The 67,309-nt window shown below is 54.3% G+C and overlaps 1 protein-coding gene across 1 annotated transcript; it reads left to right on the forward strand.

Moving 5' to 3' along the window:
- Positions 1 to 798: 798 nt before the first annotated feature.
- On the forward strand, positions 799 to 49,667 carry LOC147080917 (voltage-dependent L-type calcium channel subunit alpha-1D-like). The gene is made up of 9 exons (XM_085981024.1): positions 799 to 973; positions 9,025 to 9,152; positions 13,573 to 13,686; positions 14,862 to 15,067; positions 15,357 to 15,512; positions 18,085 to 18,236; positions 23,606 to 23,721; positions 25,880 to 26,197; positions 48,354 to 49,667. The coding sequence occupies exons 1-9, from the start codon at positions 799 to 801 to the stop codon at positions 48,624 to 48,626; spliced, it is 1,638 nt and encodes a 545-aa protein (XP_085837150.1). The 3' UTR covers positions 48,627 to 49,667.
- Positions 49,668 to 67,309: the final 17,642 nt, after the last annotated feature.

Consider the following 67,309-nt stretch of genomic DNA (forward strand, 5'->3'; position numbering starts at 1 on the left):
CCTCAGTACCCGCCCCTCCGACAGTGCGGGGCTCCCTCAGTACCGCCCCTCCGACAGTGCGGCGCTCCCTCAGTACCGCCCCTCCGACAGTGCGGCGCTCCCTCAGTACCGCCCCTCCGACAGTGCGGCGCTCCCTCAGTACCGCCCCTCCGACAGTGCGGTGCTCCCTCAGTACTGCCCCTCCGACAGTGCGGGCTCCCTCAGTACCGCCCCTCCAACAGTGCAGCGCTCCCTCAGTACCGCCCCTCCGACAGTGCGGCGCTCCCTCAGTACCGCCCCTCCGACAGTGCGGCGCTCCCTCAGTACCGCCCCTCCGACAGTGCGGCGCTCCCTCAGTACCGCCCCTCCGACAGTGCGGGCTCCCTCAGTACCGCCCCTCCAACAGTGCGGCGCTCCCTCAGTACCGCCCCTCCGACAGTGCGGCGCTCCCTCAGTACCGCCCCTCCGACAGTGCGGCGCTCCCTCAGTACCGCCCCTCCGACAGTGCGGCGCTCCCTCAGCACTGGCACCGGGGGAGTGTCGGGCCTGGATTATGGTGCTCTAGTCTCTGGAGTGGGGGCTCGAACCCACGACCCTCTGACTGTCTAAGTGGACCGGAAGCCTGGCGGTGTACAGGGTCTGGTTTCCCACGTGGAGAGCGGGCGGGCAAGGATCCGGAGGGTGGGTGGGGCCTGGGTTGACCACTGGGTGGGTCAGCGATACCGAGGAGAGGATTGGGCGGGGGGAACAATTTTGAAACTGAAGACAGATTCCTCCGTTTAAGAAAAGGATGCAGCGATTGTCTTTGGAACAGGCAGAATGCGGAGAATTATCTATCTGTTATTGGCGTCCTTTACTGTGACCTCCAGTGATACTTCTGCGTGTGGTTTAGGTAATCTGGAGCAGGCGAATTTGGAGCTCAGGGCCGTGATCAAGAAGATCTGGAAACGGACCAAGCCCAAGATTCTGGATGAGGTTATTCCACCATGTGAAGGTCAGCAACGAAATCACTGCCGGAGAGAGACCATCGACATCAGGGACCCCTTTTATAGAGGGAGTCTCCCCATCAGGAACCCCTTTTATAGAGGGAGTCTCCCCATCAGAGACCCCTTTTATAGAGGGAGTCTCCCCATCAGGGACCCCTTTTATAGAGGGAGTCTCCCCATCAGGGACCCCTTTTATAGAGGGAGTCTCCCCATCAGGAACCCCTTTTATAGAGGGCGTCTCCCCATCAGAGACCCCTTTTATAGAGGGAGTCTCCCCATCAGGGACCCCTTTTAAAGAGGGAGTCTCCCCATCAGGGACCCCTTTTATAGAGGGAGTCTCCCCATCAGACCCCTTTTATAGAGGGAGTCTCCCCATCAGGGACCCCTTTTATAGAGGGAGTCTCCCCATCAGGGACCCCTTTTATAGAGGGAGTCTCCCCATCAGGAACCCCTTTTATAGAGGGAGTCTCCCCATCAGGAACCCCTTTTATAGAGGGAGTCTCCCCATCAGACCCCTTTTATAGAGGGAGTCTCCCCATCAGGAACCCCTTTTATAGAGGGAGTCTCCCCATCAGGGACCCCTTTTATAGAGGGAGTCTCCCCATCAGACCCCTTTTATAGAGGGTGTCTCCCCATCAGGGACCCCTTTTATAGAGGGAGTCTCCCCATCAGACCCCTTTTATAGAGGGAGTCTCCCCATCAGGAACCCCTTTTATAGAGGGAGTCTCCCCATCAGACCCCTTTTATAGAGGGAGTCTCCCCATCAGGGACCCCTTTTATAGAGGGAGTCTCCCCATCAGACCCCTTTTATAGAGGGAGTCTCTCCATCAGGGACCCCTTTTATAGAGGGAGTCTCCCCATCAGAGACCCCTTTTATAGAGGGAGTCTCCCCATCAGAGACCCCTTTTACAGAGGGAGTCTCCCCATCAGGGACCCCTTTTATAGAGGGAGTCTCTCCATCAGAGACCCCTTTTATAGAGGGAGTCTCCCCATCAGAGACCCCTTTTATAGAGGGAGTCTCCCCATCAGAGACCCCTTTTATAGAGGGAGTCTCCCCATCAGAGACCCCTTTTATAGAGGGAGTCTCCCCATCAGAGACCCCTTTTATAGAGGGAGTCTCCCCATCAGAGACCCCTTTTATAGAGGGAGTCTCCCCATCAGAGACCCCTTTTATAGAGGGAGTCTCCCCATCAGAGACCCCTTTTATAGAGGGAGTCTCCCCATCAGGAACCCCTTTTATAGAGGGAGTCTCTCCATCAGGGACCCCTTTTATAGAGGGAGTCTCCCCATCAGGGACCCCTTTTATAGAGGGAGTCTCCCCATCAGGAACCCCTTTTATAGAGGGAGTCTCCCCATCAGAGACCCCTTTTATAGAGGGAGTCTCCCCATCAGGGACCCCTTTTATAGAGGGAGTCTCCCCATCAGGGACCCCTTTTATAGAGGGAGTCTCCCCATCAGGGACCCCTTTTATAGAGGGAGTCTCCCCATCAGGAACCCCTTTTATAGAGGGAGTCTCCCCATCAGGGACCCCTTTTATAGAGGGAGTCTCCCCATCAGGAACCCCTTTTATAGAGGGAGTCTCCCCATCAGGGACCCCTTTTATAGAGGGAGTCTCCCCATCAGGAACCCCTTTTATAGAGGGAGTCTCCCCATCAGGGACCCCTTTTATAGAGGGAGTCTCCCCATCAGGGACCCCTTTTATAGAGGGAGTCTCCCCATCAGACCCCTTTTATAGAGGGAGTCTCCCCATCAGGAACCCCTTTTATAGAGGGAGCCTCCCCATCAGACCCCTTTTATAGAGGGAGTCTCCCCATCAGGGACCCCTTTTATAGAGGGAGTCTCCCCATCAGGAACCCCTTTTATAGAGGGAGTCTCCCCATCAGAGACCCCTTTTATAGAGGGAGTCTCCCCATCAGGGACCCCTTTTATAGAGGGAGTCTCCCCATCAGGGACCCCTTTTATAGAGAGAGTCTCCCCATCAGGGACCCCTTTTATAGAGGGAGTCTCCCCATCAGGGACCTCTTTTATAGAGGGAGTCTCCCCATCAGGGACCCCTTTTATAGAGGGAGTCTCCCCATCAGGAACCCCTTTTATAGAGGGAGTCTCCCCATCAGGGACCCCTTTTACAGAGGGAGTCTCCCCATCAGGGACCCCTTTTATAGAGGGAGTCTCCCCATCAGACCCCTTTTATAGAGAGAGTCTCCCCATCAGAGACCCCTTTTATAGAGGGAGTCTCCCCATCAGGAACCCCTTTTATAGAGGGAGTCTCCCCATCAGGGACCCCTTTTATAGAGGGAGTCTCCCCATCAGGGACCCCTTTTATCGAGGGAGTCTCCCCATCAGGAACCGCTTTTATAGAGGGAGTCTCCCCATCAGGGACCCCTTTGATAGAGGGAGTCTCCCCATCAGAGACCCCTTTTATAGAGGGAGTCTCCCCATCAGGGACCCCTTTTATAGAGGGAGTCTCCCCATCAGAGACCCCTTTTATAGAGGGAGTCTCCCCATCAGGGACCCCTTTTATAGAGGGAGTCTCCCCATCAGAGACCCCTTTTTTCGAGGGAGTCTCCCCATCAGACCCCTTTTATAGAGGGAGTCTCCCCATCAGAGACCCCTTTTATAGAGGGTGTCTCTCCATCAGGTACCCCTTTTATAGAGGGAGTCTCCCCATCAGACCCCTTTTATAGAGGGAGTCTCCCCATCAGGGACCCCTTTTATAGAGGGAGTCTCCCCATCAGGGACCCCTTTTATAGAGGGAGTCTCCCCATCAGGGACCCTTTTATAGAGGGAGCCTCCCCATCAGACCCCTTTTATAGAGGGAGTCTCCCCATCAGACCCCTTTTATAGAGGGAGTCTCCCCATCAGGGACCCCTTTTATAGAGGGAGTCTCTCCATCAGGGACCCCTTTTATAGAGGGAGCCTCCCCATCAGGGACCCCTTTTATAGAGGGAGTCTCCCCATCAGGGACCCCTTTTATAGAGGGAGTCTCCCCATCAGGGACCCCTTTTATAGAGGGAGTCTCCCCATCAGGGACCCCTTTTATAGAGGGAGTCTCCCCATCAGTGATCCCTTTTATAGAGGGAGTCTCTCCATCAGGGACCCCTTTTATAGAGGGAGTCTCTCCATCAGACCCCTTTTATAGAGGGAGTCTCCCCATCAGGGACCCCTTTTATAGAGGGAGTCTCCCCATCAGAGACCCCTTTTATAGAGGGAGTCTCCCCATCAGGGACCCCTTTTATAGAGGTAGTCTCCCCATCAGGAACCCCTTTTATAGAGGGAGTCTCCCCATCAGGGACCCCTTTTATAGAGGGAGTCTCTCCATCAGGACCCCTTTTATAGAGGGAGTCTCCCCATCAGGGACCCCTTTTATAGAGGGAGTCTCTCCATCAGGGACCCCTTTTATAGAGGGAGTCTCTCCATCAGGGACCCCTTTTATAGAGGGAGTCTCTCCATCAGACCCCTTTTATAGAGGGAGTCTCCCCATCAGCGACCCCTTTTATAGAGGGAGTCTCCCCATCAGAGACCCCTTTTATAGAGGGAGTCTCCCCATCAGGGACCCCTTTTATAGAGGTAGTCTCCCCATCAGGAACCCCTTTTATAGAGGGAGTCTCCCCATCAGGGACCCCTTTTATAGAGGGAGTCTCTCCATCAGGACCCCTTTTATAGAGGGAGTCTCCCCATCAGGGACCCCTTTTATAGAGGGAGTCTCCCCATCAGGGACCTCTTTTATAGAGGGAGTCTCCCCATCAGGAACCCCTTTTATAGAGGGAGTCTCCCCATCAGACCCCTTTTATAGAGGGGGTCTCCCCATCAGGGACCCCTTTTATAGAGGGAGTCTCCCCATCAGGGACCCCTTTTATAGAGGGAGTCTCCCCATCAGCGACCCCTTTTATAGAGGGAGTCTCCCCATCAGGGACCCCTTTTACAGAGGGAGTCTCCCCATCAGGGACCCCTTTTATAGAGGGAGTCTCCCCATCAGACCCCTTTTATAGAGAGAGTCTCCCCATCAGAGACCCCTTTTATAGAGGGAGTCTCCCCATCAGGGACCCCTTTTATAGAGGGAGTCTCCCCATCAGGGACCCCTTTTATCGAGGGAGTCTCCCCATCAGGAACCCCTTTTATAGAGGGGGTCTCCCCATCAGGAACCCCTTTTATAGAGGGAGTCTCCCCATCAGGGACCCCTTTTATAGAGGGAGTCTCCCCATCAGAGACCCCTTTTATAGAGGGAGTCTCCCCATCAGGGACCCCTTTTATAGAGGGAGTCTCCCCATCAGAGACCCCTTTTATAGAGGGAGTCTCCCCATCAGACCCCTTTTATAGAGGGAGTCTCCCCATCAGGTACCCCTTTTATAGAGGGTGTCTCTCCATCAGGGACCCCTTTTATAGAGGGTGTCTCTCCATCAGGTACCCCTTTTATAGAGGGTGTCTCTCCATCAGGGACTCCTTTTATAGAGGGAGTCTCTCCATCAGGGACCCCTTTTATAGAGGGAGTCTCCCCATCAGACCCCTTTTATAGAGGGAGTCTCCCCATCAGGGACCCCTTTTATAGAGGGAGTCTCCCCATCAGGGACCCCTTTTATAGAGGGAGTCTCCCCATCAGGGACCCTTTTATAGAGGGAGTCTCCCCATCAGACCCCTTTTATAGAGGGAGTCTCCCCATCAGGGACCCCTTTTATAGAGGGAGTCTCCCCATCAGGGACCCCTTTTATAGAGGGAGTCTCCCCATCAGGGACCCCTTTTATAGAGGGAGTCTCCCCATCAGGGACCCCTTTTATAGAGGGAGTCTCCCCATCAGGGACCCCTTTTATAGAGGGAGTCTCTCCATCAGACCCCTTTTATAGAGGGAGTCTCCCCATCAGGGACCCCTTTTATAGAGGGAGTCTCTCCATCAGGGACCCCTTTTATAGAGGGAGTCTCTCCATCAGACCCCTCTTATAGAGGGAGTCTCCCCATCAGGGACCCCTTTTATAGAGGGAGTCTCTCCATCAGGTACCCCTTTTATAGAGGGAGTCTCTCCATCAGGGACCCCTTTTATAGAGGGAGTCTCCCCATCAGACCCCTTTTATAGAGGGAGTCTCCCCATCAGGGACCCCTTTTATAGAGGGAGTCTCCCCATCAGGGACCCCTTTTATAGAGGGAGTCTCTCCATCAGGGACCCCTTTTATAGAGGGAGTCTCCCCATCAGGGACCCTTTTATAGAGGGAGTCTCCCCATCAGACCCCTTTTATAGAGGGAGTCTCCCCATCAGGGACCCCTTTTATAGAGGGAGTCTCTCCATCAGGGACCCCTTTTATAGAGGGAGCCTCCCCATCAGGCACCCCTTTTATAGAGGGAGTCTCCCCATCAGGGACCCCTTTTATAGAGGGAGTCTCTCCATCAGGGACCCCTTTTATAGAGGGAGTCTCCCCATCAGGGACCCCTTTTATAGAGGGAGTCTCCCCATCAGGGACCCCTTTTATAGAGGGAGTCTCCCCATCAGGGACCCCTTTTATAGAGGGAGTCTCCCCATCAGGGACCCCTTTTATAGAGGGAGTCTCTCCATCAGGGACCCCTTTTATAGAGGGAGTCTCCCCATCAGGGACCCCTTTTATAGAGGGAGTCTCTCCATCAGGGACCCCTTTTATAGAGGGAGTCTCCCCATCAGGGACCCTTTTTATAGAGGGAGTCTCCCCATCAGACCCCTTTTATAGAGGGAGTCTCCCCATCAGGGACCCCTTTTATAGAGGGAGTCTCCCCATCAGGGACCCCTTTTATAGAGGGAGTCTCCCCATCAGGGACCCCTTTTATAGAGGGAGTCTCCCCATCAGGGACCCCTTTTATAGAGGGAGTCTCCCCATCAGGGACCCCTTTTATAGAGGGAGTCTCTCCATCAGGGACCCCTTTTATAGAGGGAGTCTCCCCATCAGGGACCCCTTTTATAGAGGGAGTCTCTCCATCAGGGACCCCTTTTATAGAGGGAGTCTCCCCATCAGGGACCCCTTTTATAGAGGGAGTCTCCCCATCAGACCCCTTTTATAGAGGGAGTCTCCCCATCAAGGACCCCTTTTATAGAGGGAGTCTCCCCATCAGGGACCCCTTTTATAGAGGGAGTCTCCCCATCAGGGACCCCTTTTATAGAGGGAGTCTCCCCATCAGACCCCTTTTATAGAGGGAGTCTCCCCATCAGGGACCCCTTTTATAGAGGGAGTCTCCCCATCAGGGACCCCTTTTATAGAGAGAGTCTCCCCATCAGGGACCCCTTTTATAGAGGGAGTCTCCCCATCAGGGACCCCTTTTATAGAGGGAGTCTCTCCATCAGGGACCCCTTTTATAGAGGGAGTCTCCCCATCAGAGACCCCTTTTATAGAGAGAGTCTCCCCATCAGGGACCCCTTTTATAGAGGGAGTCTCCCCATCAGGGACCCCTTTTATAGAGGGAGTCTCCCCATCAGGGACCCCTTTTATCGAGGGAGTCTCTCCATCAGGGACCCCTTTTATAGAGGGAGTCTCCCCATCAGGGACCCCTTTTATAGAGGGAGTCTCCCCATCAGACCCCTTTTATAGAGGGAGTCTCCCCATCAGACCCCTTTTATAGAGGGAGTCTCCCCATCAGAGACCCCTTTTATAGAGGGAGTCTCCCCATCAGAGACCCCTTTTATAGAGGGAGTCTCCCCATCAGGCACCCCTTTTATAGAGGGAGTCTCACCATCAGGGACCCCTTTTATAGAGGGAGTCTCCCCATCAGACCCCTTTTATAGAGGGAGTCTCCCCATCAGGGACCCCTTTTATAGAGGGAGTCTCCCCATCAGAGACCCCTTTTATAGAGGGAGTCTCCCCATCAGGGACCCTTTTATAGAGGGAGTCTCCCCATCAGGGACCCCTTTTATAGAGGGAGTCTCTCCATCAGGGACCCCTTTTATAGAGGGAGTCTCCCCATCAGGGACCCTTTTATAGAGGGAGTCTCCCCCTCGGACACCTTTTATCGAGGGAGTCTCCCCATCAGGGACCCCTTTTATAGAGGGAGTCTCCCCATCAGGGACCCCTTTTATAGAGGGAGTCTCCCCATCAGGGACCCCTTTTATAGAGGGAGTCTCCCCATCAGGGACCCCTTTATAGAGGGAGTCTCCCCATCAGAGACCCCTTTTATAGAGGTAGTCTCCCCATCAGAGACCCCTTTTATAGAGGGAGTCTCCCCATCAGACCCCTTTTATAGAGGGAGTCTCCCCATCAGGGACCCCTTTTATAGAGGGAGTATATCTATCTGTCTGTCTCCCTCCCTCTGTCTCTCTCTCTCCCTCTCTCTTTCTGACTCTCTGTCTCTCAATTCAATTCAATTCAATTCAATTCAGATCGCTTTATTGGCATGATGACAAGTTACATCTTATGTTGCCAAAGCATCGAAAAACATTCATGGTTGTACACAAAAATACAGATCTATCCATACAGTGTATAAACAGATATATCCCTGAGTGTATAAATATACATTCATATAATTTATAGATACTCTTTTCTTATATTTAGTGGTTGTCCCTCTGTTTATGGCAAGCTGTAACATGGTGTGCCGCTAGTGTTACACAGTTTCTCTTCCCCTAGTAGGTATGGGAGTTTTTGGTCATCATTCAAATTTCTGAATTCCGGGCATATTTTTGTGAATTTTGGGTCGAAATTCTCCCTGATGCCCTGATATTTTCCACAAGCTGTGAGGAAGTGCATCTCTGTCTCCACCACTCCCTGACTGCAGTGAGAGCATATCCTGTCCTCTCTTGGTAGCCGGGTCTGCCTGTGTCTACCTTTTTCGATCGCCAGGCTATGTTCACTAAGTCTGTACATTGTCAAGGTTTTTCTCAGTTTGCTATCCTTTACCATGGTCAGGTAATCAGCCATGTTGTTCTGTCTGTCTCTCTGTCTCTCTCTCTCTCTGTCTCTCTCTCTCTCTCTCTCTCTGTCTCTGTCTCTCTCTGTCTCTCTCTGTCTCTCTCTCTCTCTCTCTGTCTCTGTCTCTCTCTGTCTCTCTCTCTCTCTCTCTCTCTCTCTCTCTGACTCTGTCTCCCACTGACTCGTCTCTCGCTCGCTCCGATCCACAGACGAGGAGGTGACGGTCGGCAAGTTTTACGCTACCTTCCTGATCCAGGACTACTTCAGGAAGTTCAGGAAGCGGAAGGAGAATGGCCTGTTTAGCCAACCCGAGATCTGCAACTCCACAACGTTACAGGTGAGCCTGGGGGCTGGGTCAGCGCGCCGCAAACTGCCCACAGTCCCAACACCCTGGGTGGAAGCTCTTCTTGAGTTCTGCCTCCCCTTTAAGAACGATAGCGGGTCGGGGGGAGCATTGGCCTGTTGGTCTGAGGGGGAACAGGGGGGATTGGACTATGACACCTTGGCTTGGGTGTCGGCCGTGGCTCAGTGGGTCTCCCTCTCTCCTCGGAGTCAGAAGGTCGTGGGTTCGAGCCCCCCACTCCAGAGACTCGAGCCCCGTAATCCAGGCCCGACACTCCCCCGGAGCCAGTACTGAGGGAGCGCCGCACTGTCGGAGGGGCGGTACTGAGGGAGCGCCGCACTGTCGGAGGGGCGGTACTGAGGGAGCGCCGCACTGTCGGAGGGGCGGTACTGAGGGAGCGCCGCACTGTCGGAGGGGCGGTACTGAGGGAGCGCCGCACTGTCGGAGGGGCGGTACTGAGGGAGCGCCGCACTGTCGGAGGGGCGGTACTGAGGGAGCGCCGCACTGTCGGAGGGGCGGTACTGAGGGAGCGCCGCACTGTCGGAGGGGCGGTACTGAGGGAGCGCAGCACTGTCGGAGGGGCGGTACTGAGGGAGCGCCGCACTGTCGGAGGGGCGGTACTGAGGGAGCGCCGCACTGTCGGAGGGGCGGTACTGAGGGAGCGCCGCACTGTCGGAGGGGCAGTACTGAGGGAGCGCCGCACTGTCGGAGGGGCGGTACTGAGGGAGCGCCGCACTGTCGGAGGGGCAGTACTGAGGGAGCGCCGCACTGTCGGAGGGGCAGTACTGAGGGAGCGCCGCACTGTCGGAGGGGCGGTACTGAGGGAGCGCCGCACTGTCAGAGGGGCAGTACTGAGGGAGCGCCGCACTGTCGGAGGGGCAGTACTGAGGGAGCGCCGCACTGTCGGAGGGGCGGTACTGAGGGAGCGCCGCACTGTCGGAGGGGCGGTACTGAGGGAGCGCCGCACTGTCGGAGGGGCGGTACTGAGGGAGTGTCGCAGGGGCGGTACTGAGGGAGCGCCGCACTGTCGGAGGGGCGGTACTGAGGGAGCGCCGCACTGTCGGAGGGGCGGTACTGAGGGAGCGCCGCACTGTCGGAGGGGCGGTACTGAGGGAGCGCCGCACTGTCGGAGGGGCGGTACTGAGGGAGCGCCGCACTGTCGGAGGGGCGGTACTGAGGGAGCGCCGCACTGTCGGAGGGGCGGTACTGAGGGAGTGTCGCAGGGGCGGTACTGAGGGAGCGCCGCACTGTCGGAGGGGCGGTACTGAGGGAGCGCCGCACTGTCGGAGGGGCGGTACTGAGGGAGCGCCGCACTGTCGGAGGGGCGGTACTGAGGGAGCGCCGCACTGTCGGAGGGGCGGTACTGAGGGAGCGCCGCACTGTCGGAGGGGCGGTACTGAGGGAGCGCCGCACTGTCGGAGGGGCGGTACTGAGGGAGCGCCGCACTGTCGGAGGGGCGGTACTGAGGGAGCGCCGCACTGTCGGAGGGGCGGTACTGAGGGAGCGCAGCACTGTCGGAGGGGCGGTACTGAGGGAGCGCCGCACTGTCGGAGGGGCGGTACTGAGGGAGCGCCGCACTGTCGGAGGGGCGGTACTGAGGGAGCGCCGCACTGTCGGAGGGGCAGTACTGAGGGAGCGCCGCACTGTCGGAGGGGCGGTACTGAGGGAGCGCCGCACTGTCGGAGGGGCAGTACTGAGGGAGCGCCGCACTGTCGGAGGGGCAGTACTGAGGGAGCGCCGCACTGTCGGAGGGGCGGTACTGAGGGAGCGCCGCACTGTCAGAGGGGCAGTACTGAGGGAGCGCCGCACTGTCGGAGGGGCAGTACTGAGGGAGCGCCGCACTGTCGGAGGGGCGGTACTGAGGGAGCGCCGCACTGTCGGAGGGGCGGTACTGAGGGAACGCCGCACTGTCGGAGGGGCGGTACTGAGGGAGCGCCGCACTGTCGGAGGGGCGGTACTGAGGGAGCGCCGCACTGTCGGAGGGGCAGTACTGAGGGAGCGCCGCACTGTCGGAGGGGCGGTACTGAGGGAGCACCGCACTGTCGGAGGGGCAGTACTGAGGGAGCGCCGCACTGTCGGAGGGGCGGTACTGAGGGAGCGCCGCACTGTCGGAGGGGCAGTACTGAGGGAGCGCCGCACTGTCGGAGGGGCGGTACTGAAGGAGCGCCGCACTGTCGGAGGGGGAGTACTGAGGGAGCGCCGCACTGTCGGAGGGGCGGTACTGAGGGAGCGCCGCACTGTCGGAGGGGCGGTACTGAGGGAAGGCCGCACTGTCAGAGGGGCAGTACTGAGGGAGCGCCGCACTGTCGGAGGGGCGGTACTGAGAGAGCGCCGCACTGTCGGAGGGGCGGTACTGAGGGAGCGCCGCACTGTCGGAGGGGCAGTACTGAGGGACGCCGCACTGTCGGACGGGCGGTACTGAGGGAGCGCCGCACTGTCGGAGGGGCGGTACTGAGGGAGCGCCGCACTGTCGGAGGGGCGGTGCTGAGGGAGCGCCGCACTGTCGGAGGGGCGGTGCTGAGGGAGCGCCGCACTGTCGGAGGGGCAGTACTGAGGGAGCGCCGCACTGTCGGAGGGACGGTACTGAGGGAGTGTCGGAGGGGCGGTGCTGAGGGAGCGCCGCACTGTCGGCGGGGCGGTACTGAGGGAGCGCCGCACTGTCGGAGGGGCGGTACTGAGGGAGCGCCGCACTGTCGGAGGGGCCGTCTTTCGGGATGAGACGTTAAACCCGAGGCCCCGTCTGCTCTCTCTGGTGGATGTAAAAGATCCCACGGCCACTATTGGAAGAAGAGCAGGGGGGAGTTCTCCCCGGTGTCCTGGGGCCAATATTTATCCCTCAACCAACATCACTAAAAACAGATGATCTGGTCATTTATCACATTGCTGTTTGTGGGAACCTGCACGCAGAGATATAGAAAGTTTCCTTCAGAATGATCTTAAACAGTTCAATTAATCTGCAAGACTTTCGGAGAACACAATCTTAGATAGAGTTTCCATTTGTACGTGATAACATTCCTAAGCAGTGCACAGAGCTTATTGTTCAAGTGCAGAGTTTAGCTTTATACCTCCATTAAATTAGCAGAGGGGAAGTTGAAACAAGAAGGTTAAACATATTTGTATAACAACCTCCACAGCAGCAGTTTCTAGCCTTTATTTTGTAAGTCAGTGCAACACGACTAAGGTTATTAAGGAAGTTATTGCTAAACCTTTATAAATCACTGGTTAGGCCCCAGCTAGAGTATTGTGTCCAATTCTGGGCACCGCACTTTAGGAAGGATGGACAGGGCCTTGGAGAGGGTGCAGAGGAGATTGACCAGAATGGTCCCAGAGATGAGGGACTTCAGTGATGTGGAGAGACTGGAGAAGCTGGGATTGTTCTCCTTAGAGCAGAGAAGGTTAAGGGGAGATTGACCAGAATGGTCCCAGGGATGAGGGACTTCAGTGATGTGGAGAGACTGGAGAAGCTGGGGTTGTTCTCCTTAGAGCAGAGAAGGTTAAGGGGAGATTGACCAGAATGGTACCAGGGATGAGGGACTTCAGTGATGTGGAGAGACTGGAGAAGCTGGGGTTGTTCTCCTTAGAGCAGTGAAGGTTAAGGGGAGATTGACCAGAATGGTACCAGGGATGAGGGACTTCAGTGATGCGGAGAGACTGGAGAAGCTGGGGTTGTTCTCCTTAGAGCAGAGAAGGTTAAGGGGAGATTGACCAGAATGGTACCAGGGATGAGAGACTTCAGTGATGTGGAGAGACTGGAGAAGCTGGGGTTGTTCTCCTTAGAGCAGAGAAGGTTAAGGGGAGATTGACCAGAATGGTACCAGGGATGAGGGACTTCAGTGATGCGGAGAGACTGGAGAAGCTGGGGTTGTTCTCCTTAGAGCAGAGAAGGTTAAGGGGAGATTGACCAGAATGGTACCAGGGATGAGGGACTTCAGTGATGTGGAGAGACTGGAGAAGCTGGGGTTGTTCTCCTTAGAGCAGAGAAGGTTAAGGGGAGATTTAATAGAGGTGTTCAAAATCATGAGGGGTTTTGATAGAGTAAATAAGGAGAAACTGTTTCCAGTGACAGGAGGGTCGGTAACCAGAGGACACAGATTGAAGATAATCGGTAAAAGAACCAGAGGGGAGATGAGGAGAATGTTTTTTACGCTGCGAGTTGTTGTGATCTGGAACGCGCTGCCTGAAAGGGCGGTGGGAGCAGATTCAATAGTAACTTTCAAAAGGGGGAATTGGAGAAATACTTGAAGGGGGAAAATGTGCCGGGCTGTGGGGAAAGAGCAGGGGGAGTGGGACTAATTGGAGAGCTCGTTCAAAGAGCCGGCACAGGCACGATGGGCCGAATGGCCTCCTCCTGTGCGGTAAGATTCTACCAATCTACAGTTTATCGTTCAGGTGAGTTTTTTTTCTGTCACAACAGGCGGGACTGCGGACTCTGCAGGACATCGGCCCGGTGATACGTCGGGCAATCTCGTGCGACCTTCAGGAAGAGCTGGAAGATGAGGGAGGGCGTGAGGAGGATGTCCCTTACCAGGTCAGTTGAGCCAGCAGCAGATTTGGCGCAACAACAGCAGCCTTGCCTTTATCCAGCGCCTCTGACGTACCAAAACGACCCAAGGCGCTTGACGGGAAACGTGAGCAGTCAAAATTTGAGCCACATAGAGAGAGATATCGGGGACAGGCGACCAAAAGCTGGGTCAAAGAAGCAGGTTTTAAGGAGCGTCTTAAAAGGAAGAGAGGCACAGAGAGGTTTAGGGAGGGAATTCCAAAGCTCGGGGGCCCTGGCGCGGTCGCCAATCGTTGAGCGATGGAATTCGGGGGGATGCGCGAGAGGCCAGAATTGGAGGAGCGCAGAGATCTCGGAGGGTTGTAGGGGCTGGAGGAGGTTACAGAGATAGGGAGGAGGGGGGAGAGGAGGCCGCGGACGGATTTATAGAGAAGGATGAGGATTTTAAAATGCATTGGGCCCCAATAAAAAGAAAGAGCTCGCATTTCTCCAGCGCCTATCACCACCTCAGGATGTACCAAAGCGCTTCACAGCCAATGACGTACTTGTTTTGAAGTGTGGTCACTGTTGTAATGTAACGCCCTCGGCCTTCAGTAACTTCTTTCCCCAGAGAGTGGTGAGAATGTGGAACTCCCTACCACAGGGAGTGGTCGAGGTGAATAGCGTGGATGCGTTTAAGGGGGAAGCTGGATAAACACATGAGGGAGAAAGGAATAGAAGGATATGGTGATGGGGTGAGATGAAGAGGGGGCGGGAGGAGGCTGGTGTGGAACAGGAACACCGGCACGGAGCAGAGGGGCCGAATGGCCTGTTTCTGGGTGTACAGACGATTTAATTCAAGCACAGCTGATCTGTACCTCAACCATATTTCTGCATTTTTTTTACTAATGTAGATGGTCGTCTGAGCTTGGGGCTGAGGGACAGTGTCGAGGGAGCTTTACTCTGTATCTAACCCCGTGCTGTACCTGCCCTGGGAGTGTTTGATGGGACAGTGTAGAGGGAGCTTTACTCTGTATCTAACCCGTGCTGTACCTGCCCTGGGAGTGTTTGATGGGGACAGTGTAGAGGGAGCTTTACTCTGCATCTAACCCGTGCTGTACCTGCCCTGGGAGTGTTTGATGGGACAGGGTAGAGGGAGCTTTACTCTGTATCTAACCCCGTGCTGTACCTGCCCTTTGATGAATCTGTGTTGACCTCCCCAGAATTCGGAGAGACGAGGCTCGAAGACCTCCGTTGGTTCTGTCCACTCTGTCATCAGCGTGACCGGCAGTGACTCCGCCCAGGACCCCAGCGCCAGGAGGGTGGCCAATGGGTCGGTGCACCGCGGCCAGAGCGTGCGAGCGAGCAGCCAGGAAGATCCTGGCGATACCCGCCCACCGAGCCCAGAGAGGAAGTCCAGTAACGCCAGGTAACGGCCTCGGCTCACAGAGCGTCCCGCGTCCCCACCCCTTCCCTGGCTCCGACACCCCGTTGCCACCAATACCACATCCAAGTGCCCAGTTCTTCATCTGTGGGGCTGGACCCTGGGGCAGTTCGATCATGGGAGGCGTCACAACCTCCCGACAGTCCTACCCTCGTGGGGAGAAGGTGGGTGGGTGGGGTTGAGGGATATGGGGAGAAGGTGGGTGGGTGGGGTTGAGGGATATGGAGCGTAGGTGGGGCTGAGGGTTGCTGTTTTAAAGATTCTTCTCTTCCAGTGTGGCTAGGAGAGATTCCAAGGGCGAAGTCTACTCACCAGCTGTTCGGAAAGAGGAGCCGGTGTCGGCGGAGGAATACATTGAGGACTATTTATCTGGCGAGCAAGGATACTACAGCAAGGATGAGGACAACGAAAGTGAGACCTCGAGAGACAGGTAGGAGCGGCTCTGACACCGAACACTTCACCTGAGAGGACAGACCCCCCCGTTTAACCTCGGGTTTCACGTCTCATCCGAAAGATGGCACCTCCGACAGTGCGGCGTTCCCTCAGTACCGCCCCTCCGACAGTGCGGCACTCCCTCAGTACTGCCCCTTCGACATTGCGGCGCTCCCTCAGTAACACCCCTACGACAGTGCGGCGCTCCCTCAGTACCGCCCCTCCGCACCGCCCCTCCGACAGTGCGGCGCTCCCTCAGTACCGCCCCTCCGACAGTGCGGTGCTCCCTCAGTACAGCCCCTCCGACAGTGCGGCGCTCCCTCAGTACCACCCCTCCGACAGTGCGGCGCTCCCTCAGTACCGCCCCTCCGACGGTGCGGCCCTCCCTCAGTACCGCCCCTCCGACGGTGCGGCCCTCCCTCAGTACCGCCCCTCCGACGGTGCGGCGCTCCCTCAGTACTGCCCCTCCGACAGTGAGGCGCTCCCTCAGTACTGCCCCTCCGACAGTGCGGCGCTCCCTCAGTACTGCCCCTCCCACAGTGCGGCGCTCCCTCAGTACCGCCCCCCCGACAGTGCGGCGCTCCCTCAGTACCGCCCCTCCGACAGTGCGACGCTCCCTCAGTACTGCCCCTCCGACAGTGAGGCGCTCCCTCAGTACTGCCCCTCCGACAGTGCGGCGCTCCCTCAGTATTGGTGCTGGTGTGTCCAGTGACGCTCCACCCCCCTCCTTGCTGGAACGTGTGGGTGCCGAGATGTTGTGCTGCCCCGGCCCCCATGGCTAAATAGCCCCCGAGAAGGCCTCACAAACCCCATACATCCACACCTGGGAAATGGCCTGTGGGGGCAGAGGAGAGAGGGGAGGGAGTTCTCCGGTGAGCTACAGGTGCACCCCTCATTCCCCGCAGGGTTATATTATGGCCCCAATCTATGTTGCGACTTAGCCTGCACGTGGTCGGGGGCGCGGTGGTGGGACGGAGACGGGGAGAAGCTCTCCGATTAGGGCGCACGACGGCTGGTTGCCAAGCTGGTTATTCTCCGCCAGGAGGCCGGCACTGGAGCATAGGAACAGGAGGAGGCCATTCAGCCCCTCGAGCCTGTTACATTAGGAACAGGAGGAGGCCATTCAGCCCCCTTCGAGCCTGTTACATTAGGAACAGGAAGAGGCCATTCAGCCCCTCGAGCCTGTTACATTAGGAACAGGAGGAGGCCGTTCAGCCCCCTCGAGCCTGTTACATTAGGAACAGGAGGATGTAGTTCAGCCCCCTCGAGCCTGTTACATTAGGAACAGGAGGAGACCATTCAGCTCCTCGAGCCTGTTACATTAGGAACAGGAGGAGGCCATTCAGCCCCCTCGAGCCTGTTACATTAGGAACAGGAGGAGGCCATTCAGCCCCCTTCGAGCCTGTTACATTAGGAACAGGAGGAGGCCATTCAGCCCCCTCGAGCCTGTTACATTAGGAACAGGAGGAGGCCATTCAGCCCCCTTCGAGCCTGTTACATTAGGAACAGGAGGAGGCCATTCAGCCCCCTTCGAGCCTGTTACATTAGGAACAGGAGGAGGCCATTCAGCCCCCTCGAGCCTGTTACATTAGGAACAGGAGGAGGCCATTCAGCCCCCTTCGAGCCTGTTACATTAGGAACAGGAGGAGGCCATTCAGCCCCCTCGAGCCTGTTACATTAGGAACAGGAGGAGGCCATTCAGCCCCCTTCGAGCCTGTTACATTAGGAACAGGAGGAGGCCATTCAGCCCCCTTCGAGCCTGTTACATTAGGAACAGGAAGAGGCCATTCAGCCCCCTCGAGCCTGTTACATTAGGAACAGGAGGAGGCCATTCAGCCCCCTTCGAGCCTGTTACATTAGGAACAGGAGGAGGCCATTCAGCCCCCTTCGAGCCTGTTACATTAGGAACAGGAGGAGGCCATTCAGCCCCCTTCGAGCCTGTTACATTAGGAACAGGAGGAGGCCATTCAGCCCCCTCGAGCCTGTTACATTAGGAACAGGAAGAGGCCATTCAGCCCCTCGAGCCTGTTACATTAGGAACAGGAGGAGGCCATTCAGCCCTCCCGAGCCTGTTACATTAGGAACAGGAAGAGGCTATTCAGCCCCTCGAGCCTGTTACATTAGGAACAGGAGGGAGGCCATTCAGCCCCTCGGGTTGTTGGGGCTGGAGGAGCTTATAGAGATAGGGAGAGGGACGAGGAGGCCGTGGAGGGATTTGAACAGGAGGATGAGAATTTTTAAATCAAGGCGTTGCTGGACCGGGAGCCAGTGTAGGTCAGTGAGCACAGGGGATGGGGGTGGGGGCGAGTTAGGATACGGGGAAGTGGCGTTTTAGATGAGCTGATGGTTACGGAGGGTGGAAGGTTGGATGCCAGGGCCACGAGAGCGCCGGAACAGTCGCGTCTGGAGGGGACAAAAAAGGGTGAGGGTTTCAGCATCAGATGGGCTGAGGCAGGGGTGGAGATTGACGTGGTGGGGCCGTCTTCCCGTTAGAGGTGGGCGTCAGGGTGGGTATTGTTGCTTCGGCGAGCTGCTCCGATAACACCCCGTGCCCTGTCCCCTCGCTGCAGGCCAGTGGACGCAGGGGAGATCGATGCGTATCGCGGTGTGCGCGACACCCTGCCCGCCGCCAGACGTTACGGCCTTCACGACGGCGAGCCTCCGGTCCAGCCTGAGGCCAGACGGTCACCACGGAGACGGCTGCTCCCTCCCACGCCAGCAGGTAGGCAGGATTACCAGCAGACATCGGGTTCGGGCTCTGCTGGGACTAGGAGATTACAGAGGCCATTCAGCCCTTCGTGCCTTTGCTTGAGCAATCCCAGAAGTAATCCCACTGCCCCGCACTCCCCCCATAGCCCTGTATCAATCCCAAACTAATCCCACTGCCCCGCTCTCTCCCCATAACCCTGTATCAATCCCCAAACTAATCCCACTGCCCCGCTCTCCCCATAGCCCTGTATCAATCCCAAACTAATCCAACTGCCCCGCTCTCTCCGCATAGCCCTGCATCAATCCCCAAACTAATCCCACTGCCTCGCTCTCTCCCCATAGCCCTGTATCAATCCCCAAACTAATCCCGCTGCCCCGCTCTCTCCCTATAGCCCTGTATCAATCCCAAACTAATCCCACTGCCCCGCTCTCTCCCCATAGCCCTGTATCAATCCCAAACTAATCCCATTGCCCCGCTCTCTCCCATAGCCCTGTATCAATCCCAAACTAATCCCACTGCCCCGCTCTCTCCACATAGCCCTGTATCAATCCCAAACTAATCCCATTGCCCCGCTCTCTCCCCATAGCCCTGTATCAATCCCCAAACTAATCCCACTGCCCTGCTCTCTCCCCATAGCCCTGTATCAATCCCAAACTAATCCCACTGCCCCACTCTCTCCCCATAGCCCTGTATCATCCCCCAAACTAATCCCACTGCCCCGCTCTCTCCACATAGCCCTGTATCAATCCCAAACTAATCCCACTGCCCCGCTCTCTCCCCATAGCCCTGTATCACAAACTAATCCCACTGCCCCGCTCTCTCCCCATAACCCTGTATCAATCCCCAAACTAATCCCACTGCCCCGCTCTCCCCATAGCCCTGTATCAATCCCAAACTAATCCAACTGCCCCGCTCTCTCCGCATAGCCCTGCATCAATCCCCAAACTAACCCCACTGCCTCGCTCTCTCCCCATAGCCCTGTATCAATCCCCAAACTAATCCCATTGCCCCGCTCTCTCCCATAGCCCTGTATCAATCCCAAACTAATCCCACTGCCCCGCTCTCTCCACATAGCCCTGTATCAATCCCAAACTAATCCCATTGCCCCGCTCTCTCCCATAGCCCTGTATCAATCCCAAACTAATCCCACTGCCCCGCTCTCTCCCCATAGCCCTGTATCAATCCCAAACTAATCCCATTGCCCCGCTCTCTCCCATAGCCCTGTATCAATCCCAAACTAATCCCACTGCCCCGCTCTCTCCCCATAGCCCTGTATCACAAACTAATCCCACTGCCCCGCTCTCTCCCATAGCCCTGTATCAATCCCAAACTAATCCCACTGCCCCGCTCTCTCCCCATAGCCCTGTATCAATCCCAAACTAATCCCATTGCCCCGCTCTCTCCCATAGCCCTGTATCAATCCCAAACTAATCCCACTGCCCCGCTCTCTCCCCATAGCCCTGTATCACAAACTAATCCCACTGCCCCGCTCTCTCCCATAGCCCTGTATCAATCCCAAACTAATCCCACTGCCCCGCTCTCTCCCCATAGCCCTGTATCACAAACTAATCCCACTGCCCCGCTCTCTCCCATAGCCCTGTATCAATCCCAAACTAATCCCACTGCCCCGCTCTCTCCCCATAGCCCTGTATCACAAACTAATCCCACTGCCCCGCTCTCTCCACATAGCCCTGTATCAATCCCAAACTAATCCCACTGCCCCGCTCTCTCCCCATAGCCCTGTATCACAAACTAATCCCACTGCCCCGCTCTCTCCCCATAACCCTGTATCAATCCCAAAACTAATCCCACTGCCCCGCTCTCCCCATAGCCCTGTATCAATCCCAAACTAATCCAACTGCCCCGCTCTCTCCGCATAGCCCTGCATCAATCCCCAAACTAACCCCACTGCCCCGCTCTCTCCCCATAGCCCTGTATCAATCCCAAACTAATCCCACTGCCCTGCTCTCTCCCCATAGCCCTGTATCAATCCCAAACTAATCCCACTGCCCCGCTCTCTCCACATAGCCCTGTATCAATCCCAAACTAATCCCATTGCCCCGCTCTCTCCCCATAGCCCTGTATCAATCCACAAACTAATCCCACTGCCCTGCTCTCTCCCCATAGCCCTGTATCAATCCCCAAACTAATCCCACTGCCCCACTCTCTCCCCATAGCCCTGTATCAATCCACAAACTAATCCCACTGCCCCGCTCTCTCCCCATAGCCCTGTATCAATCCACAAACTAATCCCACTGCCCCACTCTCTCCCCATAGCCCTGTATCATCCCCCAAACTAATCCCACTGCCCCGCTCTCTCCACATAGCCCTGTATCAATCCCCAAACTAATCCCACTGCCCCGCTCTCTCCCCATAGCCCTGTATCAATCCCAAACTAATCCCACTGCCCAGCTCTCTCCCCATAGCCCTGTATCACAAACTAATCCCACTGCCCCGCTCTCTCCCCATAGCCCTGTATCAATCCCCAAACTAATCCCCCTGCCCCGCTCTCTCCCCATAGCCCTGTATCAATCCCCAAACTAATCCCACTGCCCCGCTCTCTCCCCATAGCCCTGTATCAATCCCAAACCAGTCCCACTGCCCCGCTCTCTCCCCATAGCCCTGTATCAATCCCCAAACTAATCCCCCTGCCCCGCTCTCTCCCCATAGCCCTGTATCAATCCCCAAACTAATCCCACTGCCCCGCTCTCTCCCCATAGCCCTGTATCAATCCCAAACTAATCCCACTGCCCCGCTCTCTCCCCATAGCCCTGTATCAATCCCCAAACTAATCCCACTGCCCCGCTCTCTCCCCATAGCCCTGTATCATCCCCCAAACTAATCCCACTGCCCCGCTCTCTCCACATAGCCCTGTATCAATCCCAAACTAATCCCACTGCCCCGCTCTCTCCCCATAGCCCTGTATCACAAACTAATCCCACTGCCCCGCTCTCTCCCCATAGCCCTGTATCAATCCCCAAACTAATCCCACTGCCCCGCTCTCTCCCCATAGCCCTGTATCAATCCCCAAACTAATCCCACTGCCCCGCTCTCTCCCCATAGCCCTGTATCAATCCCCAAACTAATCCCACTGCCCCGCTCTCTCCCCATAGCCCTGTATCAATACCCAAACCAGTCCCACTGCCCCGCTCTCTCCCCATAGCCCTGTATCAATCCCCAAACTAATCCCGCTGCCCCGCTCTCTCCCCATAGCCCTGTATCAATCCCCAAACTAATCCCGCTGCCCCGCTCTCTCCCCATAGCCCTGTATCAATCCCCAAACTAATCCCACTGCCCCACTCTCTCCCCATAGCCCTGTATCAATCCCCAAACTAATCCCACTGCCCCGCTCTCTCCCCATAGCCCTGTATCAATCCCAAACCAGTCCCACTGCCCCGCTCTCTCCCCATAGCCCTGTATCAATCCCCAAACTAATCCCACTGCCCCGCTCTCTCCCCATAGCCCTGTATCAATCCCAAACTAATCCCACTGCCCAGCTCTCTCCCCATAGCCCTGTATCAATCCCCAAACTAATCCCACTGCCCCACTCTCCCCCCATAGCCCTGTATCAATCCCAAACTAATCCCACTGCCCCGCTCTCTCCCCATAGCCCTGTATCAATCCCAAACTAATCCCACTGCCCAGCTCTCTCCCCATAGCCCTGTATCAATCCCCAAACTAATCCCGCTGCCCCACTCTCCCCCCATAGCCCTGTATCAATCCCCAAACTAATCCCACTGCCTCCATATAATTGCAAAAAGACTATGAAATCTTTTCTTCGCGTTCTTTGCTCCGGGTTCTGTTGGTATACTGCACGGATGAGATCTAATGGGCTGAAAGTTATAGATCATGGAAATTTACGGCACAGAAGGAGTCCATTCGGCCCATCGTGTCCGTGCTGGCCGACAAAGAGCTATCCCAGCCTAGTCCCACTTTCCAGCTCTCGGTCCGTAGCCCTGTAGGTTACGGCGCTTCGAGTGCACATCCAAGTACTTTCTAAATGTGATGAGGGTCTCTGCCTCGACCACCCTTTCAGGCAGTGAGTTCCAGACCCCCACCACCCTCTGGGTGAAAAAAGTTCTCCTCAACTCCCCTCTAATCCTCCTTTTTTTTTTTTAATTATTCGTTCACGGAACGTGGGCGTCGCTGGCAAGGCCAGCATTTATTGCCCATCCCTAATTGCCTTGCTAGGCCAATCACAGGGCTGTTAAGAGTCAACCACATTGCTGTGGGTCTGGAGTCACATATCGGCCAGACCAGGTAAGGGCGGTAGATTTCCTTCCATAAAAGACATTAGTGAACCGAATGGGTTTCTACGACAATCCAATAGTTTTATGGCCACCATTACTGATGCTAGCTTTTAGTTCCCGATTTATTTAATTAATAACTGAGTTTAAATTCCCCAGCTGCCGTGGTTGGGATTTGAACTTGCGTCTCTGGTTCATTAGGTCCAGGCCTAATGAATTACTAGCCCAGTGATATGACCACTATGCTACCGTTCCCAGTGACTTAAAATCTCTGCCTTATTTCTGCATTGGGCAGATGCAGTATAATGTGGATAAATGCGAGGTTATCCACTTTAGTGGCAAAAACAGCAAGGCAGATTATTATCTGAACGGCAATAGATTGGGAGAAGGGGAAGTGCAACGAGACCTGGGTGTCCTTGTGCACCAGTCACTGACGGTAAGCATGCAGGTGCAGCAGGCGGTTAAGAAGGCAAATGGTATGCTGGCCTTCGTAGCGAGAGGATTCGAGTACAGGAACAAGGATGTCTTGCTGCAGTTGTACAGGGCCTTGGTGAAACCACACCTTGAGTATTGTGCGCAGTTTTGGTCGCCTTATCTGAGGAAGGATGTTCTTGCCATGGAGGGAGTGCAGCGAAGATTCACCAGACTGATACCTGGGATGACAGGAATGACATACGAGGAGAGATTGGGTCGATTAGGCTTATACTCGCTGGAGTTTAGAAGAATGAGAGGGGATCTCATTGAAACTTATAAAATTCTAACAGGACTAGACAGACTAGATGCAGGAAGGATGTTCCCGATGGCGGGGGGAGTCCAGAACCAGGGGTCACAGTCTAAGGATAAGGGGTAGGCCATTTAGGACTGAGATGAGGAGGAATTTCTTCACCCAGAGAGCGGTGAACCTGTGGAATTCTCTACCACAGAAGGCAGTGGAGGCCAATTCATTAAATATATTCAAGAAGGAGTTAGATATATTTCTTAAGGCTAGAGGGATCAAGGGATATGGGGAGAAGGCAGGGACAGGGTACTGAATTTGGATGATCAGCCATAATCTCATTGAATGGCGGAGCAGGCTCGAGGGGCCGAATGGCCGACTCCTGCTCCTATCTTCTATGTTTCTGTGTTATCTTTCAGGCCGCATGCCTAACTTCAGCATTCAGTGCCTGGGCCGTCAGGAGAGCAAGGAGGACATCCCCATCCCCGGGACCTACCAGCAGCACACTCATCCCTGCCGATCCTCGCACCACCAGGTACGGCCGCAGCCTTTAAAGGATCGCTGAGTTTGCAAAGGGAGTGGCGTAAGAAAACTACTAGGCACTCGGTCTAAGCGTTAAACAAAGCTTTAATCAACTGTTTTACAACATGGAGGTCTAGTTATGTCCTTCACTAGTTGCTGTTAAGAATGTCCTGCGCAAGCTGGGCCCGTGCCCGAGTATTTATACTCTCCCTGGACAGCGCCGCCCGCAGGCTGCTCAGTATTATTTCATAATTCTTTCATGAATGACTGATTCGTGTCAGGGAGAGTTCACACACACACACACACACACACACACACACACACACACACAGACACACACACACACACACACCTCGTTGTGGGGATTGTGTATAAAAGCTGGTCGTTGTTCGATAACCAGCGGCCTAACTGCTCTGCTGTGCAATTATTTTCATGGTATTTTTTTGACTATAGGAACAGGAGGAGGCCGTTTAGCCCCCTCGAGCCTGTTACATTAGGAACAGGAGGAGGCCGTTCAGCCCCTCGGGCCTGTTACATTAGGAACAAGAGGAGGCCGTTCAGCCCCCTCGAGCCTGTTACATTAGGAACAGGAGGAGGCCCGTTCAGCCCCTCGAGCCTGTTACATTAGGAACAGGAGGAGGCCCGTTCAGCCCCTCGAGCCTGTTACATTAGGAACAGGAGGAGGCCGTTCAGCCCCTCGAGCCTGTTACATTAGGAACAGGAGGAGGCCGTTCAGCCCCTCGAGCCTGTTACACTAGGAACAGGAGGAGGCCGTTCGGCCCCTCGAGCCTGTTACATTAGGAACAGGAGGAGGCCGTTCAGCCCCTCGAGCCTGTTACATTAGGAACAGGAAGAGGACATTCAGCCCCCTTGAGCCTGTTACATTAGGAACAGGAGGAGGCCATTCAGCCCCTCGAGCCTGTTACATTAGGAACAGGAGGAGGCCATTCAGCCCCTCGAGCCTGTTACATTAGGAACAGGAGGAGGCCATTCAGCCCGTCAAGGCTGCTCCACCATTCAATCAGATCACAGCTGATCTGTATCTTAACTCCATCTACCCGCCTTGGTTCCTTATCCCTTAATCCCATTACCCAACAAAAATCTATCAATTTCAGTTTTGAAATTTCCAATTGACCCCCAGCGTCACAGCTTTTTTTGGGGGAGAGAGTTCCAGATTTCCACCAGCCTTTGTGTGACGAAGTGCTTCCTGACATCACCCCTGAACGGCCTGGCTCTAATTTGAAGGTTCTGCCCCCTTGTTCTGGACTCCCCCCACCAGAGGAAATAGTTTCTCTCTCGATCGACCCGATCGATCCTTTAATCATCTCAAACACCTTGATCAGATCACCCCCTTAATCTTCTACACTCGAGGGAACACAAGCCCAGTCTGTGCAACCTGTCCTCGGGATTTAACCCTTTTAGCCCCGGTATCTGTCTGCTGAATCTGCACTGCCCCCCCTCCAAGGCTGAGATATCCTTCCTGAGGAGCGGGGCCCAGAACTGAATATCGGAGAATGTGTTGCCAAAGTAGTAGACTTATTAAAATAAGATCTTAAAGATAAAACTTACCGCGGTATAGTTCCATGGGCCCTACGATAACTCCACCACACTTCTTTGCATGCCAGCTGAGGCAATGAATGTCAGCGGAGTATTCGACCTTGTGGGGCATCACACCCGTTCTCGATCCCTGTCCTCTTTCCAGCAAAGCAGGGACGGTGGGTGGGGAGGAGTCACTGAATAACGATCGGGAGCAGGAACTCTGCCCGCTTTGCTTTCGACACCCTCCCTCCCACCCAGTGTCCCCGCTCGATAAATGCCAAGCGACCCGGGTTCGATTTCCCCACCTGATTTCAGCCTGGGAGAGGCGAGGGGAAGTTGGGAAATGACGAGCGAGCCCCTTCGCCGAACGGAAAATGCGTCCGCAGCCAGTGAGCTACGGGATTTGGGGCTGGGCTGCGATGCTCCCCTTGGTCGAATTGCCCGGTGGCGCACAATATCTGGGGCTTGCACGAGACGGGCGGGGGGTGCGGTGGGAGGGGGGGGGGTTCGGGTGGCAACTTGGAGCCGAGGAAACGCCAGAATGGCGGGCCAGTGCCTTTTTGGGGTGGGAGGGAGGAGGGCATAGTTTGTCTGTATTGAGAGTTTGACGCGCGTCTTGCCCTTTGCGTTAGGCCTACGGCGCTGGTAGCTACGACCCTCGCCGGAACAGCGGCCACTCGTCGGCCGGCTCCACCCAGTCCTGGGCCACCCCGCCGCCATCCCGGGCCAAGAGGAGCCGCCTGTTCTACGCCCCGCTGATCCTGGTGGAGCCCGAGGAGCCGTGGGAGAAGAAGAACCACAGCCTGCCCTCGCTGCCCCGGAGCACCTGGTACACCGAGGAGCCGGAGCCGCCCTACCGCACCTACGCCGCGGCCACCCTCAGGGTGCCCGGCCAGCTCGACCACCGCTACAACGACAAGCGAGGCAGCGCCGACAGCCTGGTGGAAGCCGTGAGTCACGCTCCTTCGCGCCGCGCATTATCGGTTACGCAGGTCAAAGGGCAAGGCAACGTCCCAACGCAGGGAGGGGATCGGGGGGCTCGGTCTTTACCGCTACGTGACCAAAAATCCCACTCGCCTCACTCCCCGCACCCTTTAATATCCCACCCAGTCTAATCCCACTCTCTCCTCACTCCCCGCAACCTTTAATATCCCACCCAGTCTAATCCCACTCTCCCCCTCACTCCCCGTACCCTTTAATATCCCACCCAGTCTAATCCCACTCTCCCCCTCACTCCCCGCACCCTTTAATATCCCACCCAGTCTAATCCCACTCTCTCCTCACTCCCCGTACCCTTTGATATCCCACCCAGTCTAATCCCACTCTCCCCCTCACTCCCCACACCCTTTAATATCCCACCCAGTCTAATCCCACTCTCCCCCTCACTCCCCACACCCTTTAATATCCCACCCAGTCTAATCCCACTCTCCCCCTCACTCCCCGCACCCTTTAATATCCCACCCAGTCTAATCCCACTCTCCCCCTCACTCCCCGCACCCTTTAATATCCCACCCAGTCTAATCCCACTCTCCCCCTCACTCCCCACACCCTTTAATATCCCACCCAGTCTAATCCCACTCTCCCCCTCACTCCCCACACCCTTTAATATCCCACCCAGTCTAATCCCACTCTCCCCCTCACTCCCCACACCCTTTAATATCCCACCCAGTCTAATCCCACTCTCCCCCTCACTCCCCGCACCCTTTAATATCCCACCCAGTCTAATCCCACTCTCCCCCTCACTCCCCGCACCCTTTAATATCCCACCCAGTCTAATCCCACTCTCCCCCTCACTCCCCGCACCCTTTAATATCCCACCCAGTCTAATCCCACTCTCCCCCTCACTCCCCCACACCCTTTAATATCCCACCCAGTCTAATCCCACTCTCCCCCTCACTCCCCGCACCCTTTAATATCCCACCCAGTCTAATCCCACTCTCCCCCTCACTCCCCATACCCTTTAATATCCCACCCAGTCTAATCCCACTCTCCCGCTCACTCCCCCCACCCTTTAATATCCCACCCAGTCTAATCCCACTCTCCCCCTCACTCCCCCCACCCTTTAATATCCCACACAGTCTAATCCCACTCTCCCCCTCACTCCCCCCACCCTTTAATATCCCACCCAGTCTAATCCCACTCTCCCGCTCACTCCCCCCACCCTTTAATATCCCACCCAGTCTAATCCCACTCTCCCCCTCACTCCCCGCACCCTTTAATATCCCACCCAGTCTAATCCCACTCTCCCCCTCACTCCCCACACCCTTTAATATCCCACCCAGTCTAATCCCACTCTCCCCCTCACTCCCCGCACCCTTTAATATCCCACCCAGTCTAATCCCACTCTCCCCCTCACTCCCCGCACCCTTTAATATCCCACCCAGTCTAATCCCACTCTCCCCCTCACTCCCCGCACCCTTTAATATCCCACCCAGTCTAATCCCACTCTCCCCCTCACTCCCCGCACCCTTTAATATCCCACACAGTCTAATCCCACTCTCCCCTCACTCCCCGCACCCTTTAATATCCCACCCAGTCTAATCCCACTCTCCCCTCACTCCCCGCACCCTTTAATATCCCACCCAGTCTAATCCCACTCTCCCCCTCACTCCCCGCACCCTTTAATATCCCACCCAGTCTAATCCCACTCTCCCCCTCACTCCCCGCACCCTTTAATATCCCACCCAGTCTAATCCCACTCTCCCCCTCACTCCCCGCACCCTTTAATATCCCACCCAGTCTAATCCCACTCTCCCCTCACTCCCCGCACCCTTTAATATCCCACCCAGTCTAATCCCACTCTCCCCTCACTCCCCACACCCTTTAATATCCCACCCAGTCTAATCCCACTCTCCCCCTCACTCCCCATACCCTTGAATATCCCACCCAGTCTAATCCCACTCTCCCCCTCACTCCCCGCACCCTTTAATATCCCACCCAGTCTAATCCCACTCTCCCCCTCACTCCCCGCACCCTTTAATATCCCACCCAGTCTAATCCCACTCTCCCCCTCACTCCCCGTACCCTTTAATATCCCAAACAGTCTAATCCCACTCTCCCCCTCACTCCCCGCACCCTTTAATATCCCACCCAGTCTAATCCCCCTCTCCCCCTCACTCCCCGCACCCTTTAATATCCCACCCAGTCTAATCCCACTCTCCCCCTCACTCCCCGCACCCTTTAATATCCCACCCAGTCTAATCCCCCTCTCCCCCTCACTCCCCGCACCCTTTAATATCCCACCCAGTCTAATCCCACTCTCCCCCTCACTCCCCGCACCCTTTAATATCCCACCCAGTCTAATCCCACTCTCCCCTCACTCCCCGCACCCTTGAATATCCCAACCAGTCTAATCCCCCTCTCCCCCTCACTCCCCGCACCCTTTAATATCCCACCCAGTCTAATCCCCCTCACTCCCCGCACCCTTTAATATCCCACCCAGTCTAATCCCCCTCTCCCCCTCACTCCCCGCACCCTTTAATACCCAGCCAGTCTAATCCCCCTCTCCCCCTCACTCCCCGTACCCTTTAATATCCCACCCAGTCTAATCCCACTCTCCCCCTCACTCCCCGCACCCTTTAATATCCCACCCAGTCTAATCCCACTCTCCCCCTCACTCCCCGCACCCTTTAATATCCCACCCAGTCCAATCCCATTCTCCCCCTCACTCCCCGCACCCTTTAATATCCCACCCAGTCTAATCCCACTCTCCCCCTCACTCCCCGCACCCTTTAATATCCCACCCAGTCTAATCCCACTCTCCCCCTCACTCCCCGCACCCTTTAGTATCCCACACACTCTAATCCCACTCTCCCCCTCACTCCCTGTACCCTTTAATATTCCACCCAGTCTAATCCCACTCTCCCCCTCACTCCCCGCACCCTTTAATATCCCACCCAGTCTAATCCCACTCTCCCACTCACTCCCCACACCCTTTAATATCCCACCCAGTCTAATCCCACTCTCCCCTCACTCCCCGCACCCTTTAATATCCCACCCAGTCTAATCCACTCTCCCCCTCACTCCCCACACCCTTTAATATCCCACCCAGTCTAATCCCACTCTCCCACTCACTCCCCACACCCTTTAATATCCCACCCAGTCTAATCCCACTCTCCCCTCACTCCCCGCACCCTTTAATATCCCACCCAGTCTAATCCCACTCTCCCCCTCACTCCCCGCACCCTTTAATATCCCACACAGTCTAATCCCACTCTCCCTCCCCGCACCCTTTAATATCCCACCCAGTCTAATCCCACTCTCCCCTCACTCCCCGTACCCTTTAATATCCCACCCAGTCTAATCCCACTCTCCCCCTCACTCCCCGTACCCTTTAATATCCCACCCAGTCTAATCCCACTCTCCTCCTCACTCCCCGTACCCTTTAATATCCCACCCAGTCTAATCCCACTCTCCCCTCACTCCCCGCACCCTTTAATATCCCACCCAGTCTAATCCCACTATCCCCCTCACTCCCCGTACTCTTCAATATCCCACCCAGTCTAATCCCACTCTCTCCCTCACTCCCCGCACCCTTTAATATCCCACCCAGCCTAATCCCACTCTCCCCCTCACTCCCCGCACCCTTTAATATCCCACCCAGTCTAATCCCACTCTCCCGCTCACTCCCCGCACCCTTTAATATCCCACCCAGTCTAATCCCACTCTCCCCCTCACTCCCCGCACCCTTTAATATCCCACCCAGCCTAATCCCACTCTCCCCCTCACTCCCCGCACCCTTTAATATCCCACCCAGTCTAATCCCACTCTCCCCCTCACTCCCCGCACCCTTTAATATCCCACCCAGTCTAATCCCACTCTCCCGCTCACTCCCCGCACCCTTTAATATCCCACCCAGTCTAATCCCACTCTCCCGCTCACTCCCCGCACCCTTTAATATCCCACCCAGTCTAATCCCACTCTCCCCTCACTCCCCGCACCCTTTAATATCCCACCCAGTCTAATCCCACTCTCCCCCTCACTCCCCGCACCCTTTAATATCCCACCCAGTCTAATCCCACTCTCCCGCTCACTCCCCGCACCCTTTAATATCCCACCCAGACTCCCCGCACCCTTTAATATCCCACCCAGTCTAATCCCACTCTCCCCCTCACTCCCCGCACCCTTTAATATCCCACCCAGTCTAATCCCACTCTCCCCCTCACTCCCCGCACCCTTTAATATCCCACCCAGTCTAATCCCACTCTCCCTCTCACTCCCCCCACCCTTTAATATCCCACCCAGTCTAATCCCACTCTTCCCTCACTCCCCGCACCCTTTAATATCCCACCCAGTCTAATCCCACTCTCTCCCTCACTCCCCGCACCCTTTAATATCCCACCCAGTCTAATCCCACTCTCCCCCTCACTCCCCACACCCTTTAATATCCCACCCAGTCTAATCCCACTCTCCCCCTCACTCCCCACACCCTTTCATATCCCACCCAGTCTAATCCCACTCTCCCCCTCACTCCCCCCACCCTTTAATATCCCACCCAGTCTAATCCCACTCTCCCCCTCACTCCCCGCACCCTTTAATATCCCACCCAGTCTAATCCCACTCTCCCCCTCACTCCCCCCACCCTTTAATATCCCACCCAGTCTAATCCCACTCTCCCCCTCACTCCCCGCACCCTTTAATATCCCACCCAGTCTAATCCCACTCTCCCCCTCACTCCCCGCACCCTTTAATATCCCACCCAGTCTAATCCCACTCTCCCCCTCACTCCCCGTACCCTTTAATATCCCACCCAGTCTAATCCCACTCTCCCCCTCACTCCCCGTACCCTTTAATATCCCACCCCGTCTAATCCCACTCTCCCCCTCACTCCCCGCACCCTTTAATATCCCACCCAGTCTAATCCCACTCTCCCCCTCACTCCCCGCACCCTTTAATATCCCACCCAGTCTAATCCCACTCTCCCCTCACTCCCCGCACCCTTTAATATCCCACCCAGTCTAATCCCACTCTCCCCCTCACTCCCCGCACCCTTTAATATCCCACCCAGTCTAATCCCACTCTTCCGCTCACTCCCCGCACCCTTTAATATCCCACCCAGTCTAATCCCACTCTCCCCCTCACTCCCCGCACCCTTTAATATCCCACCCAGCCTAATCCCACTCTCCCCCTCACTCCCCGCACCCTTTAATATCCCACCCAGTCTAATCCCACTCTCCCCCTCACTCCCCGCACCCTTTAATATCCCACCCAGTCTAATCCCACTCTCCCGCTCACTCCCCGCACCCTTTAATATCCCACCCAGTCTAATCCCACTCTCCCGCTCACTCCCCGCACCCTTTAATATCCCACCCAGTCTAATCCCACTCTCCCCTCACTCCCCGCACCCTTTAATATCCCACCCAGTCTAATCCCACTCTCCCCCTCACTCCCCGCACCCTTTAATATCCCACCCAGTCTAATCCCACTCTCCCGCTCACTCCCCGCACCCTTTAATATCCCACCAGACTCCCCGCACCCTTTAATATCCCACCCAGTCTAATCCCACTCTCCCCCTCACTCCCCGCACCCTTTAATATCCCACCCAGTCTAATCCCACTCTCCCCCTCACTCCCCGCACCCTTTAATATCCCACCCAGTCTAATCCACTCTCCCTCTCACTCCCCCCACCCTTTAATATCCCACCCAGTCTAATCCCACTCTTCCCCTCACTCCCCGCACCCTTTAATATCCCACCCAGTCTAATCCCACTCTCTCCCTCACTCCCCGCACCCTTTAATATCCCACCCAGTCTAATCCCACTCTCCCCCTCACTCCCCACACCCTTTAATATCCCACCCAGTCTAATCCCACTCTCCCCCTCACTCCCCACACCCTTTCATATCCCACCCAGTCTAATCCCACTCTCCCCCTCACTCCCCCCCACCTTTAATATCCCACCCAGTCTAATCCCACTCTCCCCCCTCACTCCCCGCACCCTTTAATATCCCACCCAGTCTAATCCCACTCTCCCCCTCACTCCCCCCACCCTTTAATATCCCACCCAGTCTAATCCCACTCTCCCCCTCACTCCCCGCACCCTTTAATATCCCACCCAGTCTAATCCCACTCTCCCCCTCACTCCCCGCACCCTTTAATATCCCACCCAGTCTAATCCCACTCTCCCCCTCACTCCCCGTACCCTTTAATATCCCACCCAGTCTAATCCCACTCTCCCCCTCACTCCCCGTACCCTTTAATATCCCACCCCGTCTAATCCCACTCTCCCCCTCACTCCCCGCACCCTTTAATATCCCACCCAGTCTAATCCACTCTCCCCCTCACTCCCCGCACCCTTTAATATCCCACCCAGTCTAATCCCACTCTCCCCTCACTCCCCGCACCCTTTAATATCCCACCCAGTCTAATCCCACTCTCCCCCTCACTCCCCGCACCCTTTAATATCCCACCCAGTCTAATCCCACTCTTCCGCTCACTCCCCGCACCCTTTAATATCCCACCCAGTCTAATCCCACTCTCCCCCTCACTCCCCGCACCCTTTAATATCCCACCCAGTCTAATCCCACTCTCCCCCTCACTCCCCCCACCCTTTAATATCCCACCCAGTCTAATCCCACTCTTCCCCTCACTTCCCCGCACCCTTTAATATCCCACCCAGTCTAATCCCACTCTCCCCCTCACTCCCCGTACCCTTTAATATCGCACCCAGTCTAATCCCACTCTCCCCTCGCTCCCCGCACCCTTTAATATCCCACCCAGTCTAATCCCACTCTCCCCCTCACTCCCCGCACCCTTTAATATCCCACCCAGTCGAATCCCACTCTCCCCCTCACTCCCCGCACCCTTTAATATCCCACCCAGTCTAATCCCACTCTCCCCCTCACTCCCCGCACCCTTTAATATCCCACCCAGTCTAATCCCACTCTCCCCTCACTCCCCGCACCCTTTAATATCCCACCCAGTCTAATCTCACTCTCCCCCCTCACTCCCCGCACCCTTTAATATCCCACCCAGTCTAATCCCACTCTCCCACTCACTCCCCACACCCTTTAATATCCCACCCAGTCTAATCCCACTCTCCCCCTCACTCCCCGCACCCTTTAATATCCCACCCAGTCTAATCCCACTCTCCCACTCACTCCCCACACCCTTTAATATCGCACCCAGTCTAATCCCACTCTCCCCTCGCTCCCCGCACCCTTTAATATCCCACCCAGTCTAATCGCACTCTCCCCCTCACTCCCCGCACCATTTAATATCCCACCCAGTCTAATCCCACTCTCCCACTCACTCCCCACACCCTTTAATATCCCACCCAGTCTAATCCCACTCTCCCTCTCACTCCCCACACCCTTTAATATCCCACCCAGTCTAATCCCACTCTCCCTCTCACTCCCCGCACCCTTTAATATCCCACCCAGTCTAATCCCACTCTCCCCCTCACTCCCCACACCCTTTAATATCCCACCCAGTCTAATCCCACTCTCCCCCTCACTCCCCGCACCCGTTAATATCCCACCCAGTCTAATCCCACTCTCCCCCTCACTCCCCGCACCCTTGAATATCCCACCCAGTCTAATCCCACTCTCCCCCTCACTCCCCGTACCCTTTAATATCCCACCCAGTCTAATCCCACTCTCCCCCTCACTCCCCGCACCCTTTAATATCCCACCCAGTCTAATCCCACTCTCCCCCTCACTCCCCGCACCCTTTAATATCCCACCCAGTCTAATCCCACTCTCCCCCTCACTGCCCGTACCCTTTAATATCCCACCCAGTCTAATCCACTCTCCCCCTCACTCCCCGCACCCTTTAATATCCCACCCAGTCTAATCCCACTCTCCCCCTCACTCCCCGCACCCTTTAATATCCCACCCAGTCTAATCCCACTCTCCCCCTCACTGCCCGTACCCTTTAATATCCCACCCAGTCTAATCCCACTCTCCCCCTCACTCCCCGCACCCTTTAATATCCCACCCAGTCTAATCCCACTCTCCCCCTCACTCCCCGCACCCTTTAATATCCCACCCAGTCTAATCCCACTCTCCCGCTCACTCCCCGCACCCTTTAATATCCCACCCAGTCTAATCCCACTCTCCCCCTCACTCCCCGCACCCTTTAATATCCCACCCAGTCTAATCCCACTCTCCCCCTCACTCCCCGCACCCTTTAATATCCCACCCAGTCTAATCCCACTCTCCCCCTCACTCCCCGCACCCTTTAATATCCCACCCAGTCTAATCCCACTCTCCCCCTCACTCCCCGCACCCTTGAATATCCCACCCAGTCTAACCCCACTCTCCCCCCTCACTCCCCGCACCCTTTAATATCACACCCAGCCTAATCCCACTCTCCCCCTCACTCCCCGCACCCTTTAATATCCCACCCAGTCTAATCCCACTCTCCCCCTCACCCCCCGCACCCTTTAATATCCCACCCAGTCTAATCCCACTCTCCCCCCTCACTCCCCGCACCCTTTAATATCCCACCCAGTCTAATCCCACTCTCCCCCTCACCCCCCCGCACCCTTTAATATCCCACCCAGTCGAATCCCACTCTCCCCCTCACTCCCCGCACCCTTTAATATCCCACCCAGCCTAATCCCACTCTCCCCCTCACTCCCCGCACCCTTTAATATCCCACCCAGTCTAATCCCACTCTCCCGCTCACTCCCCGCACCCTTTAATATCCCACCCAGTCTAATCCCACTCTCCCGCTCACTCCCCGCACCCTTTAATATCCCACCCAGTCTAATCCCACTCTCCCGCTCACTCCCCGCACCCTTTAATATCCCACCCAGTCTAATCCCACTCTCCCCCTCACTCCCCGCACCCTTTAATATCCCACCCAGCCTAATCCCACTCTCCCCCTCACTCCCCGCACCCTTTAATATCCCACCCAGTCTAATCCCACTCTCCCGCTCACTCCCCGTACCCTTTAATATCCCACCCAGACTCCCCGCACCCTTTGATATCCCACCCAGTCTAATCCCACTCTCCCCCTCACTCCCCGCACCCTTTAATATCCCACCCAGTCTAATCCCACTCTCCCCTCACTCCCCACACCCTTTAATATCACACCCAGTCTAATCCCACCCTCCCCCTCACTCCCCACACCCTTTAATATCCCACCCAGTCTAATCCCACTCTCCCCCTCACTGCCCGTACCCTTTAATATCCCACCCAGTCTAATCCCACTCTCCCCCTCACTCCCCGCACCCTTTAATATCCCACCCAGTCTAATCCCACTCTCCCCCTCACTCCCCGCACCCTTTAATATCCCACCCAGTCTAATCCCACTCTCCTCCTCACTCCCCCCAACCTTTAATATCCCACCCAGTCTAATCCCACTCTCCCCCTCACTCCCCGCACCCTTTAATATCCCACCCAGTCTAATCCCACTCTCCCCCTCACTCCCCCCACCCTTTAATATCCCACCCAGTCTAATCCCACTCTCCCCCTCACTCCCCGCACCCTTTAATATCCCACCCAGCCTAATCCCACTCTCCCCCTCACTCCCCGCACCCTTTAATATCCCACCCAGTCTAATCCCACTCTCCCGCCCACTCCCCGCACCCTTTAATATCCCACCCAGTCTAATCCCACTCTCCCGCTCACTCCCCGCACCCTTTAATATCCCACCCAGTCTAATCCCACTCTCCCCCTCACTCCCCGCACCCTTTAATATCCCACCCAGCCTAATCCCACTCTCCCCCTCACTCCCCGCACCCTTTAATATCCCACCCAGTCTAATCCCACTCTCCCCCTCACTCCCAGCACCCTTTAATATCCCACCCAGTCTAATCCCACTCTCCCCCTCACTCCCCACACCCTTTAATATCCCACCCAGTCTAATCCCACTCTCCCGCTCACTCCCCGTACCCTTTAATATCCCACCCAGACTCCCCGCACCCTTTAATATCCCACCCAGTCTAATCCCACTCTCCCCCTCACTCCCCCCACCCTTTAATATCCCACCCAGTCTAATCCCACTCTCCCCCTCACTCCCCGCACCCTTTAATATCCCACCCAGTCTAATCCCACTCTCCCCCTCACTCCCCGTACCCTTTAATATCCCACCCAGTCTAATCCCACTCTCCCCCTCACTCCCCGCACCCTTTAATATCCCACCCAGTCTAATCCCACTCTCCCGCTCACTCCCCGTACCCTTTAATATCCCACCCAGACTCCCCGCACCCTTTAATATCCCACCCAGTCTAATCCCACTCTCCCCCTCACTCCCCGCACCCTTTAATATCCCACCCAGTCTAATCCCACTCTCCCCCTCACTCCCCGCACCCTTTAATATCCCACCCAGTCTAATCCCACTCTCCCCCTCACTGCCCGCACCCTTTAATATCCCACCCAGTCTAATCCCACTCTCCCCCTCACTCCCCGCACCCTTTAATATCCCACCCAGTCTATTCCCACTCTCCCCCTCACTCCCCGCACCCTTTAATATCCCACCCAGTCTAATCCCACTCTCCCCCTCACTCCCCGCACCCTTTAATATCCCACCCAGTCTAATCCCACTCTCCCCCTCACTCCCCGCACCCTTTAATATCCCACCCAGTCTAATCCCACTCTCCCCCTCACTCCCCGCACCCTTTAATATCCCACCCAGTCTAATCCCACTCTCCCCCTCACTCCCCGCACCCTTTAATATCCCACCCAGTCTAATCCCACTCTCCCCCTCACTCCCCGCACCCTTTAATATCCCACCCAGTCTAATCCCACTCTCCCCCTCACTCCCCGCACCCTTTAATATCCCACCCAGTCTAATCCCACTCTCCCCCTCACTCCCCCCACCCTTTAATATCCCACCCAGTCTAATCCCACTCTCCCCCTCACTCCCCGCACCCTTTAATATCCCACCCAGTCTAATCCCACTCTCCCCCTCACTCCCCCCACCCTTTAATATCCCACCCAGTCTAATCCCACTCTCCCCCTCACTCCCCCCACCCTTTAATATCCCACCCAGTCTAATCCCACTCTCCCCCTCACTCCCCGCACCCTTTAATATCCCACCCAGTCTAATCCCACTCTCCCCCTCACTCCCCGTACCCTTTAATATCCCAGCCAGTCTAATCCCACTCTCCCCTCACTCCCCGTACCCTTTAATATCCCACCCAGTCTAATCCCACTCTCCCCCTCACTCCCTGCACCCGTTAATATCCCACCCAGTCTAATCCCACTCTCCCCCTCACTCCCCGCACCCTTTAATATCCCACCCCGTCTAATCCCACTCTCCCCCTCGCTCCCCGCACCCTTTAATATCCCACCCAGTCGAATCCCACTCTCCCCCTCACTCCCCGCACCCTTTAATATCCCACCCAGTCTAATCCACTCTCCCCTCACTCCCCGCACCCTTTAATATCCCACCCAGTCTAATCCCACTCTCCCCCTCACTCCCCGCACCCTTTAATATCCCACCCAGTCTAATCCCACTCTCCCCCTCACTCCCCGCACCCTTTAATATCCCACCCAGTCTAATCCCACTCTCCCCCTCACTCCCCGCACCCTTTAATATCCCACCCAGTCTTATCCCACTCTCCCCCTCACTCCCCGCACCCTTTAATATCCCACCCAGTCTAATCCCACTCTCCCCCTCACTCCCCGCACCCTTTAATATCCCACCCAGTCTAATCCCACTCTCCCCCTCACTCCCCGCACCCTTTAATATCCCACCCAGTCTAATCCCACTCTCCCCCTCACTCCCCGCACCCTTTAATATCCCACCCAGTCTAATCCCACTCTCCCCCTCACTCCCCGCACCCTTTAATATCCCACCCAGTCTAATCCCACTCTCCCCCTCACTCCCCGCACCCTTTAATATCCCACCCAGTCTAATCCCACTCTCCCCCTCACTCCCCGCACCCTTTAATATCCCATCCAGTCTAATCCCACTCTCCCCCTCACTCCCCGCACCCTTTAATATCCCACCCAGTCTAATCCCACTCTCCCACTCACTCCCCACACCCTTTAATATCCCAGCCAGTCTAATCCCACTCTCCCTCTCACTCCCCGCACCCTTTAATATCCCACCCAGTCTAATCCCACTCTCCCACTCACTCCCCCCACCCTTTAATATCGCACCCAGTCTAATCCCACTCTCCCCTCGCTCCCCGCACCCTTTAATATCCCACCCAGTCTAATCCCACTCTCCCCCTCGCTCCCCGCACCCTTTAATATCCCACCCAGTCTAATCCCACTCTCCCACTCACTCCCCACACCCTTTAATATCCCACCCAGTCTAATCCCACTCTCCCCTCGCTCCCCGCACCCTTTAATATCCCACCCAGTCTAATCCCACTCTCCCCCTCACTCCCCACACCCTTTAATATCCCACCCAGTCTAATCCCACTCTCCCCCTCACTCCCCGCACCATTTAATATCCCACCCAGTCTAATCCCACTCTCCCACTCACTCCCCACACCCTTTAATATCCCACCCAGTCTAATCCCACTCTCCCTCTCACTCCACGCACCCTTTAATATCCCACCCAGTCTAATCCCACTCTCCCTCTCACTCCCCGCACCCTTTAATATCCCACCCAGTCTAATCCCACTCTCCCCCTCACTCCCCGCACCCTTTAATATCCCACCCAGTCTAATCCCACTCTCCCCCCCACTCCCCGCACCCTTTAATATCCCACCCAGTCTAATCCCACTCTCCCACTCACTCCCCACACCCTTTAATATCCCACCCAGTCTAATCCCACTCTCCCCTCGCTCCCCGCACCCTTTAATATCCCACCCAGTCTAATCCCACTCTCCCCCCCACTCCCCGCACCCTTTAATATCCCACCCAGTCTAATCCCACTCTCCCCCTCACTCCCCGTACCCTTTAATATCCCACCCAGTCTAATCCCACTCTCCCCCTCACTCCCCGCACCCTTTAATATCCCACCCAGTCTTATCCCACTCTCCCCCTCACTCCCCGCACCCTTTAATATCCCACCCCGTCTAATCCCACTCTCCCCCTCACTCCCCGCACCCTTTAATATCCCACCCAGTCTAATCCCACTCTCCCCCTCACTCCCCGCACCCTTTAATATCCCACCCAGTCTAATCCCACTCTCCCCCTCACTCCCCGCACCCTTTAATATCCCACCCAGTCTAATCCCACTCTCCCCCTCACTCCCCGCACCCTTTAATATCCCAGCCAGTCTAATCCCACTCTCCCCCTCACTCCCCGCACCCTTTAATATCCCACCCAGTCTAATCCCACTCTCCCCCTCACTCCCCCCACCCTTTAATATCCCACCCAGTCTAATCCCACTCTCCCCCTCACTCCCCGTACCCTTTAATATCCCACCCAGTCTAATCCCACTCTCCCCTCACTCCCCGCACCCTTTAATATCCCACCCAGTCTAATCCCACTCTCCCCCTCACTCCCCGCACCCTTTAATATCCCACCCAGTCTAATCCCACTCTCCCCCTCACTCCCCGCACCCTTGAATATCCCACCCAGTCTAATCCCACTCTCCCCCTCACTCCCCCCACCCTTTAATATCCCACCCAGTCTAATCCCACTCTCCCCCTCACTCCCCGCACCCTTTAATATCCCACCCAGTCTAATCCCACTCTCCCCCTCACTCCCCCCACCCTTTAATATCCCACCCAGTCTAATCCCACTCTCCCCCTCACTCCCCCCACCCTTTAATATCCCACCCAGTCTAATCCCACTCTCCCCCTCACTCCCCGTACCCTTTAATATCCCACCCAGTCTAATCCCACTCTCCCCTCACTCCCCGTACCCTTTAATATCCCACCCAGTCTAATCCCACTCTCCCCCTCACTCCCCGCACCCGTTAATATCCCACCCAGTCTAATCCCACTCTCCCCCTCACTCCCCGCACCCTTTAATATCCCACCCAGTCTAATCCCACTCTCCCCCTCACTCCCCGCACCCTTTAATATCCCACCCAGTCTAATCCCACTCTCCCCCTCACTCCCCGCACCCTTTAATATCCCACCCAGTCTAATCCCACTCTCCCCCTCACTCCCCGCACCCTTTAATATCCCACCCAGTCTAATCCCACTCTCCCCCTCACTCCCCGCACCCTTTAATATCCCACCCAGTCTAATCCCACACTCCCCCTCACCCCCCGCACGCTTTAATATCCCACCCAGTCTAATCCCACTCTCCCCCGCACCCTTTAATATCCCACCCAGTCTAATCCCACCCTCCCCCTCACTCCCCGCACCCTTTAATATCCCACCCAGTCTAATCCCACTCTCCCCCTCACCCCCCGCACGCTTTAATATCCCACCCAGTCTAATCCCACTCTCCCCCTCACTCTCCGCACCCTTGAATATCCCACCCAGTCTAATCCCACTCTCCCCCTCACTCCCCGCACCCTTTAATATCCCACCCAGTCTAATCCCACTCTTCCTCTCACTCCCCGTACCCTTTAATATCCCACCCAGTCTAATCCCACTCTCCCCTCACTCCCCGCACCCTTTAATATCCCACCCAGTCTAATCCCACACTCCCCGCATCCTTTAATATCCCACCCAATCTAATCCCACTCTCCCCTCACTTCCCGTACCCTTTAATATCCCACCCAGTCTAATCCCACTCTCCCCCTCACTCCCCGCACCCTTTAATATCCCACCCAGTCTAATCCCACTCTCCCCCTCACTCCCCGCACCCTTTAATATCCCACCCAGTCTAATCCCACTCTCCCCCTCACTCCCCCCACCCTTTAATATCCCACCCAGTCTAATCCCACTCTCCCCCTCACTCCCCGCACCCTTTAATATCGCACCCAGTCTAATCCCACTCTCCCCCTCACTCCCCGCACCCTTTAATATCCCACCCAGTCTAATCCCACTCTCCCCCTCACTCCCCGTACCCTTTGATATCCCACCCAGTCTAATCCCACTCTCCCCCTCACTCCCCGCACCCTTTAATATCCCACCCCGTCTAATCCCACTCTCCCCCTCACTCCCCGCACCCTTTAATATCCCACCCAGTCGAATCCCACTCTCCCCCTCACTCCCCGCACCCTTTAATATCCCACCCAGTCTAATCCACTCTCCCGTCACTCCCCGCACCCTTTAATATCCCACCCAGTCTAATTCCACTCTCCCCTCACTCCCCGCACCCCTTAATATCCCACCCAGTCTAATCCCACTCTCCCCCTCACTCCCCGCACCCTTTAATATCCCACCCAGTCTAATCCAACTCTCCCGCTCACTCCCCGCACCCTTTAATATCCCACCCAGTCTAATCCACTCTTCCCCTCACTCCCCGCACCCTTTAATATCCCACCCAGTCTAATCCCACTCTCCCGCTCACTCCCGGCACCCTTTAATATCCCACCCAGTCGAATCCCACTCTCCCCCTCACTCCCCGCACCCTTTAATATCCCACCCAGTCTAATCCCACTCTCCCCTCACTCCCCGTACCCTTTAATATCCCACCCAGTCTCATCCCACTCTCCCCCTCACTCCCCGCACCCTTTATTTTCCCACCCAGTCTAATCCCACTCTCCCCCTCACTCCCCGCACCCTTTAATATCCCACCCAGTCTAATCCCACTCTCCCCCTCACTCCCCGTACCCTTTAATATCCCACCCAGTCTAATCCCACTCTCCCCCTCACTCCCCGTACCCTTTAATATCCCACCCAGTCTGATCCCACTCTCCCCCTCACTCCCCGTACCCTTTAATATCCCACCCAGTCTGATCCCACTCTCCCCCTCACTCCCCGCACCCTTGAATATCCCACCCAGTCTGATCCCACCCTCCCCCTCACTCCCCGCACCCTTTAATATCCCACCCAGTCTAATCCCACTCTCCCCCTCACTCCCCGCACCCTTTAATATCCCACCCAGTCTAATCGCACTCTCCCCCTCACTCCCCGCACCCTTTAATATCCCACCCAGTCTAATCCCACTCTCCCCCTCACCCCCCGCACCCTTTAATATCCCACCCAGTCTAATCCCACTCTCCCCCTCACTCCCCGCACCCATTAATATCCCACCCAGTCTAATCCCACTCTCCCCCTCACTCCCCGCACCCTTGAATATCCCACCCAGTCTAATCCCACTCTCCCCTCACTCCCCGCACCCTTTAATATCCCACCCAATCTAATCCCACTCTCCCCTCACTCCCCGTACCCTTTAATATCCCACCCAGTCTAATCCCACTCTCCCCCTCACTCCCCGCACCCTTTAATATCCCACCAGTCTAATCCCACTCTCCCCCTCACTCCCCGCACCCTTTAATATCCCACCCAGTCTAATCCCACTCTCCCCTCACTCCCCGCACCCTTTAATATCCCACCCAGTCTAATCCCACTCTCCCCTCACTCCCCGTACCCGTTAATATCCCACCCAGTCTAATCCCACTCTCCCCCTCACTCCCCGCACCCTTTAATATCCCACCCAGTCTAATCCCACCCTCCCCCTCACTCCCCGTACCCTTTAATATCCCACCCAGTCTAATCCCACTCTCCCCCTCACTCCCCGCACCCTTTAATATCCCACCCAGTCTAATCCCACTCTCCCCCTCACTCCCCGCACCCTTTAATATCCCACCCAGTCTAATCCCACTCTCCCCCTCACTCCCCGTACCCTTTAATATCCCACCCAGTCTAATCCCACTCTCCCCCTCACTCCCCGCACCCTTTAATATCCCACCCAGTCTAATCCCACTCTCCCCCTCACTCCCCGCATCCTTTAATATCCCACCCAGTCTAATCCCACTCTCCCCCTCACTCCCCGCACCCTTTAATATCCCACCCAGTCTAATCCACTCTCCCCCTCACTCCCCGTACCCTTTAATATCCCACCCAGTCTAATCCCACTCTCCCCCTCACTCCCCGCACCCTTTAATATCCCACCCAGTCTAATCCCACTCTCCCCCTCACTCCCCGCACCCTTTAATATCCCACCCAGTCTAATCCCACTCTCCCCCTCACTCCCCGCACCCTTTAATATCCCACCCAGTCTAATCCCACTCTCCCCCTCACTCCCCGCACCCTTTAATATCCCACCCAGTCTAATCCCACTCTCCCCCTCACTCCCCGCACCCTTTAATATCCCACCCAGTCTAATCCCACTCTCCCCCTCACTCCCCGCTCCCTTTAATATCCCACCCAGTCTAATCCCACTCTCCCCTCACTCCCCGCACCCTTTAATATCCCACCCAGTCTAATCCCACTCTCCCCCTCACTCCCCGCACCCTTTAATATCCCACCCAGTCTAATCTCACTCTCCCCCTCACTCCCCGCACCCTTTAATATCCCACCCAGTCTAATCCCACTCTCCCCCTCACTCCCCGCACCCGTTAATATCCCACCCAGTCTAATCCCACTCTCCCCCTCACTCCCCGCACCCTTTAATATCCCACCCAGTCTAATCCCACTCTCCCCTCACTCCCCGGACCCTTTAATATCCCACCCAGTCTAATCCCACTCTCCCCCTCACTCCCCGCACCCTTTAATATCCCACACAGTCTAATCCCACTCTCCCCCTCACTCCCCGCACCCTTTAATATCCCACCCAGTCTAATGCCACTCTCCCCTCACTCCCCGGACCCTTTAATATCCCACCCAGTCTAATCCCACTCTCCCCTCACTCCCTGGACCCTTTAATATCCCACCCAGTCTAATCCCACTCTCCCCTCACTCCCCGTACCCTTTAATATCCCACCCAGTCTAACCCCACTCTCCCCCTCACTCCCCGCACCCTTTAATATCCCACCCAGTCTAATCCCACTCTCCCCTCACTCCCCGGACCCTTTAATATCCCACCCAGTCTAATCCCACTCTCCCCCTCACTCCCCGTACCCTTTAATATCCCACCCAGTCTAATCCCACTCTCCCCCTCACTCCCCGCACCCTTTAATATCCCACCCAGTCTAATCCCACTCTCCCCCTCACTCCCCGCACCCTTTAATATCCCACCCAGACTAATCCCACTCTCCCCCTCACTCCCCGGACCCTTTAATATCCCACCCAGTCTAATCCCACTCTCCCCCCTCACTCCCCGGACCCTTTAATATCCCACCCAGTCTAATCCCACTCTCCCCCCTCACTCCCCGTACCCTTTAATATCCCACCCAGTCTAATCCCACTCTCCCCCTCACTCCCCGCACCCTTTAATATCCCACCCAGTCTAATCCCACTCTCCCCCTCACTCCCCGTACCCTTTAATATCCCACCCAGTCTAATCCCACTCTCCCCCCTCACTCCCCGTACCCTTTAATATCCCACCCAGTCTAATCTCACTCTCCCCCTCACTCCCCGCACCCTTTAATATCCCACCCAGTCTAATCCCACTCTCCCCCTCACTCCCTGCACCCTTTAATATCCCACCCAGTCTAATCCCACTCTCCCCTCACTCTTTAATATCCCACCCAGTCTAATCCCACTCTCCCTCTCACTCCCCGCACCCGTTAATATCCCACCCAGTCTAATCCAACTCTCCCCCTCACTCCCCGCACCCTTTAATATCCCACCCAGTCTAATCCCACTCTCCCCCTCACTCCCCGTACCCTTTAATATCCCACCCAGTCTAATCCCACTCTCCCCCTCAATCCCCGTACCCTTTAATATCCCACCCAGTCTAATCCCACTCTCCCCCTCACTCCCCGCACCCTTTAATATCCCACCCAGTCTAATCCCACTCTCCCCCTCCCTCCCTGCACCCTTTAATATCCCACCCAGTCTAATCCCACTCTCCCCTCACTCCCCGCACCCTTTAATATCCCACCCAGTCTAATCCCACTCTCCTCCTCACCCTTTAATATCCCACCCAGTCTAATCCCACTCTCCCCTCACTCCCCGCACCCTTTAATATCCCACCCAGTCTAATCCCACTCTCCTCCTCACCCTTTAATATCCCACCCAGTCTAATCCCACTCTCCCCCTCACTCCCCGTACCCTTTAATATCCCACCCAGTCTAATCCCACTCTCCCCCTCACTCCCCGCACCCTTTAATATCCCACCCAGTCTAATCCCACTCTCCCCCTCACTCCCCGCATCCTTTAATATCCCACCCAGTCTAATCCCACTCTCCCCCTCACTCCCCGCACCCTTTAATATCCCACCCAGTCTAATCCCACTCTCCCCCTCACTCCCCGTACCCTTTAATATCCCACCCAGTCTAATCCCACTCTCCCCCTCACTCCCCGCACCCTTTAATATCCCACCCAGTCTAATCCCACTCTCCCCCTCACTCCCCGCACCCTTTAATATCCCACCCAGTCTAATCCCACTCTCCCCCTCACTCCCCGCACCCTTTAATATCCCACCCAGTCTAATCCCACTCTCCCCCTCACTCCCCGCACCCTTTAATATCCCACCCAGTCTAATCCCACTCTCCCCCTCACTCCCCGCACCCTTTAATATCCCACCCAGTCTAATCCCACTCTCCCCCTCACTCCCCGCTCCCTTTAATATCCCACCCAGTCTAATCCCACTCTCCCCTCACTCCCCGCACCCTTTAATATCCCACCCAGTCTAATCCCACTCTCCCCCTCACTCCCCGCACCCTTTAATATCCCACCCAGTCTAATCTCACTCTCCCCCTCACTCCCCGCACCCTTTAATATCCCACCCAGTCTAATCCCACTCTCCCCTCACTCCCCGCACCCGTTAATATCCCACCCAGTCTAATCCCACTCTCCCCCTCACTCCCGCACCCTTTAATATCCCACCCAGTCTAATCCCACTCTCCCCTCACTCCCCGGACCCTTTAATATCCCACCCAGTCTAATCCCACTCTCCCCCTCACTCCCCGCACCCTTTAATATCCCACACAGTCTAATCCCACTCTCCCCCTCACTCCCCGCACCCTTTAATATCCCACCCAGTCTAATGCCACTCTCCCCTCACTCCCCGGACCCTTTAATATCCCACCCAGTCTAATCCCACTCTCCCCTCACTCCCTGGACCCTTTAATATCCCACCCAGTCTAATCCCACTCTCCCCTCACTCCCCGTACCCTTTAATATCCCACCCAGTCTAACCCCACTCTCCCCCTCACTCCCCGCACCCTTTAATATCCCACCCAGTCTAATCCCACTCTCCCCTCACTCCCCGGACCCTTTAATATCCCACCCAGTCTAATCCCACTCTCCCCCTCACTCCCCGTACCCTTTAATATCCCACCCAGTCTAATCCCACTCTCCCCCTCACTCCCCGCACCCTTTAATATCCCACCCAGTCTAATCCCACTCTCCCCCTCACTCCCCGCACCCTTTAATATCCCACCCAGACTAATCCCACTCTCCCCCTCACTCCCCGGACCCTTTAATATCCCACCCAGTCTAATCCCACTCTCCCCCCTCACTCCCCGGACCCTTTAATATCCCACCCAGTCTAATCCCACTCTCCCCCCTCACTCCCCGTACCCTTTAATATCCCACCCAGTCTAATCCCACTCTCCCCCTCACTCCCCGCACCCTTTAATATCCCACCCAGTCTAATCCCACTCTCCCCCTCACTCCCCGTACCCTTTAATATCCCACCCAGTCTAATCCCACTCTCCCCCTCACTCCCCGTACCCTTTAATATCCCACCCAGTCTAATCTCACTCTCCCCCTCACTCCCCGCACCCTTTAATATCCCACCCAGTCTAATCCCACTCTCCCCCTCACTCCCTGCACCCTTTAATATCCCACCCAGTCTAATCCCACTCTCCCCTCACTCTTTAATATCCCACCCAGTCTAATCCCACTCTCCCTCTCACTCCCCGCACCCGTTAATATCCCACCCAGTCTAATCCAACTCTCCCCCTCACTCCCCGCACCCTTTAATATCCCACCCAGTCTAATCCCACTCTCCCCCTCACTCCCCGTACCCTTTAATATCCCACCCAGTCTAATCCCACTCTCCCCCTCAATCCCCGTACCCTTTAATATCCCACCCAGTCTAATCCCACTCTCCCCCTCACTCCCCGCACCCTTTAATATCCCACCCAGTCTAATCCCACTCTCCCCCTCCCTCCCTGCACCCTTTAATATCCCACCCAGTCTAATCCCACTCTCCCCTCACTCCCCGCACCCTTTAATATCCCACCCAGTCTAATCCCACTCTCCTCCTCACCCTTTAATATCCCACCCAGTCTAATCCCACTCTCCCCTCACTCCCCGCACCCTTTAATATCCCACCCAGTCTAATCCCACTCTCCTCCTCACCCTTTAATATCCCACCCAGTCTAATCCCACTCTCCTCCTCACCCTTTAATATCCCACCCAGTCTAATCCCACTCTCCCCCTCAATCCCCGTACCCTTTAATATCCCACCCAATCTAATCTTTTTTTCATTCGTTCATGGGATGTCGGAGGGGCGGTACTGAGGGAGCGCCGCACTGTCGGAGGGGCGGTACTGAGGGAGCGCCGCACTGTCGGAGGGGCGGTACTGAGGGAGCGCCGCATTGTCGGAGGGGCGGTACTGAGGGAGCGCCGCATTGTCGGAGGGGCGGTACTGAGGGAGCGCCGCACTGTCGGAGGGGCGGTACTGAGGGAGTGTCGGAGGGGCAGTACTGAGGGAGCGCCGCACTGTCGGAGGGGTGGTACTGAGGGAGCGCCGCATTGTCGGAGGGGCGGTACTGAGGGAGCGCCGCACTGTCGGAGGGGCGGTACTGAGGGAGTGTCGGAGGGGCAGTACTGAGGGAGCGCCGCACTGTCGGAGGGGTGGTACTGAGGGAGCGCCGCACTGTCGGAGGGGCGGTACTGAGGGAGCGCCGCACTGTCCGAGATGCAGTCTTTATGATGAGACCTTAAACCCGAGGCCCCCGTCTGCCCTCTCAGGTGGACGTAAAAGATCCCACGGCCACTATTGGAAGAGCAGGTGGCAGGGGGAGGGGCGGGGGGGGTGGAGTTCTCCCTGGAGTCTGGTCATTGTCACATTGCTGTTTGTGGGAGCTTGCTGTGCACAAATTGGCTGCCGCGTTTCTCACATTACAACAGTGACCACACTTGAAAAAAAAAAGTACTTCATTGGCTGTGAAGCGCTTTGGGACGTCCTGAGGTGGGGAAAGACGCCGGAGAAATGGGAGTCTTTATTTTTCCCTTTTGTTTCTTTCTTCACCTCTCTTTTTCTTCCTTCCTTCCGCCCTCCATTCCTTCTCCCTTTCCCCTCCTGTGCGGGACGGACTCTCTCTCTCTCTCTCCTCCCCGCTCTCCCTCAGGTGCTGATCTCCGAGGGGCTGGAGCTCTACGCCCGGGACCCCAAGTTCGTGGCGTTCGCCAAGCGGGAGATCGCCGACGCCTGCCACATGACCGTGGACGAGATGGAGAGCGCCGCCAGCGACCTGCTGGGCCGGCGGGCCAGGGGGAACGGGGACTCCGGGAGGGCGCCCTGCCGCAGGGACTACGGGCCTGCCTACAGCGACGAGGAGCCCATCCAGGGGGCGGACGAGGAGGAGCTGCGCGACGAGATGGCCTGCGTGACCTCCTTCTAGTGCTTCCTCCTTCCGTGCCCCTCACCGAAAGAAACAAAATGGCAGCCTGCGGACAGGATTGGCGGGGGGGGGGGGCTGCGGGGAGGGGAATGGCGAGCATTTTACCGCTGCCCCCCCCCACCAATTCATAGAACGATACAGCACAGAAGGAGGCCACTCGGCCCATCGTGTCTGTGCCGGCTCTTTGAACAAGCTCTCCCATTAGTCCTACTTCTCCCCCCGCGCTCTCCACACAGCCGTGCAAATTGTTCTGTTTCGAGTATTAATCCGATTCATCAAGGCTGAGACAGGGCTTTTCGCTCAATATTCCTTGAATTTTGTCGAATGGTTATGTTTCTTGCCCATTTTATTCCCCCTCTCCGGACAGCGGGGACTGATCCGTTCTTGCCGCGCCCACCTCCCGGCAGTCCCGATGCGGTCGCCAACACCATCGGAGCCTGACTCTTGTCCTGCACCGGCGTGCGCGGTCCAGCGAGGGGCGCCTATCTCGCACAGAAATACAGCCGAGCCGGCCGTTGGCGCCGCGCTTAAAATGGCCGACGAGGGAGCCGCTGGGCTCCCAGCCGCCCGTTGAACATGAAGCCGATCGTGACACCTCAACCATAGTGCAGGGAGAGGTGGCCAGGTTTGGGTGGAGATTCGGGGGGGTTGGGGGCAGCCTTGGGAGCTAGTTTCACCCACCCCACCCCTCCCCTCCCCTCCCCGGTCACTTTGGAGTCGTGACCGAGTACACGCGGACGAGCGACGTCACACCCCCTCACCTTTTAATCGCACCCCCGAGACTCCACGGTGCTGAGTGATGTACAAGGCACTCGGTCTAAGCGTTAAAGCTTTAATCAACTGTTTTTCAACATGGAGAGCTAGTTGTGTCCTTCACTAGTTCCTGTTAAACAATGTCCTGCGCAAGCTGGGCCCGTGCCCGAGTATTTATACTCTCCCTGGACAGCGCCACCAGCAGGCCGCCCAGTATCATTTTATAAGTCATTTCCACGTGAATGGCAAGATTCATGTCAGTTAGTTGGTGGTGGGGGTTGGGGAGGGGGGGGGGGGGGGCGGGGGGAAAACAGAATCAAATCCCGCGTCCTCCCGCACTCCCGCCTGGTGGAGGCACGCCGGCGAGAAATGGGCATGGGGAGGGCAAGGTGTTGGCGCGCCCGCCATTTTGACGGTGGGAGAAACGGCGCACGTTCGACGTTGGTCGGGTGTTGTACGAGGCTCCTTTGTAACGGGTCAGTTCTTTATTTTGCACGGAGAAGCGATAACCTGATGAAATATATATTTTTAGATCCGTCGGTCGTCGGTGAAAAGCGTTTTAATGGGCCGCGAATCATTTCACTCGGCGATATTGCACGCAGTTAAGTGGAAATAAACGGCAGGTCCATCTTTTGCTGTCTCGTGTTTGACGTAATAAAACTACTAGGCACTTGGTCTAAGCGTTAAACAAAGCTTTAATCAACTGTTTTACAACATGGAGGTCTAGTTGTGTCCTTCACTAGTTCCTGTTAAAGAATGTCCTGAGCAAGCTGGGCCTGTGCCCGAGTATTTATACTCTCCCTGGACAGCGCCATCCGCAGGCCACTCAGTATTATTTCATAAGTCATTTCCACTTTGATGACATGGTTTATGTCAGTGTTAAAACCCACTGCGATCCTTGTGTTTGTTTCGTTCTTCTACATCGTACTTACAGCCCATTCGGCCCCTCTGCTCCGTGCCGGTGTTCCTGCTCCACACCAGCCTCCTCCCGCCCCCTCTTCATCTCATCCCATCACCATCTCCTTCTATTCCTTTCTCCCTCGTGTGTTTATCCAGCTTCCCCCTTAAATGCATCCACGCTATTCGCCTCGACCACTCCCTGTGGGAGCGAGTTCCACATTCTCACCACTCTCTGGGGAAAGAAGTTTCTCCTGAATTCCCGATTGGATTTATTAGTGACTCTCTTATATTGATGGCCCCTAGTTCTGGTCTCCCCCACAAGTGGAAACATCTTCTCTACGTCTACCCTATCGAAACCCCTTCATAATCTTAATGAACTCTACCAGTTCCATATTGTCACGGCTCTTCCCTCCTCCCTCCCTCCGAGCAAGGAATGATCAAATACTCGCGAATCGGACCTCCGACCATTACACGCCCCAGACCCCGCCATTACTGTGTATCCCAAAAGGAGTGAGACCCAGAAAAGGTGGGGTCATACACTGGCCACTCCCCCCATCATTTGCTGTTAGTTTGGCACAGTAGGTCTCACTCTCGCTCCCGAGTTAGGAGATCGAGGGTTCAAGCCCCCACTCCAGAGACTCGAGCCCTATAATCCAGGCCCGACACTCCCCCGGTGCCAGTACTGAGGCAGCGCTGCACTGTCGGAGGGGCGGTACTGAGGCAGCGCTGCACTGTCGGAGGGGCGGTACTGAGGCAGCGCTGCACTGTCGGAGGGGCGGTACTGAGGCAGCGCTGCACTGTCGGAGGGGCGGTACTGAGGCAGCGCTGCACTGTCGGAGGGGCGGTACGGAGGGAGCGCCGCACTGTCGGAGGGGCGGTACGGAGGGAGCGCCGCACTGTCGGAGGGGCGGTACTGAGGGAGCGCCGCACTGTCGGAGGGGCGGTACTGAGGGAGCTCCGCACTGTCGGAGGGGCGGTACTGAGGGAGCGCCGCACTGTCGGAGGGGCGGTACTGAGGGAGCGCCGCACTGTCGGAGGGGCGGTACCGAGGGAGCTCCGCACTGTCGGAGGGGGAGTACTGAGGGAGCGCCGCACTGTCGGAGGGGCGGTACTGAGTGAGCGCCGCACTGTCGGAGGGGCGGTACCGAGGGAGCGCCGCACTGTCGGAGGGGGCGCCGCACTGTCGGAGGGGCGGTACCGAGGGAGCGCCGCACTGTCGGAGGGGCGGTACCGAGGGAGCGCCGCACTGTCGGAGGGGGCGGTACCGAGGGAGCGCCGCACTGTCGGAGGGGGCGCTACCGAGGGAGCGCCGCACTGTCGGAGGGGCGGTACCGAGGCAGCGCTGCACTGTCGGAGGGGCGGTACTGAGGCAGCGCCGCACTGTCGGAGGGGCGGTACGGAGGGAGCGCCGCACTGTCGGAGGGGCGGTACGGAGGGAGCGCCGCACTGTCGGAGGGGCGGTACTGAGGGAGCGCCGCACTGTCGGAGGGGCGGTACTGAGGGAGCTCCGCACTGTCGGAGGGGCGGTACTGAGGGAGCGCCGCACTGTCGGAGGGGCGGTACTGAGGGAGCGCCGCACTGTCGGAGGGGCGGTACCGAGGGAGCTCCGCACTGTCGGAGGGGGAGTACTGAGGGAGCGCCGCACTGTTGGAGGGGCGGTACTGAGTGAGCGCCGCACTGTCGGAGGGGCGGTACCGAGTGAGCGCCGCACTGTCGGAGGGGCGGTACCGAGGGAGCGCCGCACTGTCGGAGGGGGCGCCGCACTGTCGGAGGGGCGGTACCGAGGGAGCGCCGCACTGTCGGAGGGGCCGTTTTTCGGGATGAGACGTTAAACCCGAGGGCCCGTCTACCCTCTCAGGTGGATGTAAAAGATCCCACGGCCACTATTGGAAGAAGAGCAGGGGGGAGATCTCCCCGGTGTCCTGGGGCCAATGTTTATCCCTCAACCAACATCACTAAAAACAGATGATCCGGTCATTTATCACATTGCTGTTTGTGGGAGCTTGCTGTGCGCAATTGGCTGCCACGTTTCCTACATTGCAACAGTGCCCACACTTCAAAAAAAGTCCTTCACTGGCTGTGAAGCGCTTTGGGACGTCCTGAGATGGGGAAAGGCGCTGGAGAAATGCGAATTGTATTTCTCTGAAAACTGACACTGCAGCAATCCTGTTCGTATAGCTGATTTACAATAATATCACAGGGTCAGGCAGGCTGCAGTCTACTCTCCGGATCCCAGGGGCTGCTATTCCCTATAATATAGACAGGAGCTGCTATTCCCTATAAAATATACACAGGGGCTGCTATTCTCTAATATACACAGGGGCTGCTATTCCCTATAATATACACAGGGGCTGCTATTCTCTAATATACACAGGGGCTGCTATTCTCTATAATATACACAGGGGCTGCTATTCTCCATAATATACACAGGGGCTGCTATTCTCTAATATACACAGGGGCTGCTATTCTCTATAATATACACAGGGGCTGCTATTCTCTAATATACACAGGGGCTGCTATTCTCTAATATACACAGGGGCTGCTATTCTCTATAATATGCACAGGGGCTGCTATTCTCTATAATATACACAGGGGCTGCTATTCTCTATGATATACAGAGGAGCTGCTATTCTCTATAATATACACAGGGGCTGCTATTCTCTACAATATACACAGGAGCTGCTATTCCCTATAATATACACAGGGGCTGCTATTCCCTATAATATACACGGGCTGCTATTCCCTATAATATACACAGGGGCTGCTATTCTCTATAATATACACAGGGGCTGCTATTCCCTATAATATACACAGGGGCTGCTATTCCCTATAATATACACAGGGGCTGCTATTCTCTATAATATACACAGGGGCTGCTATTCTCTATAATATACACAGGAGCTGCTATTCTCCATAATATACACAGGGGCTGCTATTCCTTATAATATACACAGGGGCTGCTATTCTCTAATATACACAGGGGCTGCTATTCCCTATAATATACACAGGGGCTGCTATTCTCTATAATATACACGGGCTGCTATTCTCTATAATATACACAGGGGCTGCTATTCTCTATAATATACACAGGGGCTGCTATTCCCTATAATATACACAGGGGCTGCTATTCTCTAATATACACAGGGGCTGCTATTCCCTATAATATACACAGGGGCTGCTATTCCCTATAATACACAGGGGCTGCTATTGTCTATAATATACACAGGGGCTGCTGTTCTCCATAATATACACAGGGGCTGCTATTCCTTATAATATACACAGGGGCTGCTATTGTCTATAATATACACAGGGGCTGCTATTCCCTATAATATACACAGGGGCTGCTGTTCTCCATAATATACACAGGGGCTGCTATTCCTTATAATATACACAGGGGCTGCTATTGTCTATAATATACACAGGGGCTGCTATTCCCTATAATATACACAGGGGCTGCTATTCTCTATAATATACACAGGGGCTGCTATTCCCTATAATATACACAGGGGCTGCTATTCTCTATAATATACACAGGGGCTGCTATTCTCTATAATATACACAGGGGCTGCTATTCTCTATAATATACACAGGGGCTGCTATTCCCTATAATATACACAGGGGCTGCTATTCTCTAATATACACAGGGGCTGCTATTCCCTATAATATACACAGGGGCTGCTATTCCCTATAATATACACAGGGGCTGCTATTCCCTATAATATACACGGGCTGCTATTCCCTATAATATACACAGGGGCTGCTATTCTCTATAATATACACAGGGGCTGCTATTCTCTATAATATACACAGGGGCTGCTATTCCCTATAATACACACGGGCTGCTATTCTCTATAATATACACAGGGGCTGCTATTCTCTATAATATACACAGGGGCTGCTATTCTCTATAATATACACAGGGGCTGCTGTTCTCTATAATATACACAGGGGCTGCTATTCCCTATAATATACACAGGGGCTGCTATTCTCTATAATATACACAGGGGCTGCTATTCTCTATAATATACACAGGGGCTGCTATTCCCTATAATATACACAGGGGCTGCTATTCCCTATAATATACACGGGCTGCTATTCCCTATAATATACACAGGGGCTGCTATTCTCTATAATATACACAGGGGCTGCTATTCTCTATAATATACACAGGGGCTGCTATTCCCTATAATACACACGGGCTGCTATTCTATATAATATACACAGGGGCTGCTATTCTCTATAATATACACAGGGGCTGCTATTCTCTATAATATACACAGGGGCTGCTATTCCCTATAATATACACAGGGGCTGCTATTCTCTATAATATACACAGGGGCTGCTATTCCCTATAATATACACAGGGGCTGCTATTCCCTATAATACACACGGGCTGCTATTCTCTATAATATACACAGGGGCTGCTATTCTCTATAATATACACAGGGGCTGCTATTCTCTATAATATACACAGGGGCTGCTATTCCCTATAATATACACAGGGGCTGCTATTCTCTATAATATACACAGGGGCTGCTATTCCCTATAATATACACAGGGGCTGCTATTCCCTATAATATACACAGGGGCTGCTATTCTCTATAATATACACAGGGGCTGCTATTCTCTATAATATACACAGGGGCTGCTATTCCCTATAATATACACAGGGGCTGCTATTCTCTATAATATACACAGGGGCTGCTATTCTCTATGATATACAGAGGAGCTGTTATTCTCTATAATATACACAGGGGCTGCTATTCTCTATAATATACACAGGGGCTGCTATTCTCTATAATATAGACAGGAGCTGCTATTCCCTATAATATACACAGGGGCTGCTATTCCCTATAATATACACAGGGGCTGCTATTCTCTATAATATACACAGGAGCTGCTATTCTCTATAATATACACAGGGGCTGCTATTCCTTATAATATACACAGGGGCTGCTATTCCTTATAATATACACAGGGGCTGCTATTCTCTATAATATACACAGGGGCTGCTATTCTCTATAATATACACAGGAGCTGCTATTCTCTATAATATACACAGGGGCTGCTATTCCTTATAATATACACAGGGGCTGCTATTCCCTATAATATACACAGGGGCTGCTATTCCCTATAATATACACAGGGGCTGCTATTCTCTATAATATACACAGGGGCTGCTATTCTCTATAATATACACAGGGGCTGCTATTCTCTAATATACACAGGGGCTGCTGTTCTCTAATATACACAGGGGCTGCTGTTCTCTAATATACACAGGGGCTGCTGTTCTCTATAATATACACAGGGGCTGCTGTTCTCTATAATATACACAGGGGCTGCTATTCTCTAATATACACAGGGGCTGCTATTCCCTATAATATACACAGGGGCTGCTATTCCCTATAATATACACAGGGGCTGCTATTCTCTAATATACACAGGGGCTGCTATTCCCTATAATATACACAGGGGCTGCTGTTCTCCATAATATACACAGGGGCTGCTATTCCCTATAATATGCACAGGGGCTGCTATTCCCTATAATATACACAGGGGCTGCTATTCTCTATAATATACACAGGGGCTGCTATTCCCTATAATATACACAGGGGCTGCTATTCCCTATAATATAGACAGGAGCTGCTATTCCCTATAATATGCACAGGGGCTGCTATTCTCTATAATATACACAGGGGCTGCTATTCCCTATAATATACACAGGGGCTGCTATTCTCTATAATATACACAGGGGCTGCTATTCTCTAATATACACAGGGGCTGCTGTTCTCTAATATACACAGGGGCTGCTATTCCCTGTAATATACACAGGGGCTGCTGTTCTCCGTAATATACACAGGGGCTGCTATTCTCTATAATGTTCAGAGGGGGCACTGCCGCCAGGACCAAAGATGGCGACTGTGCCGCCTCTAGCGGGCCGGTGCCAGGAGCGCGGCGCATGCGCTGTTCACCACCCCCTCTCGGTTGCCCCTGGTAACGGGCGCGGCCTTCCCTGGTAGAGCCACTGCCGCCTCCCGCCCACCTCAGCGACCATCTTCCCCGGTCCAGGGCAGTGAGCCGGGGGGTGTGTAAGGAAGGCGGCTCGGGGTGTTTTTTATTCACAGACACACATCCCGCCCCGTGACACCAGAAAGCCTCCTCTGTCGCTCCCGCTTCCCCCTCGGAGCCGCCATTTAAATCTCACCACCTCCTGCCCTCAACGGCCGTCAGGATGACGTCAAGACGTTGAGGCTAGGCGGGCGGTGCAGATTCTGGATGACGTCAAGACGTTGAGGCGAGCGGGCGGAACAGTTCCCAGATGACGTCAAGACGTCAAGTCGAGTGAGGGGGCGGAGCTGCTCCTGTATGACGTCAGAACGTCAAGTAGGGGGCGGGGCTATTGCTGGATGACGTCAGGTCGTTGCGGCGAGTGGGCGGGACTGTTCGCAGATGACGTCAAGTCAAGTGGGGGCGGGGCTGTTCCTAGATGACGACAGGTCGTTGAGTAGAAGGGGCGGAGCTATCGCTGGAGGACGTCATGACGTTGAGAGCAGGCTGCCCGCTTAGACGTCAGGAGCCGGCTTCTCCAGGTGACGTCATTGCGCAGCGCGTTGCCCCGCAGCAGCAGCAGAGGAGATGGAGATCGTCAACCAGGTAAGGCCGGGCCCGGGGATGGGGGATAACCCGGGCCAACCCAGCACAGCCTGTGCTCACTCACCGCCTCTCTCTCTCTGTCTCCCCGCAGATCGTGGCTGGCGGCTCCTTCCGCGTCGCCAAGGAACCCCTGGGCTTCATCAAGATCCTGCAATGGGTGAGTGAGTGAGTGAGTGAGCAAAATCACCCCAAACACCCAGCACTGCGGGACAGAGCGAGCGCTCAGCACAACGCCCCCCGCGTGAAACACCCTGCATTAAACAGACTGCATTAAACACTCTGCACCCTGCATTAAACACACTGCATCCTGCATTAAAACACTCTGCACCTTGCATTAAACAGACTGCACTCTGCATCCAACACAGTGCACCCTGCATTAAACACACTGCATTAAACAGACTGCACTCTGCATCCAACACTGCACCCTGCATTAAACAGACTGCATCCTGCATTAAACACTCTGCATTAAACAGACTGCATTAAACAGACTGCACCCTGCATTAAACACACTGCATTAAACAGACTGCATCCTGCATTAAACACTCTGCACCTTGCATTAAACAGACTGCACTCTGCATCCAACACACTGCACCCTGCATTAAACACACTGCATTAAACAGACTGCACTCTGCATCCAACACTGCACCCTGCATTAAACACACTGCATTAAACAGACTGCATCCTGCATTAAACACTCTGCATTAAACAGACTGCACTCTGCATCCTGCATTAAACACTGCATTAAACACACTGCATCTTGGATTAAACAGACTGCACACGGCAATAAACACCCTGCAATAAATACTCTGCATTAAACACCCTGCACCCAACACCCTGCATTAAACACCCTGCACCCTGCATTAAACACACTGCATCCTGCATTAAACACCCTGCATTAAACACACTGCACCCTGCATTAAACACACTGCATCCTGCATTAAACACTGCAATAAATACCCTGCATTAAACACACTGCATCCTGCATTAAACACTCTGCAATAAACACCCTGCATTAAACACACTGCACCCTGCATTAGTCTGCGCCCTGCATTCAGCACCCTGCATTCAACAGTCTGCATTCAACAGTCTGCATCCTGCATTAAACACCCTGCATTCAGCGCCCTGCACCCTGCATTAAACACCCTGCATTCAGCACCCTGCATTAAACAGTCTGCACCCTGCATTCAGCACCCTGCATTAAACAGTCTGCACCCTGCATTAAACACCCTGCATTCAGCACCCTGCATTAAACAGTCTGCACCCTGCATTAAACACCCTGCATTCAGCACCCTGCATTAAACAGTCTGCACCCTGCATTAAACACACTGCATTCAGCACCCTGCATTAAACAGTCTGCACCCTGCATTCAGCACCCTGCATTAAACAGTCTGCACCCTGCATTCAGCGCCCTGCATTAAACACCCTGCATTAAATGCCCTGCGAAGTAAGAAAACTACTCGGCACTTGGTCTGAGTAGTAAACAAGGCTTTAATCAACTGTTTTACAACATGGAGGTCTAGTTGTGTCCTTCACTAGTTCTTGTTAAAGAATGTCCTGCACAAGCTGGGCCCGTGCCCAAGTATTTATACTCTCCCTGGACAGCGCCACCCGCAGGCTGCTCAGTATTATTTCATAAGTCATTTCCACATGAATGACTGATTCATGTCAGCCAGCATTAAACACCACCCTGCATCAAACACCCTACGTAAGAAATAGGAGCAGGAGTCGGCCATTCGGCCCCTCGAGCCTGCTCTGCCATTCAATGAGATCATGGCTGATCTTCTGTCTGAACTCCATTCACCGGCCCTATCGCCATATCCCTTGATGCCCTTACTAGTCAGAAATCTATCGACTTCTGTTTTGAATATACCCAATGACTGAGCCTCCACAGCCCTCTGGGGTAGAGAATTCCAAAGATTCACCGCCCTCTGTGTGAAGAAATTCCTCCTCATCTCAGTCCTGAATGGCCGACCCTTTATCCTGAGGCTGTGGCCCCTGGTTCTAGACTCCCCAGCCAAGGGAAACATTCTCCCAGCATCCACCCCATCAAGCCCTGTAATAATTTTGTATGCTTCAATGAGATCCCCTCTCATTCTTCTGAATTCAAGAAAATACAGGCCTAGTTTACTCAATCTCTTCTCATAAGACAGTCCCGCCATCCCAGGAATCAATCTCGTGAACCTTCGTTGCACTCCCTCTATGGCAAGTATATCCTTCCTTAGGTAAGGAGACCAAAATTGTACACAGTACTCCAGGTGTGGTCTCACCAAGGCCCTATATAATTGGAGTAAGACTTCTTTACTCCTGTACTCAAACCCTCTTGTAATGAAGGCCAGCATACCATTTGCCTTCCTAATGGCTCGCTGCACCTGCACATTCACTTTCAGTGACTCATGTACAAGGACACCCAGGTCCCTTTGAGCATCTGCATTCCCCAATCTTTCACCATTTAGGAAATACTCTGCCTTTCTGTTTTATCTACCAAAGTGGATAACTTCACATTAATCCACATTATATTCCATCTGCCATGTTCTCGCCCACTCACTGAGCCTGTCGAGATCCCCTTGAAGCCTCTTCACAACTGACACTGCCACCTCGCTTTGTATCATCAGCAAATTTAGAAATGTTACATTTAGTCCCCTCATCCAAATCATTGATATAGATTGTGAATAGCTGGGGCCCAAGCACCAATCCTTGCGGTACCCCACTAGTCACAGCCTGCCATCCTGAAGAAGACTCGTTTATCCCTACTCTTTGTTTTCTGTCTGTTAACCAATTCTCAATCCATGCTAGTGTATTGGCTATGATAAATTGACCCTTAGTATTAGGGGGATTAAATGCGTGGGGTTACAGGGATAGGGTGGGATATGTGTCGGTGCAGGCTCGATGGGCCGAAATGGCCTCTATGTGCACTGTGGGGTTTCTGTGATTCTGTGATTACCCCCAATTCCATGTGCCCTAATTTTGTTCACCAACCTCTTGTGTGGGACCTTGTCGAAGGCCTTCTGAAAATCCAGATACACACCACATCTACCGGTTCCCCTTTGTCTACTCCACTAGATACATCCTCAAAGAACTCCAATAGGTTTGTCAAACAGGATTTCCCTTTCATAAATCCATGTTGACTCGGCCCAATCTTACTATTAGTTTCTAAGTGCCCAGTTATTGCATCCTTTATAATAGATTCCAGCATTTTCCCAACTACTGATGTGAGGCTAACAGGTCTGTAGTTCCCCGTTTTCTCTCTCCCTCATTTCTTAAATAACGGGGTTACATTTGCTATCCTCCAATCTGCAGGAACCGTTCCAGAATCTATAAAATTTTGGAAGATGACAACCAATGCGTCCACTATCCCAATGGCCACCTCTTTCAAAACATTAGGATGTAGGTCATCCGGTCCTTGGGATTTATCGACTTTTAGTCCCATTAATTTTGCTAGTACTGTTTTTTTACTACTAATAATTTCTTTAAGTTCCTCATTCTCGCCACATCCTTGGTTTTCTCGTATTTCTGGGAGGTTTTTTGTGTCTTCCTCCGTGAAGACAGAAACAAAGTATTTATTTAATTTCTCTGCCATTTCTTCATTCCCCATTATAAATTCTCCCGTCTCTGACAGTAAAGGACCTACATTTACCTTGGCCAGTCTTTTCCTTTTCACATACCTATAGAAGCTTTTACAATCCGTTTTTATATTTTTCGCTAGTTTGTGCTCATATTCCATTTTCCCTTTCTTTATCAATTTCTTGGTCCCCCTTTGCTGATTTCTAAAAAGATCCCAATCCTCAGGCTGACCGCTTTTTCTGGCAACTTTATAAGCTTCCTCCTTTGACTTAATGCTAGCTTTAATTTCTTTTGTTAGCCATGGTTGGATCACTTTTCCTTTTGGGTTTTTATGCCCTAGAGGAATATATATTTGTTGCAAATTATGCATTATTTCCTTGAATGTTAGCCATTGTTTGTCCACCTTCATACCTTTTAGTGTCGTCTCCCAATCTACCATGGCCAACTTGTCCCTCATACCCTTGTAGTTTCCTCTGTTTAGATTGAAGACCTTAGTTTCAGATTGGACTACATCACTCTCAAACTTAATGTAAAATTCAATCATATTACGGTCACTTGTCCCTAAAGGCCCCTTTACCACAAGATTATTGATTAGCCCTTTCTCATTACACAGTACCAGGTCCAGAATAGCCTGTTCCCTGGTTGGTTCCTCCACATACTGATCCAGGAAACCATCTCGCATGCATTCCAAGAATTCGTCCTCCACACCATTAGTGGTAATTTGATTTGCCCAGTCAATATGTAGATGAAAGTCCCCATGATTACCGTATTGCCCTTGTTACATGCACTTCTAATCTCTTGATTGATACTGTGCCCTACATTACCATTACTGTTTGGTGGCCTATACACAACTCACACCAATGTTTTCCGCCCTTTGCTGTTTCTTAACTCCACCCAAACTGAATCCAGTTCTACATCACGATCTGCCGAGCCGAGATCTTTTATCTTTACTGTACCGACCTCATCCCTTATTAACAGTGCTACGCCACCTCCTTTTCCTTTTTGTCTGTCCTTCCTAAATGTTGAACACCCTGCATTGAACACCCTGCACTCAGTGCCCTTCGCTTTCAGTAGACTGCTCAATGCATAACATAAATGAAACTGCTCATGGCATCATCAGCAAGACAGATTATTATCTGAACGGCAATAGATTGGGAGAAGGGGAAGTGCGATGAGACCTGGGTGTCCTTGTGCACCAGTCGCTGAAGGTAAGCACGCAGGTGCAGCAGGCGGTTAAGGAGGCAAATGGTATGTTGGCCTTCGTAGCGAGAGGATTTGAGTACAGGAGCAAGGATGTCTTGCTGCAGTTGTACAGGGCCTTGGTGAGACCACACCTTGAGTATTGTGTGCAGTTTTGGTCACCTTATCTGAGGAAGGACGTTCTTGCCATGGAGGGAGTGCAGTGAAGATTCACCTGGGATGGCAGGAATGACGTATGAGGAGAGATTGGGTCGATTGGGCTTATACTCACTGGAGTTTAGAAGAATGAGAGAGGATCTCATTGAAACTTATAAAATTCTAACAGGACTGGACAGACTAGATGCAGGAAGGATGTTCCCGATGGCGGGGGAGTCCAGAACCAGGGGTCACAGTCTAAGGATAAGGGGTAAGCCATTTAGGACAGAAATGAGGAGGAATTTCTTCACCCAGAGAGTGGTGAACCTGTGGAATTCTCTACCACAGAAGGCAGTTGAGGCCAATTCATTAAATATATTCAAGAAGGAGTTGGATATATTTCTTAAGGCTAAAGGGATCAAGGGATATGGGGAGACGGCAGGGACAGGGGACTGAATTTGGATGATCAGCCATGATCTCATTAAATGGCGGAGCAGGCTCGAGGGGTCGAATGGCCGACTCCTGCTCCTATCTTCGATGTTTCGATCAAATACACTGCACATTGCATCGAACAAATTAAACTGCAATAGATAGAGCTGCATTTCCATGACATTGAACTGATTGATTTAAGTTCACACTATTCAATATATTAAACTGCATAATTAAATTAATTAGCATGAAATGAGCTCCACATTGCATTTAACAAATTAATCTACTCAAACCGCAAACCATTAAATGGATTAAACCACGTTAAAATATTCTGAACATTGCAGCGAAAGTTCCCCGATATTGCATTGAAATAAATTGACGAGCTGCGAATTGTGTTTCAATAAAATTGAACGATGCAATGAAATCCATTTAATATTGCAGCGAAACCCGCCTAATTCTGCATTCAGAATGAATGATAATTTGGAAAAAATAAACTGAAGGGATTGGCGCGAAAACACTGCTCTTGGTCCCGAATTGAGAATGCGAACAGGGGGGAAGATATCGCGATTCCGCGGGAGGAAATGGTCATGCTTCGAAGGGGGGAACGCGGGACTGTAACGGACGGGACCATTTTTTAAATTATAAAGCGTTGCTTTGTGTGAAGGCGCAGTGGCCGGGTCGGCCGGTTGCGTGTCGTAAAAAGGGCAAATGACGGGGACAGACGAGGCCGAGCCATTTTCTTGGAGGAGGGCAGGCAGGGAGAGAGAAACAGAGAGACGGGGGGAGAGAGAGACGGGGGGGGGGAGAGAGACAGAGAGGGGAGGGGGGGAGAGAGAGACAGAGAGGGGAGGGGAGAGAGAGAGACAGAGGGGAGGTGGGAGAGAGAGACAGAGGGGGAGGGGGGAGAGAGAGACAGAGGGGGAGGGGGAGGAGAGAGACAGAGGGGGGAGGGGGGGAGAGAGACAGAGAGGGGAGGGGGGGAGAGAGACAGAGGGGAGAGAGAGACAGAGAGGGGAGGGGGGAGAGAGACAGAGGGGGGAGAGAGAGACAGAGAGGGGAGGGGGGAGAGAGACAGAGGGGAGGGGGAGAGAGAGACAGAGAGGGGAGGGGGGAGAGAGAGACAGAGAGGGGAGGGGGGAGAGAGAGACAGAGAGGGGAGGGGGGAGAGAGAGACAGAGAGGGGAGGGGGGAGAGAGACAGAGAGGGGAGGGGGGAGAGAGAGACAGAGGGGAGGGGGGGAGAGAGAGACAGAGAGGGGAGGGGGGAGAGAGACAGAGAGGAGAGGGGGGAGAGAGAGACAGGGGGGAGAGAGAGACAGAGGGGAGGGGGGAGAGAGACAGAGGGGAGAGGGGGGAGAGAGACAGAGGGGAGGGGGGAGAGAGAGACAGAGGGGAGGGGGGAGAGAGAGACAGAGGAGGAGGGGAGAGGGAGAAGGGGAGAGGGAGAGAGAGAAGGGGAGAGAGAGAGAAGGGAGAGAGAGAGAGGGGGGAGAGAGAGAGAGGGGAGAGAGAGAGGGGGGAGAGAGAGAGAGAGAGAAGGGGAGAGAGAGAGAGGGGAGAGAGAGAGAGAGAGGGGAGAGAGAGAGAGAGAGAAGGGGAGAGAGAGAGAGAAGGGGGGGAGAGAGGAGAGAAGGGGGGGAGAGAGAGAGAAGTGGAGAGAGAGAGGGGGGAGAGAGAGGGGAGAGAGAGAGAGAAGGCGGGAGAGAGAGAGGGAGGGGAGAGAGAGAAGGGGGGGAGAGAGGAGAGAAGGGGGGAGAGAGAGAAGTGGAGAGAGAGAGAAGGGGAGAGAGAGAGAGGGGGGAGAGAGAGAGAGAAGGGGGGGAGAGAGAGAAGGGGGGGAGAGAGAGAGAGAAGGGGGGAGAGAGAGAGAAGGGGAGAGAGAGAGAGAGAGAGAAGGGGAGAGAGAGAGGAGAGGGGGAGAAGGGGTGAGTGAGAGAGAGAAGGGGAGAGAGAGAGAGAGAAGGGGAGAGAGAGAGAGAGAAGGGGAGAGAGAGAGAGAGAAGGGGGGGAGAGAGAGAGAAGGGGGGAGAGAGAGAGAGAAGGGGGCGAGAGGAGAGAGAAGGGGGGAGAGAGAGTCGGTTATTTCCCTGATATCTGGAACAAAGGACTCATAACGCCCATATACAAAAGTGGGGACAAAATCGACCCAAATAACTATCGAGGCATCTGTGTAAACAGTAACCTGGGGAAGGTATTCTGTAGCATCATTAACAAAAGACTTAAAAACTTCCTTGAGGAGCACAATGTCTTAAGTAAAAGCCAAATTGGATTCCTGCCAAACTATAGAACATCAGATCATATCTTCACCCTACAGACCCTAATTGACAAACACGTCCATCAAAACAAAAGCAAAATCTACGCATGCTTTATAGATTTCCAGAAGGCTTTCGACTCCATCTGGCATGACGGTTTATTCCTGAAACTTATCGAAAGCGGGGTAGGGGGAAAAACATATGATGTCTGTATACATTGATTTAATTACAACAAATGTGCTGTTAAAATTGGAGACAAACAAACAAAATACTTCCCACAGGGGCGGGGGGTGACGCAGGGCTCGCCAATCTCACCGACACTCTTTAATATTTACATAAATGAATTGGCAAAACTACTTGAACAATCTACAGCACCCGGCCTCACCCTATATGAATCCAAGGTTAAATTCCTCCTCTATGCAGACGACCTGGTTCTGCTGTCACCTACTAAAGAGGGGCTACAGCAAAACCTGGACCTGCTGGAGTCGTACTGCCAGACTTGGGCCCTAACAATAAATCCCCAAAAAAACAAAGTCCTTGTGTTCCAGCAAAGATCCAGACATCAGGGACCCAAAATAAATTTCACACTAGGAACAACCAAAATTGAACAAACCACTAACTACACATACTTGGGCTTAAAAATCAGCTCTACGGGAAATTTCAAACTGGCTGTGAATGAACTGAAAGAGAAAGCAAGAAGGGCTTTCTATGCCATTAAAAAATCAATCCAATAGAAATCCCAATTAGCATTTGGCTCAAAATTTTCAAATCAGTAATTGAACCAATTGCACTCTATGGCAGTGAGGTGTGAGGACCGCTAACACAACAAGAATTTGCAAAATGGGACAAACACCCAATTGAGATCCTACATGCAGAATTCTGTAAAAGTATACTCCGGACTCAAAGGAAAACCGTAAACAATGCATGCAGGGCAGAACTAGGCCAATATCCATTAATAATCACTATCCAAAAAAGAGCCACCAAATTTTAGAAACACCTAGAAATGAGCAACCCCCAATGCTATCACTACGAAGCCCTGAAATGCCAAGAGAGGACCATAAAGAAGAATACTCTCAGTCAACTAGTCCTGGGACTCAGTGAAGTAACTACTAACACTACTAACAGTAACCAGCCACAGGACAGTGACAGCGTAACACAAAGAATTCGACCCAACACAATCGTCGCTAAGCAAAAGGAAAAATATCTGTCATATTGGGCAGAAACAACAAAAACCCAAAGCAAACTCAATTGCTACTTGGCCCTAAACAGACAATACAACATAGCTGATTACCTGACCATGGTAAAGGACAGCAAACTGAGAAAAATCTTGACAATGTACAGACTTAGTGAACATAGCCTGGCGATCGAAAAAGGTAGACACAGGCAGACCCGGCTACCAAGAGAGGACAGGATATGCTCTCACTGCAGTCAGGGAGTGGTGGAGACAGAGATGCACTTCCTCACAGCTTGTAGAAAATATCAGGACATAAGGGAGAATTTCTACCCAAAATTCACAAAAATATGCCCGGAATTCAGAAATTTGAATGACGACCAAAAACTCCCATACCTACTAGGGGAAGAGAGAAATTGTGTAACACTAGCGGCACACTATGTTACAGCTTGCCATAAACAGAGGGACAACCAGCAAATTTAAGAAAAGAGTATATATAAATTATATATGAAAGTATATATTTATACACTCAGGGATATATCTGTTTATACACTGTATGGATAGATCTGTATTTTTGTGAACAAACATGAATGTTTTCGGATGCTTTGGCAACATAAGATGTAACTTGTCATGCCAATAAAGCGATTTGAATTGAATTGAGAGAGAGAAGGGGGGAGAGAGAGAGAGAGAAGGGGGGAAGAGAGAGAGGGGGGGGGGAGAGAGAGGGGGGGAGAGAGAGAGGGAGGGAGGGAAGAGAGAGAGAGAGGGGAGAGAGAGAGAGAGGGGAGAGAGAGAGGGGGGAGAGAGAGAGAGGGGGGAGAGAGAGGGAGGGGGGAGAGAGAGGGGGGGAGAGAGAGGGAGGGGGGGAGAGAGAGGGAGGGAGGGGGGAGAGCGAGAGGGAGGGAGGGGGGAGAGCGAGAGAGACTGGGGAGAGAGCGAGAGAGACTGGGGGAGAGAGCGAGAGACTGGGGGAGAGAGAGACTGGGGGAGAGAGAGGGGGGTGGGAGGGGGGGAGAGAGAGAGAGGGGGGGGAGAGAGAGAGAGGGGGGGGAGGGAGAGAGAGAGAGGGGGGGAGGGAGAGAGAGAGAGAGAGGGGGGGGAGAGAGAGAGAGACAGATATTTTCCACAATTAAGTCTCGAGACAATCTTGTGATAAAAATAAAAAAAACGGCTGCTGATGATTTTGAGATTGGGTGGAAATGACTGTGTGCTGCTTTCAATCGCATAATGCTGTCTCTTAATTCAGCACAGCATTCAGTCCCTGCGAAGGAGATCGACTAATGTGGTGCATAAAAATACGTTGCCGTATCATTGCCCCCCCGCCCCCCTCCAGACCTGTGTTGCATTCATTCTTTACAACCGTAAGAGGAGAAATGCACACACGCATATTTTGAGATAACTGATGCCTCCGGTTGCGTAGTTTTCCGACGTGTGGCCAATACTTGTGGCTGGTGGCGCCCCTGGCTTTTGTTTAGCTGTGGGTGGGGGCGATGGTCGCGCGTCTGTGAATAAGCTTCCATTTTCGGTGTCGTTCGATCGACTGCAGACGTCGGGGCTGCTTTTCAGGCTGGGGGAGGGGAAGGGGGTCCGTGTCTGCAGGGCGAAATGGTGTTGGATGGGTGGGGAGGG

The sequence above is a fragment of the Somniosus microcephalus genome, unplaced genomic scaffold, assembly GCF_052327205.1.
Source record: "Somniosus microcephalus isolate GS21.2 unplaced genomic scaffold, FLI_Smic_1.0 scaffold987, whole genome shotgun sequence".
Lineage (NCBI taxonomy): Eukaryota > Metazoa > Chordata > Chondrichthyes > Squaliformes > Somniosidae > Somniosus > Somniosus microcephalus.

Coding starts and splice junctions, on each gene's coding strand:
- LOC147080917 (XM_085981024.1), top strand. CDS start 799: ATGCGGAGAATTATCTATCTGTTATTGGCGTCCTTTACTGTGACCTCC. Junction 9,153..13,572: donor GCAACTCCACAACGTTACAG/GTGAGCCTGGGG, acceptor CTGTCACAACAG/GCGGGACTGCGGACTCTGCA. Junction 26,198..48,353: donor CCGACAGCCTGGTGGAAGCC/GTGAGTCACGCT, acceptor GCTCTCCCTCAG/GTGCTGATCTCCGAGGGGCT.